The sequence below is a fragment of the Bos mutus genome, chromosome 10, assembly GCF_027580195.1.
Source record: "Bos mutus isolate GX-2022 chromosome 10, NWIPB_WYAK_1.1, whole genome shotgun sequence".
NCBI lineage: Eukaryota > Metazoa > Chordata > Mammalia > Artiodactyla > Bovidae > Bos > Bos mutus.
In genome coordinates, this window is record NC_091626.1 from 90,086,969 (window position 1) to 90,159,057 (window position 72,089).

Below are 72,089 nucleotides of genomic sequence, written 5' to 3' on the forward strand. Positions count from 1 at the left end.
GATTCATTTGAAAAGACCCTGATGCTGGGAAAGACTGAAGACAGGAGGAGAAGGGGATGACAGAGGATGAGATGGTTGGATGGTGTCACTGACTCAATGGACATGAGTGTGAGCAAGCTCCAGGAGTTGGTAATGGACAAGGAGGCCTGGTGTGCTGCGGTTTATGGGGTCACAAAGAGTCAGACATGACTGAGCAACCAAACTGACTGACTTGTTTACTCTTAAAACAAATGTCATTAAAGTCATCTACATGATGGCTATTTCTACCATCAAACAGTAAATCCATCCACTATGAACAAAATATGTTAAATACATGTAAGCATATTATTCTTTTACTCAAGGTCTTTGAAGGCGGTCAAAGCTATTTTTGTTTTGCTTACCTCTGTTTTCCATTTTCTTGAAGCTACTTTTTTCCTCTACATACGTTAATTCACCCAGTCAAGACTCTCTATCTATCTTGTTTTACAAAAGAGGGCATAGGGGAGCCAAATAAACACTTATGAAGGCTGTACCCAGAAACACTGGCCTGCTGAAAGACTAGACCTTAGTCATAAAAGTATAAAATATTTTCACTTCTCCACACCTTACCACCACATTCAAAGGAGTATACCTACATTTTTGAGAAGAGGTGCTTGAAGAAGTCGTAAGTCAACAAAGTAGAAAAAACAGAAACACTGGAAGACTTTGAAACCTCGGGCACCCACAGCTACAGAAAAATATTAAATACAACCCAAATCCTAGTCAAAGTATTAATAACATGCATCCTTCCACTACAAACTTATTTACCTATTACCTAATGCAAATGCCTCTGAAGAATCAAATTAGGTTCCAAAATCTGACTCAAATATGACAAAAATATCAGAATTATAAGACAGGGAGGGCTTCCCTGGTATTCAATGTTAAAGCATCTGCCTGCCATTGTGGGAGATGTGAGTTCATTCCCTGAGTAGGGAAGATCCCCTGGAGAAGGAAATGGCAACCCACTCCAGTATTCTTGCCTGGAAAACTCTATGGACAGAGGAGCCTGGTGGGTTTACAGTCCAGGGGTCACAAAAGAATAGGACCTGACTTAGTGACTACACAACGTAAGCCAGGGAATGTAAAAGAACTCTGATTAAGGTGTTAAGCACGGTGGTCAAACAGCATGAAGACTGCCTCCGATGGCCCAGTGGTGATGTAATCTCAGTATGACCAAGGAAGGAAGCAGTAGCTTGAAAAAAGGTCAATAGAATCTTACCAAGCCAACAGACAAAGAGGCAGGGAATGGGGAGGAGAGGGGAACAGAACATTAAAGAATTGTCCATCTGTGGGACAACTTCAAAAGGTGTAAAATACACAGTATTGAAATACTAGAAGAGAAAATGGAAATGTTTGAAGTAATAATATCTGAGAACTTTTCAAAAGTAATGACACACACTAAATCGCAGATTAAAGAAGCTCAGGGAACATCCAGCAGGAGATACACATACACATAGGCAAATCATACTCAAACTGTAGTAAACAGAAGACAAAGTCTTGAAAAAATTCATAGAGAGAAGTTTGAGGAACAATGTAATGTAGAATACTATAAGCAAATGAAATTATACTTCAAAAGTTAAAGACAGGGAATTTCTCTATTAAAAACTAATGGGAATTCATAGCCAGCAAACTTGTGCTACAGAAATGTTTAATAGAAGTTATTCTGGGATAAAGAAATCACATATGTTAAAAACTACATAAAAAAGAAGAGTGTTGGAGAATCAGTTCAGTTCAGTTCAATCGCTCAGTCGTGTCTGACTCTTTGCGACCCCATGAATCCCAGCATGCCAGGCCTCCCTGTCCATCACCAACTCCCAGAGTTCACTCAAACTCATGTCCATCAAGTCAGTGATGCCATCCAGCCATCTCATCCTCTGTCGTCCCCTTTTCCTCCTGACCCTAATCCCTCCCACCATCAGAGTCTTTTCCAATCAGTCAATTCTTCACATGAGGTGGCCAAAGTACTGGAGTTTCAGCTTTAGCATCATTCCTTCCAAAGAACACCCAGGGCTGATCTCCTTTAGAATGGACTGGTTGGATCTCCTTGCAGTCCAAGGGACTCTCAAGAGTCTTCTCCAACACCACAGTTCAACACCACAGACTTTCTTCACGGTCCAACTGTCACATCCATACATGACCACTGGAAAAACCATAGCCTTGACTAGATGGACCTTTGTTGGCAAAGTAATGTCTCTGCTTTTGAATATGCTATCTCCTGCTGCTGCTGCTAAGTCGTGTCAGTTGTGTCCGACTCTGTGCAACCCCACAGACAGCAGCCCACCAGACTCTCCTGTCCCTGGAATTCTCCAGGCAAGAACACTGGAGTGGGAATGAAAGTGAAAAGTGAAAGTGAAGTCGCTCAGTCGTGTCCGACTCTTAGCAACCCCATGGATTGCAGCCTACCAGGCTCCTCCGTCCATGGGATTTTCCAGGCAAGAGTACTGGAGTGGGGTGCCATTGCCTTCTCTGAATATGCTATCTAGGTTGGTCATAACTTTTCTTCCAAGGAGTAGATGTCTTTTAATTTCATGGCTGCAGTCATCATCTGCAGTGATTTTGGAGCCCAGAAAAATAAAGTCTGACACTGTTTCCACTGTTTCCCCATCTATTTCCCATGAAGTGATTCGACCAGATGCCATGATCTTCGTTTTCTGAATGTTGAGCTTTAAGCCAACTTTTTCACTCTCCACTTTCACTTTCATCAAGAGGCTTTTGAGTTCCTCTTCACTTTCTGCCATAAGGGTGGTGTCATCTGCATATCTGAGGTTATTGATATTTCTCCTGGCAATCTTGATTCCAGCTTGTGCTTCTTCCAGCCCAGCGTTTCTCATGATGTAATCTGCATATAAGTTAAATAAACAGGGTGACAATATACAGCCTTGATGTATTCCTTTTCCTATTTGGAACCAGTCTGTTGTTCTATGTCCAGTTCTAACTGTTGCTTCCTGACCTGCATATAGGTTTCTCAAGAGGCAGGTCAGGTGGTCTGGTATCCCCATCTCTTGAGGAATTTTCTACAGTTCTTCAAGAGTTTTGCCAAGAGAACGCACTGGTCATAGCAAACACCCTCTTCCAACAACACAAGAGAAGACTATACACATGGACATCATCAGATGGTCAACACTGAAATCAGACTGATTGTCTTCTTCGCAGCCAAAGATGGAGAAGCTCTATATAGTCAGCAAAAACAAGACTGGGAGCTGACTGTGGCTCAGATCATGAGCTCCTTATTGCCAAATTCAGACTTAAATTGAAGAAAGTAGGGAAAACCACTAGACCATTCAGGTATGACCTAAATCAAATCCCTTATGATTATACAGTGGAAGTGAAATAGATTTCAGGGACTATATCTGATAGATAGAGTGCCTGATTGAACTATGGACCGAGGTTCGTGACATTGTACAGGACACAGGGATCAAGACCATCCCCATGGAAAAGAAATGCAAAAAAGCAAAATGGCTGTCTGGGGAGGCCTTACAAATAGCTGTTGGAGAATAAATAGTGGCAAAATAAAATCTTTATCTTCTTATTATTGTTAATTGATCTAAAGGTTACTTTTAGTAATACTAAGTGAAAAGAGTGACGAAAAAGTCACATGGGGCAGAAGAGAAAAATTGGGACTACTCTGTTATAAATTACCTACAATATGCATGGAAAAGTATAGTGTTTGTAGAAAACAAAAAAAAATCAATGAATGCTAGAGTGGATAGCCGCTCCTTTCTCTAGGGAATCTTCCCAATCCAGGGATCAAAACCAGTTCCCCTGAAATGTGGGCAGATTCTTTACTGTCTGAGCCACCAGGGAAGCCCTTCATATACAGAAACCTTAATTAAACAGAACTGTGAGACCAAAAGGCGGCGGTCTCCTGCCCTGTAATGTTAGCAGAGTACAACAGGAAGAAAAAGGACTTCTTTCCTAGCAACAGCTCAGCCAATGAATAGCTGTGGAGTCTGTTTACTTTAGCCCTCTCAGATTTCTTTTTCCTTTCCAGGAAAGCATTCTCCTTGCCTTGCCCTTCAGGGACTTTCTTAGAGTTTCTTTCATGGTTACAGACCCTGAATTACAATTCTCTGCTGATCTCAAATAAACCCATCTTTGTTGGAGAAATATCTGACAGTCTGTTTATTTCAAATTATGATTGGTTTGCTTGTTTAGAGAGCCAATTTGCCAGAACATCACCACAAAGAAGTTCTGCACTCAGTGAAAAAACCCAACAATAATACCTTTGTTCTATCTTCATTGCTTCCACTTTAGTTCAATGTGTGTGTCCTCTTGCCTAGACTCTAGTAAGAGCTTCTCATAAGTTTTGCTTCCCTTCTCTCTTGCTTCCTTATGATTCATTGGCCAAACAACAGCCAATGATATTGTTACAACTCAAGCAGAACATGGGACTCCCTGGTTCACTCGTACCCAATGGCTTCTCATTTAGAATCAAATATGAATAGCTTACCTCTCTGGGGTCATCCATTGAAGAAAGACATGGAAACCCACTCCAGTATTCTTGCCTGGAGACTCCCGGGGACAGAGGAGCCTAGAAGGCTGCCGTCAATGGAGTCACACAGAATCAGACACGACTGAAGCTACTTAGCAGCAGCAGCAGCTGGGATCATCCACTATCACACTTCCATTCTATCAGCCCCATGGATCTTCTTTCTGTTCTTCAAATGTCCCAAGATATTCCAGTTTGGGGATATTGAGCCTGCTGTTCATGTCATTTGAAAGACTCTTCACATGACTGGTTCCTTTCTATCATTTGGATCATAGCTCAAATGCTCCCATCTTTCTAAAGGACTTTTTAACCACACAATCTAAAATCATATCTTCCCCCTCTTTCTCTGTCTCTATTACCTGATGTATTTTTTCCAGTATTTCTCTACTCATAGATTAACACTGTATTCATAGCTGTTATCATTGTTTTCATGCTTTTTTCTTTTTTTGTCCCATGCACACAGAATACTCCCCACTGGAATGTCAGATCCCTTTCAGAAATGACTTGATTCTTGTATCCCTATTGCTTAGAATAATGCTCAAAATAAGTGTGTGTGTTAATTGCTCAGTTGTGTCTGACTCTATGCCAGCCCATGGACTATAGCCCCCTAGGCTCCTCTGTCCATGGGATTCTCCAGGCAAGAATAATGGAGTGGGTTGCCATGCCCTTCTCCAAAAAATCTTCTAGACCCAGGGATCAAACCCACATCTCCTGCATTGCAGGCATACTCTTTACTGTCTGAGCCATAAGGGAAACTCTTCAGAATATAGTAGATAATTAATAAATACATTTTTCAATGAATGTGAATAAATTGGGGGTGAGGAAGGTGATAGGACTCAGACTCACCTTCTGGTTTCATAAACCGCAGAGAATTCCTGGTATTAGCTGAGAGCACCCAGCACCCACTTAGAATAGATGTTTCTCGTGGTGAGTACTTAGATATATTTGGTCCTGCATTTATGTGAATGAGCACCCAGGTTTATATCAACACATGCCAGGTGGCTCAATGCAAAGAATCTGCCTGCTACACAGGAGACACAGGCTTTGTCCCTGGGTTGGGAAAATCCCCTGGAGAAGGGCATGGCAACCCACTCCAGTATTCTTGCCTGGGAAATCCCATGCACAGTGGAGCCTGGTGGGCTACAATCCATGGGATCGCAAAGAGTTAGACATGACTTAGCAACTGAATATCAACAACAATATGATACTCATAGCACAAGGAAAGTATGAGAAGCACTGCTAGTTCCTTAGATGAAAGGCACAAATTATGGAAGTCAAAATGTACTTAATCAGGAATGAAAAGCATGAAATTAGATAATGGGATTTTATACACGTCAAATTTTAAAATGAAAGAATGAAAACAAAACGAAGTCTTTTTAATCTCACTTCTAATTATCCAGATACTCTTTATCAGTAAAAAACCTAGTTATAAACACAAAGGATTTATTATCTCCTAGTGAGGAGCCTGGTGGTCTACAGTCCATGGGGTCGCTAAGAGTCAGTGACTTCACTTTCACTTTTCACTTTCATGCATTGGAGAAGGAAATGGCAACCCACTCCAGTGTTGTTGCCTGGAGAGTCCCAGGGATGGGGGAGCCTGGTGGCCTGCTGTCTATGGGGCTGCACAGAGTCAAACACGACTGAAGCAACTTAGCAGCAGCAGTGATGATGTGATAAAATTGACCTCTTCTTAAGTTGATAGAACCATACAAATACTTTGAGTAAGCATGAGGCTAATAAGTTCCCATCACTGACTCGATGGATGTGAGTCTGAGTGAACTCCAGGAGTTGGTGATGGACAGGGAGGCCTGGCATTCTGCGATTCATGGGGTCACAAAGAGTTGGACAGGACTGAGTGACTGAACTGAACTGAACTGAACTGAATAAGTTCCCTCTTTTATAACTTCATCTTACCTTTATTTTAGTAAACATTTTTCTTAAACTTCTCTAAGAAATGATCAAATAGATGGGGCCGTGATGGAGTGAAAATTTTATGCACAGATATATTTTTTATAATAGAAGAAATTAAAATGAAGGCCAGCAATTTATGGTTCATAAATATGGAAAAATATTAGACTGGGCTGGGCTAATTCTATAAAAATTAAGACATGTTGTTAAATTTTATAACATAATGATAAAAGAAATTGCATGAAGAAGAATGAAAAGATTATAGGAAATTATGTTCCTTTGTCCCTCTTCTAATTTTTTTAAATTGGTGGGTACTATTCTAATTTTAAGTATATTTTTATAGTAAAGTCTTAGTTGCTTTTTAAAGTCTTCACAAATATCTTTCTGAAGTCTGTATAATCTAAGAGTTAACACTTTAACTCATTAGAATATTGAAGAAAATTATTACATAGACATTCAAAATTGAGTTAAATCTATAGTTAGCAGACAGTTTTGTGCAGGACAATATTATGTTCCCAAAATAAAAATGTAGTTTTTTGTTTGTTTCTGTTTTGATTATTATTATTTTTTTTTACCTTACCACACATATATGTGTGATCTTGTTGTAATCATTGTACCTTCAATATATATATTTGCTTTGGAGATCCTATTAATCTTAAGATTCACAAAACTTGACCAATATCTTCTCCAGATATAGATGTGAAATATTTGAGCAAGTCTACTTCTGAGATTTTAGTTAGAATTTCCTCTAAGCAAAGAGGCAAATAATTGAGAGCGATGAATACTTTGGGGAATATTATGATTCATCAGGACTTTTTAGCCACAAAAAATAAATGTCCTCATTTTTCTCCTCATGAACAAGAAATATTTACTTTTGATTTTTCATTCTATCATTTCCATCCCTTAACAGTGTGGGCTTTAAGTGAGGAAAGGTCTGAGTTGAAGTTTGATTCCATTAATGACTAGTTATGCAGTCTTAGACAATGCATTCCCATTTTCTAGGGCACAGTTTACTCATTTCAAAATCCAGAGATGCTTTCCATTGGGCAAGCTTTTCATCTGAGAAGGAAATACAGTTCCTAAAGGGCTGGCGTGTAGAAAGCGTTCAAAATGTCAGTTTCCCTCTCCCCAGTGTCACCTGCTGTCTATGTACAAATAGTATTATATTTTCATAAAGCCTGTGACCACATCATATGCAGTAACACACAGCACAGCTGTTTGTGTTCCTTGCACGGTTATTTGGATTCCTTTGTATCCTCTGCTTGAACATGGTATGAACTGTCTCCATAAACACTTGTGGATGTATTTACTGACTACAAGATGCCTTTTACGGTGAAAAAGGACTACAGAAATTTCCATTTCATTTGCCTTGTTCTTTTCCTGAGTGTCATTTTTTACAAAGCTTATACTAATTCACTACAAACAAAGCTAGTGGAGGTGATGGAATTCCAGTTGAGCTGTTCCAGGTCCTGAAAGATGATGCTGTGAAAGTGCTGCACTCAATATGCCAGCAAATTTGGAAAACTCAGCAGTGGCCACAGGACTGGAAGAGGTCAGTTTTCATTCCAATCCCAAAGAAAGGCAATGCCAAAGAATGCTCAAACTACCGCACAATTGCACTCATCTCACACGCTAGTAAGGTAATGCTTAAAATTCTCCAAGCCAGGCTTCAGCAATATGTGAACCATGAACTTCCTGATGTTCAAGCTGGTTTTAGAAAAGGCAGAGGAACCAGAGATTAAATTGCCAACATCCGGTGGATCATGGAAAAAGCAAGAGAGTTCCAGAAAAACATCTATTTCTGCTTTATTGACTATGCCAAAGCCTTTGACTGTGTGGATCACAGTAAACTGTGGAAAATTCTGAAAGAGATGGGAATACCAGACCACCTGATCTGCCTCTTGAGAAATTTGTATGCAGGTCAGGAAGCAACAGTTAGAACTGGACATGGAACAACAGACTGGTTCCAAATAGGAAAAGGAATTCGTCAAGGCTGTATATTGTCACCCTGCTTATTTAACTTCTATGCAGAGTACATCATGAGAAACGCTGGGCTGGAAGAAACACAAGCTGGAATCAACATTGCCGGGAGAAATATCAATAACCTCAGATATGCAGATGACACTGCCCTTATGGCAGAAAGTGAAGAGGAACTAAAAAGCCTCTTGATGAAAGTGAAAGTGGAGAGTGAAAAAGTTTGCTTAAAGCTCAACATTCAGAAAAGTACGATCATGGCATCCGGTCCCATCCGTTCATGGGAAATAGATGGTGAAACAGTGTCAGACTTTATTTTTCTGGGCTCCAAAATCACTGCAGATGGTGACTGCAGCCATGAAATTAAAAGACGCTTACTCCTTGGAAGGAAAGTTATGACCAACCTAGATAGCATATTCAAAAGCAGAGACATTACTTTGCCAACAAAGGTCTGTCTAGTCAAGGCTATGGTTTTTCCTGTGGTCATGTATGGATGTGAGAGTTGGATTGTAAAGAAGGCTGAGCACTGAAGAATTGATGCTTTTGAAATGTGGTGTTGGAGAAGACTCTTGAGAGTCCCTTGGACTGCAAGGAGATCCAACCAGTCCATTCTAAAGGAGATCAGCCCTGGGATTTCTTTGTAAGGAATGATGCTAAAGCTGAAACTCCAGTAATTTGGGCACCTCATGCGAAGAGTTGACTCATTGGAAAAGACTCTGATGCTGGGAGGGATTGGGGGCAGGAGGAGAAGGGGACAACAGAGGATGAGATGGCTGGATGGTATCAGTGACCCGATGGACGTGAGTCTGAGTGAACTCCGGGAGTTGGTGATGGACAGGGAGGCCTGGAGTGCTGCGATTCCTGGGGTCACAAAGAGTCGGACACAACTGAGCGACTGATCTGATCTACTAGTTAAAATTTGATTAATCAACTAATTCCATCTAACAGATTGATTGATACATTCTTCTGTTTAATCAGGCTAATTAAACAAAGGGCACACTTGCTGTTGCTGTTCTATTCAATGCAAACATCTTTACAAAACATGCACATAAATGACTATCCTGTGTATTTCTTTAAGATATAGAGACTATAAAGATGTTGGCTTTAAGTAAAGCCAGGGTCATCTTACTGCTTGTCAAGATTATATAAATACACACTAGGGACATTTTTTTTTTTTAAGACCTGGTATCATGTTTAAAATGTATGAATTAAAATGTGTCTCATATCACCTGGAGATTTTTATCCCTGTAGTTCTGCAAAGGGTCACAATTACATTGAATAATATCTACATGTCATTATTTGGATGCAAATTTCCCTCTGTGATATCAGCTCATTGAGATGATTGATAGTTATCACCTTCAGCCTACTGTGAATAAACAGCATTTGATAAAGAAATGACTTCTGTGATAAGAATGGTCTGTTCCTGACTCATTTGCTGAGTTCCCTCAACAGGCATTGACTCTGCAACCCAGTGGATACAGACTCTGGCTGTACCTGAAATTCTGGCTCATTGGCTGCCATGATTATGACAGTCTTTTATCACAGAAGTAGAACCATGTGTGCGGTTATCTTTTTTTCCAGGTGGAAAAGAATGCTTTTCAAGTCAACCTGAACAACAGTTCCTGCTCATTCTCTGCCCCCTACACAACATTCTTAACAGCTGATCAGGTGAACTACTCAGCTGCTTTGAAGGAAAGTGAAAGGGAATAAAAAGCAGTCACTCTAACCATGACTGATGTGAATTTCATATTTATTTTGGCTTTTAACCTCATGGCGTTATTGAATCCAAATTTAATAGTGTTTTGGTTTATTGCTAATGGTCTATAAATTACTATATATCTGTCCACAGATTAATTGCATGGCTGTCATGACTTAACACTCTTTATTAAGATCTTTTCTTGCTCAAGCTTTCTTCTGGAATTAAGTACATAAAAATCCACACACTAGTATAATAACTGTCATTTTCTAATCAAAATTGAATTTTATAATTTTCAGCAGTTCAACAAATATTTGTTGAATACTTGCTGCATGCAAAATATTGTCTTGAATATTCTGGGAGAAGTAGTTATGAGTAAATCAAGATTACTTTTCTAGTTAATGTTACAGTAATCTTTTTAATTCCACTGTTACTATAATGTTTATACTATCTTTGTGATAATTGGAAAAGTCACATTTATGGAGAACTTTTCTTTGGGCCAAGTACTGATCTGTGAAGATAGGATGACATGACAGAGGGTTCACAGGAGTTGGAACTAAGCTTTTAATTTAATCCATCGAGTTTAATACTGTAGGGGCCTAGAATAAGTCAATTAGCCTTCAGCGCTTCATCTGCAAAAAAATTATGATGACAAAAAATGGCTTTTATTGTTATTGTAAGGACTAGATATAACATATGTAATGCAACTATAATATGATAATATATAATATGAATGGCTGCTATTTTCATATAATTATACATATGCTCAGTATCATTTAATCCTCAATGAAAAAAAAGAGACTCTAATATATGTATATTATCCTCAATAAACAGACAAAGATATTAAGGCAAAATGAATTTAAATTTAAAATAAATTTATCTACCCAATTTATCAAGATAATAAGGGGAAACTCATTCTCAATTTACATTAATCTCATTTTAAACCCAATTCTCTGTCTGTTACAACATGTTGGCCTTAAAGTAATACAAGCGGGAAGCAATTTGCCTGGGTAACAATTAATTCAAGATTGCCGAGGCTTAGTAAGTACAGCAAAGGACACCATGGTGCCCAACAAAGCACTGCCAATAGCCATGGGAGTAAATTTACAAGAGGGCAAGAATGAAGCAGTTGGTCCACGTGATGAGATGGACCACAGCTGGAAGGTTTTCAAGAAAACATTGGTATCAGTTGAACCTGCAGTCACAGAGCTGAATTAACACAAGTAATGCTGGAGCAGAATCCAGCTTCAAACGAAAGTGTGATTGGGTGTTTGGTGGATAAAGATAGATGTGCTTGTTTCTCATTGTCTTGGAAGAAAATAAGGGAAAACCAGAAACATAGGGAGAAGGAAACAGTCTTTAGCAGCACTTTAAAAATATGTAGATGACTTTAAAGACAGAGCAGTTAAATGACTATGTAAATTAACCTGGCATAAGGAAATGAGTGGAAAGACCATGCCCCACCTAAACTCTTTAAGATATTAAAAAGGAGAGGAAAAATCTTAAAGTACAGACCCATTAAAATAATATCAGCATGCCAGTTTTTGCCTGATGGCTCACAGGCTGTGAACCCTGATCCAAATGGAAAAGTGTAACAATAAATTCACACAGAAGGCATACACTGGAGACAGCAGACTACTTCCAACAAACTGAATATTTCCAAAGTGGTGTGTGTGTGTGTGTGTGTGTGTGTGTGTGTGTGTGTGTGTGTGCAGTCTGTCCCTCAGTCATGTCTGACTCTTTGCAACCCCACTGACTATATCCTACCAGGTTTCCCTCTCCATGGAATTTTCTAGCCAAGAATACTAGGATGGTTTGCCAGTTCCTACTCCAGGGAATCTTTCAGATCTGGGATTGAAGGTGCATTTATTGCTTCTCCTGCATTGGCAGGCAGATTCTTTACCACTGCACCACCTGGAACCCATTCCCAAAGTATAAGTTAGTTTTATTCTTAATGATTCAGAGTATGGCAGAGAGCTTAAGATGTGTGTGTTGTGTGAATTGGTGAGGGGCTGAGAAGTTAAACCTGAAGTTCACTGATTCCTACCACTTGCTACTGAATCAGGCAAACAAAAACAAAGCGAACGATATGCTGGAAGAAAATATGGAAGAAAACGTGAATGCATTCTTCTGTCACCTAGGAGTGAGGAATTCCCTACTCAGGACTCAGAACGAGGAAACAATGGAAAATTCTGATATATTTTATTATGCAAAGATGAAGAAAAAAACATTACTTTTGCACTGGGGAAATTTATCAGAAGCAAAGTGAAAAAGTCAATTGGACTTAAAACATTTCACACTACAAGGTATTATCTGATAGAAAAAAATTACAGAAAAATTTGGATTCAGAGAACTCTCCATTCTTTTGCCTTTAAAATGAGATGAATGTTCCTCATTTGTTTCAAAGTTCAATAAAGATTGAATAATTATTTTTTTCTCATCTGAGAATTTGGTTTCCCTTAACAAAGACTGTCCTTCCACTGGTCATTTTTATAATTGTAATCAAATAAAGATAATCAGCCTTAGAATACTTATACTACAATTTTCCTTACTTAAATATACTAAATTACAAACAGCATCAATTTGAGAAGAAGACCCACGTAGAAAAGCAGTAATTCACACAGCATCAATGATATATTTTATATTGTTTAAAAAGCAAGAAGCACTTTAATGCTCTGATATTTCTATATAAAATGTAATCATTGAAATAGGATGATATTTTTATAAAGCAAATCAATATTCCTCATAGAGGCAACAAGTAGTGCAATATATGCAACTTGCCCTGCAAAATCACGAGACAGACAATTAAAAAATTATTTTCAAAAAGGTTTAAGACCCAGGAAAGTTACTGGGTAAACTTAAACATAAAGGCATAGATACCCTAGACCCACAGACCTCTTTCCCTCAAATAGCAATTCATAGCAGTGTTTGCAGATGCAATGTAAATAAAGGTGTTAGCAATCTGATTTTAGTTCTGAAAGACCCTGCAGAGAAACTCAGTCTATTAGATAGTGAGAAGGTACACATGGCTTTTAATGAATGAGATTAAATGTATCAGTTCTCTTTAGATTGAGTAAAAGAAAAAAATCAGCAATGTCAAACTCATACCCAAAATGGCCTACATGTTTATCAAGACTAGTTATTTTTTTCCTTCTTCCTCAGCAGCCAGACTGGGAGCTGGAGCCACATGGTCAGTGACTCACTAGGAAGGCAAAGAAAGGGAGATTTAGGATACAAGACCAGCATTGATCAAGCCAGACAGAAACACAACTGTGTAAAATTACAAGAAAACAAACAATTCTGTCACCATATTTCCAGGGCAGCTCCACTAAGGGACATCCTCACGTCATACTAGACACTCTGTATTTATTTTTTCTGACGGATTTCCCTATAATCTGTTTCAGGTTATCTTGGTTTGCAAAAATAATTTTTTTCCAAGATTAGGGGCCACCAAGGAAAGACATATGCACATATACAAATATACAAATTATCTTTCTTCTAGTCCTGACTTTAGAATACTCTTTGAGTTGTGCTTTTCACCTAAAAACAAACACCTACTTCCCTTCGTCTCCTCTCCTCTCTCTACTCAAATTTTTTCTGGGTAGCTTTGGGTCAAAAAGATGAAATTTCACTGAGGTACAAGCATTTCTGGCACTGGTTCACATTTTGGCAACTTCGATGATCATTTCTACATTTCTAAACAGCTCACAATGCCAAGGGACCTGCTGCCTGCCATGCTAATGTTGAAAGGGCTTTGTCTTTATTGCAATGATTCAGCGCAAATGGAGAGTCTGTCTGTTTTTCAAGGATGATGGTGCTTGCAAATATTCTCTCGTAGCCCTGGTAACTGATGTCATTGACAGCGCTCAGAGAACGCATTTCAGGATTGGTTCTGCTTATTTTGGCCTTCACTTAGAAGAAAGACCTATAAAATAACCATTTTGAGCCTATAGTTTTTCCCAGGGACCATTCTAGGTGTTTATATACTTTATCTCACTGAACTCTTGTGAAAATTTCCAAGTCAAGTGACTTGCTAAAGCACACCCAGTACCTGGCACATCACTTTAGATTAGAGTCTTTATGTCTTCAGAGTCTACATATGAACGTTCTATTTTCTTAGAACAATTGTTGGGGTGAGAGATGTTTTTGTGGCACTTCAGAAATTCTGTTTCAGGATTTCTACAATTGATTCTATTTCTCAAGTAGTTAGATGAAGTATTTTGAGCAACTGAATGCTGTTATTTTGTTTGAACACTTTGTTCACTACTACACTTGAACACAATTACACATATGTTACATAGTGCAATGTGTGTGCAACTTATGTGCGTGCTCAGTCATGTCTGACTCTTTGTGAGCACATGAACTGTATGTAGCCCTCTGGGCTCCTCTGTCCATGGGGTTTTTCAGGCATGAATACTGTACTGGGTTGCCATTTCCTCTTCCAGGGGATCTTCCGACCCAGGGATTAAATTCTCATCTCCTGAGCCTCCTGCATTGGCAGACAGATTCTTTATCACTGAGCCACCAGTGAAGCCCTACATTTGTGTAAAATAATGATAACCAAAATGAATAGAAAGTAGCTGTCCAAACACAGCTACTTAGCACAGATAGTTTAATATTTTAAGCTCCTTTTATCTGAGTAGAATAGTCATGTAATCAGTCAGTCTAGTTGCTCTCCACCACGTGAGAAGATGGCCATGCCATAACCAATACCATTAAGACATACTGTCATAGCCTTAAAAATGCAGGGCCACTACATTTTGTGAGGTTTTCATTTTTTCAAATATAATCTCTTTTGCTATATTAATTAAAGCAAAAATTCAAAGAAACCATACCACACTTTAAAATTCTGTGAATGGATTTGATTTGGTGGCATCAGCACCAGAAGGAAACTGAATATGTAAAGGATTTAACCAATAATCAATTAACTCTGGGGAAGTAGGGGAGCCCAGAGAGACTATGGGATTGAGAATGATGAGGTCCAGAATGTAGTCAAGGCTTTCTCTTTACAATCTGAATCAAGTTGACCTGACGGAGGAAAAGAAAAATAAGTGGAGTTTATTGAGGATACCAACATCTTTCACTTTAAAACAGATATGTAGGATGAAACAGACTTTTGTAAGGTTTGCCAAATTTGGAAATGATATACTGCCATAAGTGCATAGTCAGAAAAAAAAAATCTACTAATAAAGATAGTATTTCTGATGTTCTCAAATCAACTGTGTTTTCTGTGAATTTCACCCAGTTTCAAATGGAAGTGCTTTAATGGTAAAGATCTTGAAGGTGTTTTCCTCCTGGAAGCTACCTATAGGACACTAGCCATAGGAATAATTTCACTCAACATTGAATTCTGCAATGGGAAGAAGCAGCTGTGAAACTGTTGTCCAGCTGCTCCATGAAACTGGTATAGTAGGAGGAGATGATTTATCAAGACATGACAGATTTTCTTATTAAGAATTTGGCTGACACTGTTAAACAATGCAGCTAGATACACTCTCCCTCCAAAGCTGCCAGTGGTTGAGTGCAAAAAACAAATTCATTTAACAGACTTCAGAAAATGGGAAGTGACTTTGAAGATGTCAAGATGTAGATTGATGAAGCCTGTGGCTTTCTAATTGATGTTTGTTTGTATCTTTTTTGAGATAGGGAAGCATCTAATAAGTTGATCTCTGTCCTAAATATGCAGATTTGACAAAAATCTCAGTGAACTCCGGGCGCTGGGGTACACTTTGAGCTCCAAATTATAACATTAGTGCTGGCATCAAGCAAGCTAAGAAATAACATGGCCATAATTTACAAATCTGTAATGACATACTTCATGACGATTTGGAACCACTTGACTTTCAGTCTACACATTGAGAGATGAAAAGAGATACTGTTGCCCTGGACAGCTTAATCATGTACTCCAGCTGTAAGAAGAGAGCTTGATAAATTAGTCTCATGACTTTCAAATTAGCTTAAGACCAGGCTGTGTGGATCAAAAGAAATGTGGGATGAGAAGCTGAAAATATGATGAGGTGACCCATTATGGGTGATAATTGAGAAAGATCCTCTGAGGTCAGTTCTGGAAAAGATTCCCATCGGCCCTGTCCTTCGGCCAACTTAGACAACTTCCAAACTTCACCTCAATTTATGTTATCCAGAAAAACAAAAGCACTTCTCAAGTAGAAATATAACTGGCCAGCATGTAGAATGGCAGCAAGCTAACAATTATGTGTGAGGGTTGGCAGCCATTTATCCCAGAGTGGGCACTGAAGGAGCCAATATCCCACATATCAGCAGGTGCAGACGAAAAAGCCCCCCAGACGTCTCCCTCTCGAGTCAAATGCTACTTTCTCTAGCCAAAGGATCAGGAAAAGCGCCGCCTAGCTAGGAAGGCAATTTCAGACAAAAATTTCTCAGGTCCTGCCAAATACCGCTGAAAAATATTACAGCTCCAGCTCTACCCTAACCAGCAAAGGCTGAGTGAGGAGTCTGGATTTCCATACCTACTCCAGTTCAATCAGGCCTCAGCTAAAATCTTACTTTTCTCTCTTATCTCTCCATCTTGTTGATTTTCTTCTATTTATAGAACTTTATATTTTAGAACCCTTTGAGATGAAGTGATATGATGAATTCATTGCTATGTCTATTTTTTTCCCTCTGAAGACTTAAGTAATGTAAGATAAGGAACTGTTTCTGACTTGTTCATCATTGTGACCTCAGCATGTAGAAGACTGCCAAGCATTTAATGGATATTCAATAAGTATTTATGAAGTGAATTAAAACATGGAAGGGCAACACTTTTCATTCAATAATAACAAAAAATATTACCAGTAATAAAAGTAACAATGGTTTGCTTGACTATATGATGTTTTGCTATGAGTCAAGAAATATAATTTTTTAGTTGGAATGGTACATTTCTCACGAATTAAACCTAGTAATATAGTAAAGCTCTCAGTATAATAAATATAATTTCTGGATGAGGATATTAATGTAAAAATTGAGGACACTGACATGAGCTCATACTTCTAGAATACAGGAGAAGAAATTGGCTCATGTGATTATGGAAGCTGAGAAGTCCCAAGAATTGCAGTTGACATGTTGGACACCTACAAGAGCTGAGGAACATGAATGCTGAAGAGGCGGTGGTGTAACTTTAGCCCCCAAACTTGCAAACTGGAGACCCAAAAAAAGCTGCCTTTTCGGTTAGAATTAGCAGACAGGAAATGACAAACATCCAGCTCAACAATCAGCAGGAAGCTATGTCTTTCTGTTCTATTCAGTCTTCAACTGACTAGATGAGGCCCATCTATATTAGGGAGGACAATTTACGTCATACTCAACCCACTGAAATGTTAATTTCATCCAGAAACAATCTCAAAAACGTACAGCATAATGAAATGTTTGACCAAACATCCAAGAACCCCATGGTCTAGTCAAGGTGACACATAAAATTAACCCTCACAGTCAAGAAAACATAAAAACTGTGCTTTACAATTATTATATCATTAGTATAGCCTGGATATCTTGCTAAATAGTTTACATATGCCCTCTTTCAGAGTGATTCTGTGAGCTAAATATGATCACTGTGCACATTTTACAGGTGAGGAAAGCAAAGCCAGAGAAGAAAACAAAATGATTAATTTTAAACAGCTACTGAACTATAAAGCAAAGATTTTAAGGTTCACTATAGCTTTCTCGTCATATTATTGATACTCCTTGAGGCCATCATGCTGGTTCCAAAATTCATATACCATTTTGGGGAAGACACATAGGGATGATGTTTCTGTTTTTCGGTTATGAATAAAGATATAGTCATAACTATAATAGAACCCAGTTGGTACAATGGAACTGAAAATTTGAGGATAATTTAATGCCTGTTGAAAGCAACCAGTGACAAGATCACATACCATAGCTGGTTTTAGCAGGGCTATTTCTATTTCCAGAAGGGTTAGGTAGGTGAGGGAGTACTAAAAATAAGGAAAGCTGTGTGGAGCAGTTAGTATGCATGTGAGTTGGCACACACTTGTCACCCGAGGGCCATTTCTAGGAAAGGGCTTATCTCTCCTACCACGAGTCTGGCTACATCCCCAGAAGTAGAACTGGGTTGCAGCTTCCTTCAAGTATGAAAAGTAAAAAAAGGTCGGCCCGGAGCTACCTTCTACAGACAAATAAATGAAGTCTTGGAAGTTTAAAAAAAAAAAAAAAAAAAAAAGCACGAAGAACAGTAACGTGCAGGCAGAGTGTGAGGAAAGTTCTTCTCCTTCCTCCCTCCAATCTTCCTCGAGCTCTGCCCGCATGATCTGAATCCCATAGGAAACCAAAAAGCAAGGGGATTGATCCATTGCTGTAAACACACAGGACAGCCTCCCAGGGCGCAGAGCAGGTTGGAAAAGGGCAGAGAGAGGGGGTGGAGGGGACAAACAGGCGATGCTCTGCAAAGGAAGGCAACTTTTCCATAAAGAGCTCTTTGGTAGTCAGTGAAATGGAGAAGCCAGTTGGCTTCCAAAAGGCCCTAAGAACATAACTGTGCACACTACGTGCTCAGAGAACTGCCCTCTCACCTACGGAAACAGCTCAGCCGCACATCCCCCAAGCGGGCCCGGGTGACTGTCAGGAGGCACTTACATTCAGTTAGCTGAATTCTCATGTCAAGCCATGCTAACTATCAACGTTAACTTAGTGTTCTGTGCACAGCTTCTACAAGATAGGATGAAAATGTCTCCTTGATACATTCCTTTGGAAGCAACAAGTGAAAAGCTTAGCCATGACGAATTCTTATCTGGACGGCTCATCTATTTCAAGGCAGCTTCCAGTTCTTAGCCGATTTGTGTGTGTGTGTGTATATCAAACCTCATTTAAAAAGAATGCACTCTCTTTTGAGATATTACTATTGACCTTTATAGTAATAAAATATAGTATGTAAAAGTATCGATTCATTTTATATATTTTCCCATTCGTGTTCTACATAAAGAATTCTATCACGATAGTAGGCAAATTAAAAGATACCTTGGCACTTCCCTGCTGGTCCAGTGGCTAAGACTCTTAGCTCCCAGGGCAGGAGGTAGATCGAACCATGGTTCGATCCCTGGTCAGGGAAATAGCGGAGAAGGCAATGTCAACCCACTCCAGTGTTCTTGCCTGGAGAATCCCAGAGACGGGGGAGCCTGGTGGGCTGCCGTCTATGGGGTCGCACAGAGTCGGACATGACTGAAGCGACTTAGCAGCAGCAGCAGCAGGGAAGTAGATCTCACATGCCACAACTAAGAGATCATATGCCTTCATTAAAGATCAAAGATTCCTCTTGCTGCAATTAAGACCCAGCATAGCTAAATAAATATTTTTTAATGTACTTAAAAGTATATTTATTTCAGCTGAAGTTTAACAAGGTGATTGTTATACTAGCTATGAAGCTTTCCAAGTAAAGAATAATGATATGACAATAGCTCACAATTGGATAGCATCTTCTGTTTTGATACTTTTCATTATTAATAATGCTATTTCATCATTTATTCCACCAATGTTAGCTGAATATCTGTAGGCACTATGCATTTTCACATGTACTAGGGAAATAGAAGTTTACACCCCAGTGTGAGAGACAAAAAGGACTGAAGTGGGAAGAAGCTTCATGCAGAAAACTAAAGCAATCTTTCCTGATTAATTAGAATCAAAGTCAGGATTAGAACACAAATGTACTTAGAAAAGGTGCCTCCCATCATCATTCTAAATTCCTTCGTACGTTCAGGGTTTGAGCCATCTTTCTGCTTCTGAACAAACCAAATATTTACCTGCCGTCAGACCCAGTGTAAACATAAACCTCTTCATTAGAAGCATCTGTGCTGTAAACAGTTTAAAAAAAATTGTACTTTGATTTTATTTCCTTCTTAAAAGGACAAATGTAGCTGTCCACACCTCCACAGGGTTACAGAAACAGAGACAGCTGTTCAGAATCTCTAAGAGTCCACATTCAGGCTAGAATTACAGAGATAGTTTCATCTACACAATTACCATGCAACTGTACACACAGCAAGCAATTACTTTTAACTGTACTTCTTTTGGGGAAGATGAATTAATTGCATGTGTGCATCTGAGTGCACATGCCTAGTATGGAATATTATATGAGGGTAGAACTGACAAAGTGAATTTTTCTAAATGAACTAGATGTGCATTTTATCGTTGGTTGTTGCTATGAACTGAGTGGTCATGAGCCCGCAAAATCCCCGCCTTGAAGACCTAACCACCCCCTTACCCAGTGTGGCTTTCTTTAGAGACAGAAGCAATTAAGGTTAAATAAGGTTATAAGGGGGAAGGACACAGATATCCTTATAAGAAAAAGGGTTTGCTTCCCCTGTTCCTCCCATGCATGCACAAAGAGGCCATGGGTGTTCACAGCAAAAGGCAGCTGTCTACAACCCAAGGAGGGAGCTCTAGACAGACACCACCCCTGTGGCACCTTGATCTTGGCCTTCCAGTCTTCAGATCTGTGATAAAATAAATTTCTGTTGTATAAGCCTGTGGTTCCCAATCTTTTGGCACTGGAGACTGGTTTCATGGAAGACAATTTTTCCGCAGACCCTGGGCTGGGGGATGATTAGGGGATGATTCAAGCACATCACATCTATTGTGCACTTTGCTTCTATTACTATTGCATCAACTTCACCTCAGGTCATTAGGCATTAGATTGCCGAGGTTGGGGACCCTGGTATAAACCACTTACTCTTTGATATTTTGTTAGGCAGCTCCAGTAGACTAATACAGCAGTTGTGAATCAAACATTTTTTTCTTTCTTTTGTTCCTTGCTATTTTATCCTGGGTTTGTAGACCTTGGAGAAGGAAATGGCAACCCACTCCAGTACTCTAGCCTGGAAAATTCCACGAACAGAGAAGGCTGGTAGGTTACTTTACATGGGGTCGCAAAAGAGTCGGACACAACTGAGCAACTTCACTGTAGACCTAAGACAGTAGGCAAGGTCACTCCAGTACTAGGAACCAAATCTAACTCTTGTACCAGGAAGCATGTGAGTTTGTGCATCCAGCTACTTAGAAAAACTTTATTTTTAAATCAAGACTGAAATTTCACAGCATATCTCAGTAAAAATTTTGGAGGGCATAGAAAACCAGAAGTTTTGACAGGAATGAATTCTGGAAAGCAAAGAAAATAGTTATTTTTTAGAAATGAGTAACTGGCATCCGGGCTTCCCAGGTGGCCCAGTGGTAAAGAATCCTCCGGCAATGCAGGAGATTCAAGAGACGCAGGTTTGATCCTTGCATCAGGAAGATGCCCTGGAGAAGGAAATGGCAACCCACTCTGGTAGTCTTGCCTGGGAAATCCCATGGACAGAGGAGCCTGGCAGGTTACAGTTCATGTGGACACAACATCTACTTTCTATTTATGGTACTAAAATGGTGATATTCTCATTTTATTCTCTTTTTATATCAGGACGTGTCTGTCTTGACAGTTCAGTTCAATCCTTGAATATTCATTCGTGCTTAATCCCACCTACACTGGGAAGTTCTTGCTTGATCTCCCTACTGGGGTGTGTTACACGTTTCCTAATGCTGTAGAATGTGGATCGTCAGCTGTTATATATTTGGGGGTGAAAGTAAGAAACAAAAGATGGAAAATGAGCTGGCAAGTGTCATTTCTCTGAAGGACGAGGCACTGGAAAAATCCCAGTGGAAAGAGAAAAAGGTCTTTCCCAGGCAATGATAATCCACTAGCCGTATTCTATTGATACTGACAATGATTCAACTTGACCACATCACATCAAGAACTCATTAGAAACAAATACATGGAAGAACCAGAGCCTCTTGGAGGAAATGTAGGGTCATGGTTTTCACACATTAGACATAAAGCATGCATTTTAATCGAATGTATTACTCTGAAATCTCACCCTTCCTCCCCCAGTTTCTTTATACACACTGAATCATGAAAGAAACACATCACAGAGATTTCAAAAGCTACCGTGTTAAATATTCATTGTATTTTATAATATATATTCACATCTTTAAAGTGGACGAAGGTCAGACTGATAGAATCAGCTTGAAGGTGAAAAGTGTAATAGCATGGCAGATCAACGTCCTCCTGGAGAAAATCTAAACTGCATTTCCAAAAACTGCATTTCTTGTTCTAAATATCTGAGGAGTAGGCAGAAATATCATTTATTACATAATGGCTCAAACAAGGGAAAAAGCAACCGAGCCCTATAAGCCTTAGGTTCTTTATTTAGAAAATGTATGATGTACTGTAATATACCTGTCATGGAACGGCGGTAAGGGATGAAAGCAACAGTGGGTGCAGAGGGCCTAACAGACTGTAGATGCCGAATAAAGAGAAGTTACTCAGGTGCATCTTCCTAATAGTTATCAGATTCTCCATCCTTACCATTATGGATTGGTATTAAATAAGGGCCTCTAGAGAGAGGGAAGAGATCACGCTGACTGGACTAGATGATGCAGGAGGTAAGCATTATAGGGTTACTATAAAATGCATTTTAGATTTAAGTAAGTGTTACGGTCTGAAGGGGCTTCCCAGGTGGCGATAGTGGTAAAGAACCCATTTTTCAATGCAGTAGGCATAAGAGATGTGGGTTTGATCCCTGGGTTGGGAAGCGGGCATGGCAACCCACTCCAGTATTCTTGCCCAGAGAATCTGCACAAACAGAAGAGCCTGACAGGCTACAAATCCACAGGGTCACAAAGAGCTGGATACAGCTAAAGTGAAATGTGTCCTCCCAGACTCATAGATCAAAGCCTTAACCTCCAATGTGATTATCACTGGAGACAGGGCCTCGGAAGAGGGGATTAATTTTAAATGAGGTCATAAAGTTCAGTTCAGTTCAGTCACTCAGTCATGTCCAACTCTTTGCGACACCATGGACTACAGCATGCCAGGCCTCCCTGTCCATCACCAACTCCCGGAGTCAACCCAAACTCATGTCCTTTGAGTCGGTGATGACATCCAACCATCTCATCCTCTGTCGTCCCCTTCTCCTCCTGCCCTCAAACTTTCCCAGCATCAGGGTCTTTTCAAATGAGTCAGCTCTTTTCATGAGGTGGCCAAAGTATTGGAGTTTCAGCTTAAACATCAGTCCTTCCAATGAACACCCAAGACTGATCTCCTTTAGGATGAACTGGTTGGATCTCCTTGCAGTCCAAGGGATTCTCAAGAGTCTTCTCCAACATCACAGTTCAGAAGCATCAATTCTTTGGTGTTCAGCTATCTTTATAGTCCAATTCTCACATCCATACATGACCACTGGAAAAACCATAGCCTTGATGAGGTGGACCTTTATTGGCAAAGTAATGTCTCTGCTTTTTAATATGCTGTCTAGTTTGATCATAACTTTCCTTCCAAGGAGTAAGCGCCTTTTAATTTCATGGCTGCAGCCACCATCTGCAGTGATTTTGGAACCCAAAAAAATGGTCATAAAGGTGGGGCCCTAATCTGATGGGGTGGTGTCCCTTTAAGAAGAGAAAGAGATGCTACACCTCTCTCCCCCACCTCTGCCTCTTGAGCTCACAGTGAGAAGGTGGACATCTGCAAGCCTGGAAGAAATAACTCACCAGGAACCAAATTGACTAGCATCTTGAACTTGGATATTCCGTTCCTCAGAGCTGTGTGAAAATAAAATTTTGTTGTTTCAATTACCTGATCTATGGTGTTTTCTATGGTAGCCTGAGTATACTAAAACAGGCAGCATTAAGAGCTAATTGGTATTTTTTTCTTTTTTTAAGCTTAAACATATATGCTGCTGCTGCTGCTAAGTCGCTTCAGTCGTGTCCAACTCTGTGCAACCCCATAAATGGCAGCCCACCAGGCTCCCCCGTCCCTGGGATTCTCCAGGCAAGAACACTGGAGTGGGTTGCCATTTCCTTCTCCAATGCATGAAGGTGAAAAGAGAAAGTGAAGTCGCTCAGTTGTGTCTGACTCTTAGAGGCAAATATACAAATAAATCACATTAACTAAAAACAGTAATAAAAATCACTGTGATCTACATCAAGAGTCTACTTAAAACAGAGATGACCACCATTGGCATATGAATTAGAAACTGTATTTCAATGAGCCCAGGATTGCTATCTCAGAAGTCATGGAAGATTATGAAAGTTTAATGTACACCATACAGCTATTTTTTTTTCAGTTTTATTTATTTTACTTTACAATATTGTACTGGTTTTGCCATACATTGACATGAATCTTCCATGGGTGTACATGTGTTCCCCATCCTGAACCCCCTTCCCACCTCCCTCGCCATCCCATCCCTCTGGGTCATCCCAGTGCACCAGCCCCGAGCGCCCTGTATCATGCATCGAACCTGGACTGGCGATTCGTTTCACATGTAATAATTTACATGTTTCGGTGCCATTCTCCCATATCATTCTGCGCTCGCCCTCTCCCACAGAGTCCAAAAGACACAATGCCATAGAGGTTTGTTCTGATCAAGATTATTTTATATGCAAAAATAATGCCACCAAAGAAGCATGAGAGTGGTAGTAATTACACCATGTTATTTATGTAAAGTAACATGGTGAGAACAAATGTCTATACTTGTTGTATATCTGAAAGCAGTTGGCTGTCAGAGCCATATTAAAGAATTAATTTACTCAGTATTCTTATGCTGCATTAGGCTTTTGATTTAGTCTTTTTTTTTTTTTTTAAGTCTTTAACATTTCCGGGAGGCAGGATGGTTTTATCCAGGCTTTTTCTTTTTTTTTTTAAATTATGCACAAAAGTTTACTAGCCCTAAAAGAGTACTTTCACCCTTGATATTTATTACAGCCCTACATACAAGTATACTCATTTGTTTATGTATGTATATGTATATACATATATACATATTTGAATGATTATGTGTATGTGTGTGCATTTATTTGTATCTTGGCAAAAATCAATGTTACTATGATAGAAAATATTCCTAAATTTTGCTTCTTATATATGAAAATATGGATTAAAAGTAAATTTAAAAGCTCACAATTCCATTTTTTTTCAATCTAATTTAACTGGAATTAAGCTAAGGGGTGGTTTTCAGTCCCTAGACTTAACATAACTTGCATGGCTTTACTATGATAATTAGATCAAAGGAATAATTCCACCCTCTCACTACCTCAAATAAAAATTCCAGCCTAAATTGGTCATGGAAAATCCTTTCATTTTCCCTTCCTGTAATGTGCTTGCATTGTTATCATTGCTACACATTTGAAATTAAGCTGCCCATTTTTTGAATACCAATTGTTATATGAAGTATGCTCTTTGTATGTAGAAAACACACATTATGGTCTCACAATCACTTTGAGCATATGCCAGCTATGGAATCTGTAAGATTTATGGTTTAGGTGCTTGCTTTCCCAGCAGGACTTTGGAACATCTAGTGTTTGTGGTCTGGTCATTTTTGAATTCCAAGAATATAGCAGACTACACAAAAGGAAAATTTGAGAAAATATGTTGAATTAAATAAAAAGAATCTATTACTTTGAAAAAGTGTCTATTCTTTTTTCTGAGAAGTTGCATTGACAAACATCTGTAAGGCAATTGGTATACAGATATTTTGAGAACCATAGTTAAACCCACTGAATAATTGAGACACTCATGAATAAGATATGCTAAGAATGTTTCTCAACAGGGTGTCCCCATGCGACCTCTATGACAAATTTTAAGTGACTGTTGATGGTTTTAATCATATAAAGATATAATATTCCAAATCATCAAAGATTTTAGTGCCTGAGTGAATGATACAGCCTCTGTGCGTGGCTTCAGTATCCCTTGCTCTCATCTCTTATTCCAGCCACCGCTGCTGTGGACAGTTTCACCGTCTTTGAGCTGCTTGGCAGTAGTGTAATCAGACTGCTACTGCTGCTGTTAAGTCGCTTTAGTCGTGTCCGGCTCTGTGCGACCCCATAGACGGCAGCCCACCAGGCTCCCCCGTCCCTGGGATTCTCCAGGCAAGAACATGGAGTGGGTTGCATTTCCTTCTGCAATGCATGAAAGTATAAAGTGAAAGTGAAATTGCTCAGTCGTGTCCGACTCTTAGTGACCCCATGGGCTGCAGCCTACCAGGGTCCTCCATCAATGGGATTTTCCAGGCAAGAGTACTGGAGTGGGGTGCCATTGCCTTCTCCAGTGTAATCAGACAGAAACTTCCAAATACACAGCAAGTGCTCTGACTTTCTGCCCAGAGATCTCCTGACACTGAGAGTGCCCCAGGAAGGGTTTGGCCGTCTTGTAGGCACAGTACTTACTTGTTGGAGGATGAACCAATGACGAATAATTTCCCTTTTTACTTCTGAGATTGGTGATTTTGAAACACACCAGAGGCTTCTTAGAACTCTCTTGGATGGAGCATACAGTATTCCCTTGAGGCAGCCAATTCAATAACGTAAGTTTGAACTTTCACATGTTTTTCTCTCCTTCAAGGTCCTTTATTTTGATTCCAGAAAACCACACTTTGAAAGAAACCATTAATATGTAAACTTTTGTCTTAGATTTTGCTTCAGAAAAACTCAGACTAAGACATCGAATCCCCTTATTTAAAGTATTCTTGGTTGCCAAATAGCTCTGTTAAATTGCAGAGGGTTCCAATTCTGAGTATTTTTTCAAAGAAAACAAAAAAGGCTGATTAGAAAAGATATGTGCGCTTCTATGTTCATTGCAGCATTATTAACAATTGTCAAGATACGGAAGCAATCTAAGTGCTCACCAATACATGAATGGACAAAGAAGATGTGAAATACTATTCATCCATAAAAAAGAATGACATTTTGCTATTTGTGACCACATGGATGGACCTAAAGGGTGTTATACTGAGTAAAATAAGTCAGAAAACAACTCAGTCGTCTGTAATTTCACTTATCTGTGGAATCTAACAAAGCAAGAATAATTATAAATACAGAGAACAAACACGGTGGCCAGAAGGGAGAGAGAGGAGGAGGATAGATATAAGCAAGGAAGATTAAGAGCTACAAGCTCCCATTGTAAAATAAATGAATCATGTAATGTACAGTGTAGGGAATATATTCAATAACCATGTGGTGAGATACAATAGCTGGACTTACTGTGAGGATCAATTTGAAAGGTACAGAAATATTTAATCATTTTATTGTGCACCAGAAACTAAAAGGGTTTTATAGGTGATTTAAACTTTAAAAACAAACAAAGAGAAACAGAGATCCGATTTGTAGTTACCATAGCAGCAGGTTAGGGGAGAGAGAACTGGATGAAGGTGTCCAAAGTTACAGGTTTCTAGTTGTAAGATATTAAATAAGTACTAGGGAAGTAATGTGGGCTTCAGTGGTGGCTCAGGTGGTAAAGAATCCATCTGCATTGCAAGTGACCTGGATTCGATCCCTGAGTTAGGAAGATACCCTGGAGGAGAGCGTGGCAACCTGCTTAGGTATTTTTGCCTGGAAAATCCCCATGGCAGTCTAAACAGATTTAGACATGATTGAGCAACTCAGCACAGCACACAGGGATGTAAGGTACACATGATTTATATAATTAACACTGCTATACATTATATATGAAAATTATAAAGAGAGTTCATCCTATGCTGTTATCATAATAAAAAGATATTTTCTTTTTCTCTTTTGTACCTATACAAGATGACAGATGTTCACTGAAATTACTGTGGTAATCATTTCTCGATGTATTAAAGTCAAATCATTATGTTTTACATTATAAACTTATATAGTGATGTATATCAATTATATTTGAAAACTGAAAGAAAAAAAATAATCATACGCTTGCTATACTAATGATAATACCTAAGAAAGTTATGGAAAATATGATTTGATAGCTTGTTTGAATTAAAATCACCCAGGGATTTGAATACAAAAAGTAATGGGGAAATTGCATCACCCCAGGGCTATGTAATAAATACAAAACAAATTCAGGAGTCCCTATAACCATAGCAGTTAGTACCACATTCATATATGGGCAACAATTTAAATTCCACAAAATAAGTCTTCCTTTAAATTAAATTAATGTTATTAATTTGAAATGTACTGGCTTTGTAGATTAGCTTGTAGTTAATACTTGTATTTATCTTTGTTTTTGGTTATATAAAGACTATAAGTGTAAGGGATTTAAAACTAGATCCATAACAGTATATTAAAATGATTTAACTAGGGGGTTATGAGTAGATTCTTTCCAAAATGGATCCGTATATCATTCAGCTTTCAGAAACAGTCTTCAAAGGTGAGGACCTAACTCTCCTTGGGATTATTTATCACTATCAATAGAAATTCAGGAGCCAGGTTCATCAGTGAATGTAATCAGACTGTCACTTTATATTACAATATGGCATTTACTCTTTTTTAAAAAATGCAATAAATTAGTCCCCACAGCTTTCTCCAAGTTTTCCCAAAGAGTAAGATGACAATGCACGTGAATTCTAAAGTCTATCCATCTCAGAGATGTCTGTATTCACTCAAGACCAATGTAACCCAACAGCTGTTTCTGCTTTAAAGGTCATTGAGAATTTATAAACAGTTTCTTCTTCTCTGTTTTCCTTAAGCTGAAATAGTCATATAGTCAAAATAAAACAAAACAAAACAAATTTAAGCCTCATGAAGAAATAAATCTAAACATAACAAATATCTAGAGAAGAAAATACTCTATAGTAGGCCCTTTGGTAATAACTGGAGAAGACTGTGGTAGGCTTTGTAGTCACAAAGAGCTGGATTCAAAGCCTCACTCTGAAACTTCCTCTCTGTAAGATATATATGGCTTTAGGAAATCTACATACCATTTTTGAGTGTCAGTTTATTGACTTAGAGAGTAATGTATGCAAATATTTTTATACAGTGTCTGGAATGCATACAACATCGGAAGAACTGAAATAAATCAATAAATATTTTTCTCGACGTCTATTTGCATCTGTCATATATTGGGTTGGCCAAAATATTCAATTGGGTCTTCATGAAAAATAAAAATCTTGAATGAATTTTTTGGCCAATCCAATATATGATATGCATCTTATGCATCTTTAGTTGTTTCTCTAGTTCAGTTCAGTTCAGTCGCTCAGTCGTGTCCGACTCTTTGCAACCCCATGAATCGCAGCACGCCAGGCCTCCCTGTCCATCACCAACACTTGGAGTTCACTGAGACTCACGTCCATCGAGTCAGTGATGCCATCCAGCCATCTCATCCTCTGTCGTCCCCTTCTCCTCCTGCCCCCAACCCCTCCCAGCATCAGAGTCTTTTCCAATGAGTCAACTCTTCCCATGAGGTGGCCAAAGTACTGGAGTTTCAGCTTTAGCATCATTCCTTCCAAAGAAATCCCAGGGCTGATGTCCTTTAGAATGGACTGGTTGGATCTCCTTGCAGTCCAAGGGACTCTCAAGAGTCTTCTCTAACACCACAGTTCAAAAGCATCAATTCTCCAGTGCTCAGCCTTCTTCACAGTCCAACTCTCACACCCATACATGACCACAAGAAAAACCATAGCCTTGACTAGACGAACCTTTGTTGGCAAAGTAATGTCTCTGCTTTTCAATATGCTATCTATGTTGGTCATAACTTTCCTTCCAAGGAGTAAGCGTCTTTTAATTTCATGGCTGCAATCACCATCTGCAGTGATTTTGGAGCCCAGAAAAATAAAGTCTGACACTGTTTCCATTGTTTCCCCATCTGTTTCCCATGAAGTGATTTAGCCTGTTCTCTTTCTCTAGAAAAAGAATAACAATAAAGTAAGAAAAATATTCAAAATCCAAGTTACATAGTGATTTAGGTTTTGTGAAGACTGAAGGAAATAATATTTTAAAATGGCTAATCACAGTGCCGGGCAAAAAGGTAAGTCCTCACTGACTTTTAATCTTTGTTTCTCAAATATGAAGCAAAATTAGGATGCTGCTGCTGCTGCTGCTAAGTCACTTCAGCCGTGTCCGACTCTGTGCAACCCCATGGACTGCAGCCTACCAGGCTTCTCTGTCCATGGGATTCTCCAGGCAAGAACACTGGAGTGGGTTGCCATGCCCTCTTCCAGGGGTTCTTCCCAACCCAGGAATCGAACCCACGTCTGTTAGTTCTCCTGCATTGGCAGGCAGGTTATTTACCACGAGTGCCACCTGGGAAGCCCTTTAAACCTATGTTACTGTTCAAATCAAAGGAAACATTAATGGATCGCAGCCATTCTGACTGGCGTGAAATGGTACCTCATAGTGGTTTTGATTTGCATTTCTCTGACAATGAGTGATGTTGAGCATCTTTTCATGTGTTTGTTAGCCATCTGTATGTCTTCTTTGGAGAAATGTCTATAAATGCTGGAGAGGGTGTGGAGAAAAGGGAACCCTCTTACACTGTTGGTGGGAATGCAAACTAGTACAGCCACTATGGAGAACAGTGTGGAGATTCCTTAAAAAACTGGAAATAGAACTGCTTTATGATCCAGCAATCCCACTGCTGGGCATACACACTGAGGAAACCAGAAGGGAAAGAGACATGTGTACCCCAATGTTCATTGTAGCACTGTTTATAATAGCCAGGGCATGGAAGCAACCTAGATACCCATCAGCAGATGAATGGATAAGAAAGCTGTGGTACCTATACACAATGGAGTATTACTCAGCCATTAAAAAGAATACATTTGAATCAGTTCTAATGAGATGGATGAAACTGGAACCTATTATACAGAGTGAAGTAAGCCAGAAAGAAAATACCAATACAGTATACTAATGCATATATATGGAATTTAGAAAGATGCTAACAATAACCCTGTGTACAAGACAGCAAAAGAGACAGTGATGTATAGATCAGTCTTATGGACTCTGAGGGAGAGGGAGAGGGTGGGGAGATTTGGGAGAATGGCATTGAAACATGTATAATATCATGTATGAAATGAGTCACCAGTCCAGGTTTGATGCACGATACTGGATGCTTGGGGCTGGTGCACTGGGACGACGCAGAGGGAGGGTATGGGGAGGGAGGAGGGAGGAGGGTTCAGGATGGGGAACACAGGTATACCTGTGGCGGATTCATTTCGATATTTGGCAAAACTAATACAATTATGTAAAGTTTAAAAATAAAATAAAATTTTAAAAAAAGGAAACATTAAGTGATAAGTTAGAAAAACAAATGACTTGAGGAGAAAAAGTGTTTATTGCTTTTAGCAACAGAACTGGCCTCTCATGATCTGTTGAATGTGTGGGTTAACTTGCAAAAGTAAAGTAAACCAGGCTGCAGGTGGATGGAAACCAGGACCAGCACGATTTGGACTTTCCTCTCTGAGGAGAGATGAGCAGCATCTTCAAGCAGGGTTCTCACAGGAAGATTAGCATCTCCTATTTTACTTTTGATCTTTTGTTGTTCTCATCTCAGTTCCAGTGTTCACATTCTGGCATTATCCTAGCAGAGTCTCATTGGTCTTAGTTGAGACACAGTTGCTAGGGAACAGAAGATGTATGTATATATATATGTGTGTGTGTGTGTGTGTGTGTGTGTGTGTGTGTGTGTGATAGTTAATTCTATCAGATCTGCACACAAAAGGGATATAAGGAGATCACAAAGGTAAGCTAGGTTCCTCTCACCAGACGAAGGGGGAATGCCCGACAAGGCCAAAATTATAAATGCTTCTATGACTCTAAACCTCACTGTTGTTACACTCTCATGAATTTAAAGCCGGAAGGTGAGTCAAAGACCTATTTGAAGAAATTCAATGGTAAATGAGGTGGCATTCTATACAGCGGGTGGCAATTCTGGGATATTAAGAATCAGCAATGTGACCTCTGTATCTATCCACTGCAGCATTTCTCTGACAGAGCACCACATCAGGGTGCCCCTTAACTCCTAATAAAGCCTAGGGCTGCCTTCCATTCACTGGCCAGCCTCGGTAACCTAGTAACTGACACTAGGAACAGCAATTTCCTCTGGGTTCATCTCAACCATTGTTAAGCTTCAATATTTGTTTCAGGTTTTATTCCTATAGTTGCAACTTCTTTGGTAAGTATATTTAAAAGTGTGATTTTTCTTTCTTTTCTTCATTTTCTGTGTGACAGAAGCTGAAAAGAGCCATGAAATTCAATTATTCTGATTCATCATGGCCCATCTCTATGAAACTGGCCACGCAGCTAAGACAGAAAGATCAAGTATTCCCAACTGTGTGGTATCAAACAATACTTTGTGGAATCAGTTTCAGGAACATTGGATTCAGTCTCAGTCTCACTTACTCTTGTCATGTGTACCAAGCCAAATGCACAGAGGAAAAACGAGGTGCTATTGACTTTGTATCTGAAATCTGAAAGAGTATCTCAAAGAGTATCTGAAATCTCTTAGCACTGCTGTCTGAAATCACTAATTTCAGATGCATACATCATCAGAGTTAATCCAGACATTGCCTTCTGTTCACTCAAGCCATGTAATAACGTGGCCACGTCAAGAGGAATGCTGAAGACTTTTGCTTTCTTCTCTTTTTTTCCTCTGTTTTATTTATTTATTGCTTCTAAAAGAGTTGCAAGTACTCCCAGAGAATGATGGCTTTAAAATTCAGTTCCATCGGATGGAGATGCAAATATTATGCAATATTTAATTTTGATGAGAGTAAATTCTTAGGCAGTTAGAGAAGTATTCACAATGTATCAGTATATTATAAAGCTTTCTATAATTTTATGTTTTTAATATTAATTTTTAAAACTTTGTGGGTTTGTTTTCTTTACTTTATTTTTTAACCTCTTTCTGAGGATGGGAAACCTATTTAAATTCTTTCAAAGTAGAGAGTTCTAAGAGTGTATTTGGGAGACAATCCAAAGGACTCACCAATAGGAGGTCGGGTAAAGGAGACAGAGGGGGATGAAGCCAGATTAAGGGAGAGTTGTTAAGCACATCACTGCTATAGACAACTGGAGTTTAACCCCAGTAGAGAGTCAGGGTGCAACATAGTCCTATACCTGAGGTAAAGCAAGGAAGCTGTTGTCCACCAGCTGCCTCTGTCACTGGTTAATGACTTATCCTGGGGTTTCCAATACCCATGGCTTTCCAGTCTGTCCTGCTCTGATAGCTAGAGGATGCCCTCAGGCACAAAAACTGGAGACTTTATTAGTTGGAATCAGATCAGTAGGCTTAGGGGATACAGGCAGGGCCCTGAAAGTGTCTGCTGTGGAGGTATATTAGCATTCCCATTCTCCAGTGTAGAAACGGGGGCAAAGATTTTATGTGGTATTTATCTCAAGAATACAAAGACATTGACTGGGTTCATTAGCAGAGAAAACATGCTCCGTTCAGTTCAGATCAGTCGCTCAGTCGTGTCCGACTCTTTGCAACGCCATGAATCGCAGCACGCCAGGCCTCCCTGTCCATCACCAACTCCCAGAGTTCACTCAAACTCACGTCCATCGAGTCGGTGATGCCATCCAGCCATCTCATCCTCTGTCGTCCCCTTCTTCTCCTGCCCCCAATCCCTCCCAGCATCAGAGTCTTTTCCAATGAGTCAACTTTTCACATGAGGTGGCCAAAGTATCAGAGTTTCAGCTTTAGCAACATTCCTTCCAAAGAAATCCCAGGGCTGATCTCCTTCAGAATGGACTGGTTGGATCTCCTTGCAGTCCAAGGGACTCTCAAGAGTCTTCTCCAACACCACAGTTCAAAAGCATCAATGCTTCGGCACTCAGCCTTCTTCACAGTCCAACTCTCACATCCATACATGACCACTGGAAAAACCATAGCCTTGACTAGATGGACCTTTGTTGGAAAAGTAATGTCTCTGCTTTTGAATATGCTATCTAGGTTGGTCATAACTTTTCTTCCAAGGAGTAAGCATCTTTTAATTTCATGGCTGCAGTCACCATCTTCATGCTAAAGCCTATTAAAATTGAAATAGCAAATTAAAAAAAAATTGGAATGTAATTGATTTAAAATGTCCTTTTATGTTCAGGTGTACAGCAAAGTGAATCAGTTGTCAGTTCAGTTTAGTCACTCAGTCTTGTCTGACTCTTTGTGACCCCATGCATGGACTGTGTGTTGCGACCCCATGTTCCCTGGAGTGCAGCACACCGGGCCTCCCTGTCCATCGCCAACTCCCAGAGCTTATTCAAACTCATGTCCATTGAGTCTGTGATGCCATCCAACCATCTCATCCTCTGTCATCCCCTTCTCCTCCTGCCCTCAATCTTTCCCAGCACTAGGGTCTTTCCAATGAGTCAGTTCTTCACATCTGGTGGCCAAAGTATTGGAGTTTCAGCTTCAGCATCAGTCCTTCGGATGAATATGAAAGAATCAGTTATACATATATCCACTTTTTAAAAGATTATTTCCCCTATAGACACTTGCAGAGTAGTGAGTAGAGTTCCCTGAACTATAGTGTGTGTGTGTGTGTGTGTGTTTAGTTGCTCAGTTGTGTCTGACTCTTTGTGACCCATGGATTGTAGTCAGCCAGGCTATAGAGTAGGTTCTTATTAATAATCTATTTTACATATAGTAGTGCATATATGTTGGAGAAGGAAATGGCAACCCAACCCACTCCAGTGTTCTTGCCTGGAGAATCCCAGGGATGGGGGAGCCTGGTGGGCTGCCATCTATGGGGTCGCACAGAGTCGGACACGATTGAAGCGACTTAGCAGCAGCAGCAGCAGTGTATATATGAAACAACAAGCTAAACTAATTTAGCTTTTGTCCTTAATCCCAAAATCTTTATCAAGACAAGAAAAAATTACTAATGCTCATTCCTTCTCTCCAGTTCCCAGGGTGACTGGTCATTCATTAAACCAGCAATACTGTGAGACTTTTTCAGAAAATCATAAATGAGTAGCATTTCATAATTTCAAGTTAGTGTTTGGAAGCTGAAAGAATCTCATCTATATTATGCTTCTGATGATACCTTTCTCAACCACAGGCTAGTTCACGTGAATTCAAACCAGGTAAGCCATTCTAATTGGAGTCTATATTCTTACCTAATATTCTATTAGTATCTGCATTCTAAACCAAGACTGAAATTTTTTAAATGTACATAGGGAAATTAAGGAGTTCCCTGTAGCTCAAATGGTAAAGAACCTGCCTGTAGGAGACCAGGGTTCCATCCCTGGGTTGGGAAGCTCCTCTGAAATAAGAAATAGCAATTCACTCCAGTAGTGTTGCCTGGAGAATCCCATGGACAGAGAAGCCTAGCAGGCCACAGTCCATGGGATCACAAAGAGTCGGATACGACTGAGTGATTGAACTGAACTGAACATGAATAAGTTGCTGCTGCTAAGTCACTTCAGTCCTGTCTGACTCTGTTCAACCCCATAGACGGCAGCCCACCAGGCTCCCGGTCCCTGGGATTCTCCAGGCAAGACACTGGAGTGGGTTGCCATTTCCTTCTCCAATGCATGAAAGTGAAAAGTGAAAGTGAAGTCGCTCAGTCGTGTCCGACTCTTAGTGACCCCATGGACTGCAGCCTACCAGGCTCCTCCATCCATGGGATTTTCCAGGCAAGAGTACTGGAGTGGGGTGCCATTGCCTTCTCCATGAATAAGTTACCGACATAGAAATTAATTCATAAAAAAATTAATCAATTACTGTTGACCAACTCAATTTTAATATCATTTCTACAACATACTAGTCTCTCTTTTTCAATTTACTTTTAAACAGTTTTAAAAAATATTTTTTGTTTGTTTTCAGCTGCAAGGAGTCTTCATTGCCAGCGTTTCTCTAGTTGTGATGTGCGGGGACTCCTCTCTAGTTCCAGGTTTCTCATTGCAGTGGCTTCTCTTTGCTCTGGAGCAAGGACTCAAGGGCACACAGCCTTCAGTAGCTGCCATACAGCAGCTCAGTGGTTTCGACTCCCGGGCCTAAAGCACAGGCTCAAGAGTTGTGGCTCATGATGTGTGTAATCTTACCAGGTCAGGGATTGAACCCGTGTCCCCTGCCCCCCATCTGAAGGCATATTCTTTACTATTGAGCCACCTGGGAAGCCCGTAAACATTTTTTTTTTTTAATAAAAATTTTCAAACATACACCTAAATTGGAAGAAGTATATAATGTACATCAATATACCCATGATCTATGTTCTACAATAAACATTGGGTTATATTTGCTTTATCACATAAATCTATTAGTGCTATAATGTTGTCGTTCAGTCATTAAGTAACGTCTGACTCTTTCCAACCCCATGGACTGCAGCACACCAGGCTCCCTTGTCCTTCACTATACCCTGGAGCTTGCTCAAACTCTATCCATTGAGTTGGTGATGCCATCCAATCGTCTCATCCTCTGTCGCCCCATTATCCTCCTGCCGTCAATCTTTCACAGCATCAGGGTCTTTTCTTTTCCAGTGCTACAATGCTGCTGCTGCTGCTAAGTCGCTTCAGTCGTGTCCGACTCTGTGCGACCCCATAGATGGGGGCCCACCAGGCTCCTCCATCCCTGGGATTCTCCAGGCAAGAACACTGGGGTGGGTTGCCATTTCCTTCTCCAATGCATGAAAGTGAAAAGTGAAAGTGAAGTCGCTCAGTCATGTCTGACTCTTAGCGACCCCATGGACTGCAGCCTTCCAGACTCCTCCATCCATGGGATTTTCCAGGCAAGAGTACTGTAGTGCTACAATAAGTTACCACAAATTCAGAGGCTTAACACAACAGAGAGTTATATTATACATTTGGAACTCAGAAGACTAAAATGGATTTCACTGAGCTAGAATCAAGGTGTTGGGAGGGCTGTGTTCTCATTGACCAAAGGCCTTTCTGGAGGTTCCAGGGGACAATCCTATTCCCTTGCTTTTCCAGCCTCTAGAGGCGGCTTGCATTTTTTAGCTCATGGTTCCTTTCTCCATCTTTAAATCCATTAGCATAGAATCTTATTATCTTTGTTACTCTTATCCCTGGTTCTGTTGTTCCATCTCATTCTTTGACTCTTCTGCCTCATTCTTCCATCTTTTAAAGACCCTTGGTAATAATACTGAATCCAGGGTAATTGACCTTCTTTCAGATCTATAAATTAATGATATCTTCAAAATGCCATTGCCAGATGAGCTGATACTTACAGCTTCACTTTATTTTGCCTTCCACACCATCTACCCTCTGTCCATTCCTCCTTTCATCAACCAATCCATCCTTTTGTTTTTCAGACTGTGTATTCCTAAGACTTCCTTTGAGTTCTCAGTAAAGTTTTCTGTATCTTTTAACTACATTTTAAAAAGCATTTATGTATCTTTTAGGAATTTGTCTGTGTTAATACTTAAACAGTTCTGCTACGCTATGTGTGCATTTATACTAATTTCCTTAGCATGTCAATGCAGAGTGTGAATTACGGATATTTTTATGTTTGTTCTGAAAATTTTCTTTTTGCTGCTTTATATAAATATTTTACTCTCAAGTAGCCCATACTGAACTCTTCTCACAACACAACTCGTCTATGAAGGAACAGAGAAATGAAATCCATGTTTCAATCAAGTGTTTCTTCCTATGGGCCAAGTTCAGCAGCACTGTACTTCATTGGCTATATAATCCAAACTGATATAAATAATCCTTTAATAAAGTGAAGATATTCTTCGCCAAGGTGAGCATGTTGCTAGAGAAATATAAAGTGATGAATAATCCAATTATTATTTTGATTTGACTCTACAGCATGATATACACTTTGAATTTAAAAATCCATGTTATAATACCTAATGAAGTAGAATTCACCATGCTTCCACTCAAAAAGTAACAAAGGCAAATGGTGATAATATTGCCTGATATTGAGTGCTGAATATGTATGTGTCAGATACTGTGAAGTGCTTAGTATCATCACCCCTTTTCTGGAGATGAGGTAAAAAAAATAAAATCATAGGTTGAGTAAAACACTCATGGTTATATAGCTAGTATGCAGTGAAACTAAGATTGAAACAATCCTTCCAAATATTGTGCCTAGGGCTTAGATAGAGACGGGAGCCAAAGTGGGCATCTAATTCAGTCTGGAGTGCTGAATTGAAAAAAAAAAAGGCTTTCCAACGGAGGTATCTCTCCTTTCAGTTACACAATTGCCATTGTGTTTTATATTAGCTCCCCAGTTTATGTTCATCTCGTAGATGAAAGTTTGTGCCTTTTTAATAAACTGTGTTTTCCTCAAACCCCACTGCCCCTGCCCTGCTGCACCCCTTGGAAGCTACTTCTCTGTTTCTATGAGTTTGACATTTTTTTTTCTTTCTCTCCAACCCCTTTCTTTAGATCCCATGTAAATGATAAGTAGTGTTTCTCTTTCTCTACCTGGCTTATTTCATTTAGTATAATATGCTCAAGGTTATCGGAGAAGGCAATGGCACCCCACTCCAGTACTCTTGCCTGGAAAATCCCACGGATGGAGGAGCCTGGTAGGCTCCAGTCCATGGGGTCGCTAAGAGTCGGGAAAGACTGAGCGACTTCACTTTCACTTTTCACTTTCATGCATTGGAGAAGGAAATGGCAACCCACTCCAGTATTCTTGCCTGGAAAATCCCAGGGACAGAGGAGCCTGGTGGGCTGCCATCTATGGGGTCGCACAGAGTCGGACATGACTGAAGCGACTTAGCAGTAGCAGCAGCAGCTCAAGGTTATACATGCTATTGCAAATGAAAGTGTTTTTTTGTTTGTTTTTGTTTTTTTTATCACGGCTGAATAATATTCCATTGTGTGCCACACCTTTTCTATCCATTCCTCTGTTGATGGTTACTCAGGTTGTTTCTGTATCTTGTCTTTTGAAAATAATGCCAGAATGAACATGAGACACGTGCAGATATCTCCTTGATATTCTGTTTTCCTTTTCTTTGGATGTGTTCCCAGGAACGGGGTTGCTGGATCATATGGTAATTCTGCATTTAATTTTCTGAGGAACCTTCATACTGCTTTCCATAGTGGCTGTGCTAAATGGAAATGACTTCTAAGAACATGTCAGAGAGTCAGTCAGTAGGAGAAATAAGAGTAGAATCTTCTAGACAAAGAAAACAGAATGGAACATGATCTAGACTTGTGTTTCTCAAGGGAGGTTTATTTTGCTACCCCTACTCCCAAGGGGCACTTGCTAATATTTGCAGACTCTTGCTTGTCACGATCCCCACTCCATTGTTCTTGCCTGGAGAATCCCAGGGACAGAGGAGCCTGGTGGGCTGCAGTCCATGGGGTCACACAGAGTCGGACATGACTGAAGTGACTTAGCAGCAGCAGCAGCAGCTTGTCACGATCATGCATGCCAAGGGCAGCTGCTATCTCTTCTACAATGTGCAGGACACCCCCCACAACAGAAAATTATCTGTATCTGGTCCAAAATGTCAGTAGTGCTGCGACTGAGAGATTCTAACCTAGAGTGTGTACAAATGCCCAAAGGTTGGTCTGTGTGGGAATACAGGAGTGGTTTTAGAACAGAAGACGGAAGTGTAAAGTGGGAGACACGAGCGGGATAATGCAGGTGTGTGCTAGTCTTCAGTGGCTTTGTAAGTTAGGTGAAGGAGTCTGGACTTCATCTTCCTCGTAATGTGGAGCCAAGGAAGAATTTTTAGTAGTAGTGGGTGACGGGAAATCTGTATACATGAGAGGAGGAGGTGGCTTATGAGGACAAAACGAAATAATTCTTTTATAAAATAGGTCATAAAATTCTATATACATTTCAGGAATTATTATTTCATAGAAGTCATCATTCAGATAGATTGATATCAAGTTATACTTATTAGAGCAATAAAATGATCACACCCTATTTTGACAAGATCATCTTCCAAGAGTCCCAGGAGCCAATGTATTGTTACTTTACTCATAACTAGTCCTGCCATATAATTTCTATAAAAGTGTCAGTTCTTGTTCTCTTCACAGCTATTTATATTTCTAAATTTTGATACATGCACCCGTGCTATAAATCTTTCAGTGTACTAAGCCGGGTCTCTCCAGCACTGTCCCATCTCCACTGGCTTATTTTGCTTTAATATGTACAGGAGTACCCATCACATTGCTCATTCAGATAGACATGATTGCATAACAGAAAGTGAAATTCATACAAGTTAGCACCTTTTGTTCATTTCTTTCCCTATATTCCCCTTTTTTCTTCTTACTCTATCTCTTTGTCTTCTTTTTCTTCCTTGTTTTTCTCTTTGTCTTTTCTCCAGAATCTGGTTAATAGCAAAAGGAACAAATGACAGGGAAGTACTTTATCAAAGTCTAACCAAGACATCCAATCGTGTTAGTTATTTGTGAGGTATAATCATAAAATAATTCAAAGATGATCTCTGGCAAGTGTCCTCTAAGATAACTCCCAGTGCCCTTGCCTTCTGATATTTACAGCTTCCTCCCACCCCCTGAATCATCTGCTAGTAATCAATATAAAATAACAGTATTGAGGAACTTCCTTTCTGTAATTAGGTTACAGGAGACAGGGACTTCTGTGTTGCTAGTTGGCTCTCTCCATCTCTTGCTGGCTTTGGTAGAGCAAGCTGCCAAAAGGGAGTGGCCCATGTGCTGAAAAACCGAAGGGGCCAACTTCGGACAGTATCCAGCAAGGCAATGAAGTCCTTAATCTGACAACACTTGAGGAACTGGGCAGCTGCCAAGTTGTAGTGAAAGTGGATCCTTCCATAACTGAGCCTTCAGAAGACACTAATCGCAATAGATACCTTGATTGCTGGGTTCTGAACGAGTGTGAAATATAGGGACAGAATGAGCTAGGTCCAGAGAAAATGCAAGATCATAAACCTGTATTATTGTAAAATACTAAATGTTAGGGTAATCTATTACTCAGCAATCAATAATTCGTGACCCTTAGTCTAGGTTTACTTTGAACTTAAATACCTTCCTCATCACCTGATAGGCACTGAGAACAGAAAGATGAAAACTGTTTGAATTTCAAATTGTAAAATCTAAAAATAAGGTTGCATATTTATGAGGTATTTTGGTTAAATTTACCTTTGTGATTTAACTTGTACATCAGAAACTACACTGAAAATATATGAAAAAATATTTAAAAATTGTAAAATTTTTAGACAGCTTTGCTTCATTGTGAGATAAGTAAATTGAATGAAGAATACATTTTATACTAATTTTTATTTCTGACATTCTAAAGCATATATAAAAGTAAAATTATGTTTTTTTCTCCTCAGCTATGTACAGTCAGCTATAGACTTTAACCATAGAGTCAAACGGCAACATTAAAGGATTATTTTGGATCTGAGAGTTAACACAATCTATATTAGCTGAGGTAATAGTAACTACTATAGTAGGAAAAAACAAAATAGCACTATACAATATCCATTTAGCTCATCCACATAAGGTTCAAAACAGATTTCTGATCTAAATGAATAGATGTTATCAGCTATACATTAGAAATCCCTGGTTTTAGGTCTTAAAGCTTTATCATTTTCAGTTCATTTCCAGAGTTCTTAGAAAGAAGAGCGAATGGAGTATTGTTTGTGAGAAGATTTTATGAACAGTGCCAGTAACTGGCTTTCATAATATCTGCGAACATTTCGTTGGCCATAAACTAGTTGCATAGTTACATTTTACCAGGCTGGTGTGTGCCCTGTTGGGTGTATAAATGGATTTGCTGAAGATTAAATCAGGCTCTCCTACACATTCTTATTCTTCCAATTTACAAATCAGAAAATGAAGATTTAAGGAGAGTTTGATACACTTGACCACTTCATGCAAAGAGTTGACTCACTGGAAAAGACCCTGATGCTGGGAGGGATTGGGGGCAGGAGGAGAAGGGGATGACAGAGGATGAGATGGCTGGATGGCATCACCAACTCGATGGACATGAGTTTGGGTAAACTCTGGGAGTTGGTGATGGACAGGAGGCCTGGTGTGCTTCGATTCATGGGATTGCAAAGAGTTGGACACGACTGAGCAACTGAACTGAACTGAACTGAACTGATACACTTGATGATGTTCACACCACAAAAGTAATTGCAGACTTAGGAGAACTAGTTCCTCTGACTTGTATGCTACAGGTTCTGTTAATGTGTATTATGAATGGAGAATAAATAAGCAATTATTTTATAAAGTTTTCCAAGACTGAAGTTATCATTTTGGTAGATTATTATTAAAGGCCATTTGCAAAGATTCAATATGTGATAACTCAACATGCAATTACTTAGTATGCCAATTTAAAAGAATAAGGTCATGGGTCTCCATTTCTGTTGAGAGGACAAAAGAAATATAGCCTCTCTCTAATCTTATATTAATGCAAATTAATTAATGAAAGTGTGGTTCAATTGTTAGCAAACATTTGGGGCCTTCGTAGATTTCCTAGATACATCACTGTAATTAGAAATATATAATTCCATTATCCTTTATTTTCATGCCATTAGATTAACAGCACTTGAAAGGGAAAAAAAAAATGTCAGTGTGTCCCAAATGAGTTGTGTGGTTTTTAACATGCAGTAACCTTCACCTAGATGAGCTATTTCAGGCAGGTCTATGAAGCCATGGGGTTAGGGAATTTAGTTACTCTGAACTTGCTAAATGGAATTACACTGCTTCAGATCGTAGACACTCAAATTTGCTTTCACATTAACTGGTAGATTCTCAAAGCCTTAGTTAATCTAGTTCAAAAAACAAATACGTTTTTCTCTTTCTTGGACCATAAAGAAGGCTGAACACCAAAGAATTGATGCTTTTGAACTGTGATGTTGGATATGACTCCTGAGAGTCCCTTGGACTGAAAGGAGAACAAACCAGTCAATCCTAAAGGAACTCAATCCTGAATACTCATTGAAAGGACTGATGCTGAAGCTCCAATATTTTGGTCACCTGATGCAAAGTGCTGACTCATTGGAAAAGACCCTGATGCTGGGAAAGATTGAAGACAGGAGAAGGGGATGACAGAGGATGAGATGGTTGGATGGCATCACCAATTTGATGGACATGAGTTTGAGCAAGCTCTGGGAGTAGGTGATGGACAGGTAAGCCTGGTGTGCTGCAGTGCATGGGGTCCCAAAGAGTTGGACATAATGGAGAGACTGAACAACTCAAACACTTATTTATTTTTAATTAGGTTTCTTCTTAACTATATCACTGAAATATAATTATCTCATTTACTGGTTTTCTAGCTGGAATGAGGGTGCTCTTTTAAGTAGAAAGACTCACCATGATTAATTTTAAATTAGGAAGTACCTGGCAGTGCTCATATGTGATTTTTAAACAATTTTTTAACCATAAAAATGAGCATACACTGTTATTCATAGGACACAAATGTGGTGACTCATTGTGGTAAATTGAAGGTGCTACATTCAGATGTCTGCATACCTTGCCCCTATTCTCCTGATATTCTCTAACTATATAAAGTTAAGAGAGAATCGGTAAGTTGGGTAAGTGTAGTCATGCATCTTGGCTCAGGAAATGGATGGGATGAATGGGAGATATGTTATAAATTGTTCTTCTTTTAAGCTAATGTTCTCTAGGAGAAATCATATATCATCTTACAATTGATCACCTAAAGATCAAAACTGTAACTGCAGGCCAAATTTTTCTTTTGTAAATCAGATACAATAAAAAACTCACAAAAGAATTGACTGTGCGATGCTTGCTTGCTTGTTTGTTTTCAAACTTCTGTAGAGCACTATATTTTTAATGACTATTTGTAGTCCCTATTGGACTTCCCCAGTGGCTCAGTGGTGAAGAATCTACCTACAATGGAGGAGACGCCAGTTTGATCCCTGAGTCAGGAAGATACCCTGGAGGAGGAAATGGCAACCCACTCCAGTATTCTTGCCTGGAGGATTTTATAGACAGAGGAGCTTTGCAGGCTACAGTCCATGGGGTCGCAAAGAGTAGGACACAACTGAATGACTGAGCATGCATGCATATAGTCTCTATGATGAATTGACATATAAAAAAAATGGTTTGACCACCTTGGTGAGAGGCACTGTTTTAAATCAAATGATTATTATTAATGAAGAGAGCATTGGTCAAAGAGAGTTATGCTTTTGTTTATAAGGGAAAAACTTGAGAAAAGTTTCTCCAAAATGGCATTTAATTATTTACTTGTTTTCCCAACGACAACAATAGATTTAAGTCAAGGAACCTGGAACTTCAAATGTCTGGTCCTGCAAATTTGGGTACAATTATCAAGCGTGTGTAATCTTTGTTCAGGAAAATTACTATTCTAAGAGCGTCGGGAACTGACTTCAGGCATGGAAGTACTCCACTGCTGCTACTGCTGCTAAGTCACTTCAGTCATGTCCGACTCTGTGCGACCCCATAGACGGCAGCCCACCAGGCTCCCGCGTCCCTGGGATTCTCCAGGCAAGAACACTGGAGTGAGTTGCCATTTCCTTCTCTAATGCATGAAAGTGAAAAGTGAAAGTGAAGTCGCTCAGTCGTGTCAGGCTCAGCGACCCCATGGACTGCAGCCTTCCAGGCTGCTCCGTCCATGGGATTTTCCAGGCAAGAGTACTGGAGTGGTCGCCATTGCCTTCTCCGAAATACTCCACTAGATTTTGCTTATTGTGTATAAGTGAAGATAACAGGAGAATTTCTCTTTGCTTCATATCTATTACAGGTTCAACCTTCATTGGAGACCAACGTATATTCACCAGACAGTTCTTTGATTTCCTGAGTTCAGCACCTACATTTTCTCGCTTGACAGACATGCTATTGTTAAAGTAGATTTTTCTCACTCTGTTTTTTGAAAGTTTAAATCTGGCAGCTTGCCAGCTCTTTTTTCCTTCCAGCCCAGCCTCACCATTGTAGACTCCTTATATAACATGATTGACAGCATAAGAGACAATAAGTTATCAACTCCCATTGAGCTAGTTTAAGGCAAAAGTCCAGAAATTTAGTGAAATTGAACCAATTTGTGGATATTTAAAGTTCTGAATTGTATTCTCGGATTTCTTTCCCTCTCAGTGTATTTAACCATAGTAAGCTTTAGTTTGACATCAGAGTTTACTCCTTTAAAATCAGTATATGTTACACAATTATCTTTTATTTTTATCCTTTTGGTAATCTAATTACATTAGACAATACCACTGGAAAAGACCCTGATCCTGGGAAAGACTGAGGGTAGAGAATGAGATGGTTGGATGGCATCACTGACTCAATGGACTTGAGTTTGAGCAAACTCCAAGAGGTAGCGAAGGACAGGGAAGTCTGGTGTGCTGCCATCCATGAGGTTACAAAAAGTTGGACATGATTTAGTGACTGAACAACAATAAATACTATAATCATTTTTTATTCATTATCCTTTTGGTGATCCACTTTGCATTTCTATCTAATTATGAGCAGTATGGAGAAGCAGGTACAGTGGATGATAACAGGTTTAAGAAAGTTTTAATAAATTAAGTGCATGTTGAAGTCAAAATATCTCAAGAGTGCAATGAATGGGGAAAGAATATGAAGGCTACTGTGCTGAGCTATGCTTAGTCACTCGGTCGTGTTCGACTCTTTCCAACCCCATGGACTGTGGCCTGTCAAGCTCCTCTGTCCATGGGGATTCTCCAGAAAGAATACTGGACTGGGTTGCCATGCTATCCTCCAGGGGATCTTCCCAACTCAGGGATCGAACTCAGGTCTCCTGCACTTCAGGCAGATCCTTTACAATTTGAACCACCCGGGAAGCCCAAGAATACTGGAGTGGGTAGCCTATCCTTTCTCCAGGGGATCATCCTGACCTAGGAATTGAACTGGAGTCTCCTGCATTGCTGGAGAAGGAAATGGCAACCAACTCCAGTGTTCTTGCCTGGAGAATCCCAGGGACGGGGGAGCCCGGTGGGCTGCCGTCTATGGGGTTGCACAGAGTCAGACACGACTGAAGCGACTTAGCAGCAGCAGCAACAGCTCCTGCATTGCAGGTGTATTTTTTACCAGCTAAGCCACCAGGGAAGCCCCTGAAAGCTACTATCATTTTACAAATAGTTAACCCAAAGGGAATGAATGCGGATCAATTAGAATAATATTGGAGCTTTCTGGACCTAACATTGCTAGTCCTCCACTGTGTATAGGGCTTAGCAGTTTGAACGAGTCCTTGTCAGTGTTCAAAAGCAGGAGAAAATATAGTGAAAATAGAGACTAGAAAAGAGGTTTGAAAAGCTGTAAATTCTCCGTGGAGTGAGTAATCCAGTAATTAGAGCTGGGAAAATGTGGTGTATGTCCTGTTGACCTCAGGTCACTATGAATCTGGTGAGTCTCCATTAAATGCTAAGAATTATTGGTTTTCCAACTAACCCGATTACATGGGCCTCAAAGTATATTAATGTTAAAATGGTAGACACAAGAAAATGAAAGGAGAGACTAGCCTATTGCTCAGGGTAACTGACTGGACTGTGTCCACCATCACTCAAATTCATGTGCTCCAGCCCTAACCCCTAATGTGACTATGTTTAGGAACAAGACCTGTGAACAGATGATACATGAACTGCAAGGATGGGGCCCCAGTCCCATAGGGCTGCTGCCCTTCTAAGGTGAGAAAGAGACACTAGGGCATCTTCTCTCTGTTATATAAGGACACAGCAAGAGGACAGCCATCTGCAAACTGGGAAGAGAGACAGACCATAACTCAATCATGCTGGCACGTTGACCTTCGAATCCCAGCCCTCAGAAGTATACAGAAATAATCTTTGTTTAAGTCACTCAGTCTGTGGGGTTCTGTAATGGCAGACAAAGTGTAGTAATAGTTCTGAAAAGGAATCTAGATTCTGCCTCTCATCTTTAATCTTAATTACATGAAAGGCTGGCTCATGGCCAATGCAGATCTTGGATTTGAAAGCATAACTTCAATTGCATTGGTAGATGGGGCTAAGGCCTTCAGAAAATATATATGGTCTGTTTCACGTTTAATAGGAGCTATTTCAGGGTCATTTATGAGGCTTGTGGACTTAGAGAAAGACTGGTTATATTCTTAGTGATTATAAATAAAATATTGATAGTGATGAAAGAGTGTAGTCAGTCTAAACTGGATCATGCCATTTGCCAACTTCCCAAATGTGCTGGTTGTCCAGTTCGTTTATGGAGCCCATCAGTGATTAGCACTGTGCTGGGCACATTGACAGTCATCAAAAGTATTCAGGAAAAAGGAAAAAAGGAAGAAGGGGGTGACAAAGAGGAAGGGAGAGGGGGCAAGGAAGAGAAGAAAAGACTTGGGAAAGTATTATTTTACTTTTAAGCAGAATCGGCCCTTCTGGCTGTCCTGTTTCCAGGGTATCACGGATGCGATATATACCCAATAAGCACAATAGATGGATTCAGGAGCTAGAAAATATTTGAATAACATTAACTTCAGTGTTTTACTAGGTCTAAATGACTAGGATAAATAAATTAACTGCCTTCCATATACAATCAACAAACTTCTATTATGAGGCTCTTGAGAAAAACTTGCTAAAGGACAGAACTTACAGTTGATTTCCAGAGACCAATGCCTCTCAGCAAATGATTGCATCATAAAAAATGATTTTTGAGAAGGGACTGTGATGTTGAATTATAAGACACATGGTGGAAATTTTTATTATTTCTTTATCAGCTATTATTTGTACATGGGTGGAGTTTCTAATGTTTTAAAAGATATTTTCTGTTGTTTTTTAAAGCATCAGTGCATTACTCAAGCAAGCTGGAGTCCTTCATTGAGAGAAAATGTAATATTCTGACAAGCCTGTCCCTGGCCCCAGGACTTGCAAAACTCTGCACTGATTCCCCATTTTATTCAGAATAGAACTCAAAACCCAGTTAGACCCTAAATGGCTTACACTGCTGCTGTTACTTTTCACCCATTTTCTTATTTCTCTCTTAACCATGTACTCTGTCCCAGTTCAGTTCTGTTCAGTTCAGTCACTCAGTCACATCCGACTCTTTGTGACCCCATGAACTGCAGCATGCCAGGCCTCCCTGTCTACCACCAACTCCTGGAGTTTACTCAAACTCATGTTTATTGAGTTGGTGATGCCATCCAACCATCTTATCCTCTGTCGTCCCCTCTCTTCCTCCCCTCAATCTTTCCCAGCATCAGGGTTTCTTCAAATGAGCAGCTCTTTGCATCAGGTGGCCAAAGTATTGGAGTTTCAGCTTCAACATCAGTCCTTCCAATGAACACCCAGGACTGATCTCCTTTAGGATGGACTGGTTGGATCTCCTTGCAGTCCAAGGGACTCTCAAGAGTCTTCTCCAACACCACAGTTCAAAAGCATCAATTCTTTGGTGCTCAGATTTCTTTATAGTCCAACTCTCACATCCATACATGACCACTGGAAAAACTATAGCCTTGACTAGATGGACATTTGTTGGCAAAGTAATGTCTCTGCTTTTTAATATGCTGTCTAGGTTGGTCATAGCTTTTCTTCCAAGGATCAAGTGTCTTTTAATTTCATGTCTACAGTGATTCTGGAGCTCAAAAAAAGTAAAGTAACTCACTTTTTCCACTGTTTCCCCATCTATTTGAAATGAAGTGATGGGACTGGATGCCATGATCTTAGTTTCCTGAATGTTAAGTTTTAAGCCAACTTTCTCATTCTCCTCTTTCACTTTCATCAGGAGGCTCTTTAGTTCTTCTTCACTTTCTGCCATAAGGGTGGTGTCATTTGCATATCTGAGGTTATTGACATTTCTCCTGGCAATCTTGATTCCAGCTTGTGCTTCCTCCAGCCCAGCGTTTCTCATGATGTCCTCTGCACATAAGTTAAATAAGCAGGGTGACAATATATAGCCTTGATGTACTCCTTTACCGATTTGGAACCAGTCTGTTGTTTCATGTCCAGTTCTAACTGTTATTTCTTGACCTACATACAGATTTCTCAGAAGGCAGGTCAGGCGGTCTTATATTCCCATCTTTTTAAGAAGTTTCCACAGTTTTTTTGGTCCACACAAAGTCTTCAGTGTAGTCAGTAAAGCGGAAGTAGATGTTTTTCTGGAATGCTCTGGCTTTTTCAATGATCCAGTGGATGGTTGGCCATTTGATCTCTGATTCAAACCTATCAGGGCTGCGATTTTAGAGTCTTTACACTGACTAGTTCTACTTGCTAGCATTAGTCCTCCGGGTATGAGCATGGCCAGTTATTTCATTTCCTTCAAATCTTGTTCAAATGTCATCTAAGAGTGACTCTTCCAGTTTTTCTCCACTGCCCTCTTGCTCTCTCTGATCCATCATTTGCCATTCTTTCGTGTTTCTTGTCTTGGGGATTGACCACAATGGACTGTATCACTAGGACTCCGTGGCCATCTTCCTCCAATTGGGTACAATCAATGGCAAACAGAGGCCAGCAGACATAGGGCAAAAGGAAGGAGATGTGAAGATGTGGTGTAGTTCCTTCCTCTCCCCTCCTTGCTTTCCTACTTGCAATTCTGGAAGTTACACCCCTGAGAATAGATCCTATAGCGTGGCCCCTTTGACATGCCCCAGCTCTCTACAGGCTCTGATAACAATGTGTCCTCCTTTGCACCTTCAGGTATAAAGGCAGAAAAAAGTTCCTGCCATTACTACACACTGAGTGTACCAACATTTCTAAACCTAGTTTGTGTGTTAATTGCTAAGTTGTGTCCAACTCTTTGTGACCCCATGGACTGTAAGCCTCCCAGTTCCTCAGCCTGTGGAATTCTCCAGGCAAGAATCCTGGAGTGGGTAACAGTTCCCTTCTCCAGGGGATCTTCTCAACCCAGGGATCGAATCTGGGTCTCTGGCATTGCAGGGAGATTCTTTACCAATTGAGCTACCAAGGAAGCCTTAAATGTGAAAAGGGTTTACAAATTCTCAATCTCACAGCACGTTCACCTCAGGTTGACAAAGGACTCTGACTCATGACTTCCTTACTCAAAGACTATTAAAATGTCTACCATGTCTTGGGTTGAAATGCCATTAGTTGCTAGGATAGGAAAGATGCACATAGAGAATCAAACATTTCTCTTCTTAAGGGATGCACATTACTTCTGTTCTTTTATCACTGACCAGAACAAAGCACATGGACATTGGAAGAGAGGAGAAAGGTCTGCTTGCACTTTGTGTCTAAAGGAGGAAAAACCGAAATACTACTGATAAGCATGAATAACTACCCATTGTATCTGATAACTTGTGTTGATTAACATGTGGTAAACATTATAAAAGAAGTGTAATTAATACTCCCAAAGTACACATATGAACAATATGTATACATATGTAACAATTGCCAATGATAAATATCGATTACACAAATCATAATCAGAGGAATACAGATTTTAGTATTTTTGTTCACAAAGCCTTTGTAGTTTATTGAAATAAGATGCTTCAAAAAAGCCACTGAAATATTAATTTCTGATAAATAAAGCATTTTTAATTTTCCTTATTCACGATCCTTGAAATTAGAATATTTCTTTAAAAAGTTTAAAATTAATTTAAGTTTTAAATAGAGCTGAATTAAACTAAGAGAAAAGCTACAAATATATTGACATTAAATTTACAAGTGGTGTTACAGGGAATTCCAAGGACCTCCTCAGAGCTGTGCAAAATAATGCTAAATTGTTATACATTGTTTTTCTTTGAGAATAACATATGGACCCAAGGATAAAAGCACAGAGCTATCTTATATGATTTATGGTGCTCTCTGCTTACCCAAGGCTCATTCTTGTTCTCTCCTTCCCCTTTAGTAATAAAACTTGGTCATTTCCAAAGTATTTAAGATGATATTCACTTTATGCCTGTCCCAATAAATTTACAAAATTCTTCATGTTCCTTCCAAACAATCTTTACAACTCACAGATTTATTGCTCCCTACATGGCTAAATACCAAGCAGAACTATGTCAGTAATGAGCTGGCAGTAAGTATAGAGTGAGATAAGGAAAATAAAACAGGAAATAATATAATACCTCCTTTCTACCTTTGGAATTTCCCTAAAACACTTTTATGGATACAATTAAGGTAAACAAATTTAATGGTAAAATGCTGTTGGTAAAACTTTTAAAGTTGAAAATGACTAGCCTCCTTACTTTTGATGGCTTTAGCTTATCTAATTAAATGAGGAAATCAGATTCTCAATTCGGTGTACAAAACCATCAACGTCCAAGTTCAGGGGTAGTGTATTGCCTGGCCAAGTGCCTCAAAGGGGGATAACAGTTTGTTCCGAAATTTTAAATTTTAAGTTAATAAAACTGTGTTGTAAATTGGTGTATGATATACACATTCTTTATGATACATTATTTTTTTTTTCTCTCATGGTGAATAAGTCAGTTAGAACTTGGAAAATTTTTTATGAATTTACCTTATATTTATTGAGCTTCAGGGTTCTTTGTTTCTGCTGAATCACACTGTGGAAAATTTGTAGGGATGGGAACTAATTATCATTTTGACTTTATCTTCTACTGAGAATATATAACATTGTATTAAGCAATAAATGGTTTCTATAAATCTGTGAAGTCCAGATCTTTTTATTCTTCTGAGAGAAAATGCAAGACCATTAAAAAAGGCTTGCTGTCTTTATGAATGACTGTTACATTATTTGGATATTGAACTCCAGAGGTAGCCATAGTAGAAGTTCACTGTGACTCAGCTGGTAAATAATCTGCCTGCAATGTGGGAGACCTGGATTCAATCCCTGGATTGGGAAGATCTGCTGGAGAAGGGAAAGGCTACCCACTCCAGTATTCGGGCCTGGAGAATTCCAGGGACGGAATGGTCATGGGGTTGCAAAGACTGGGACAGCACTGAGCAACTTTCACATTCACTTTCTTTTCCATGTCTATGTAAACTAATACCAGAGGGTATAGCAATTAGCATAGGAATGTTAGAAATGATTTTATAATGTTGAATTGAATGATGTTCAAGTTTTGGTTACTGGTCAAAAATATTTCACATGCTTCTCTGACCTTGCCTGAAAGCATTTGAGAAGCTGGTGAGCAGAGCAGTTTGATCAGAGACATGAGTTTGAGCAAAGTCTGGGAGACAGTGAGGGACAGGGAAGCTTGGTGTGCTGTAGTCCATGGGGTCACATAGAGGTGGACACAACCGAGCAACTGAACAATAGCAGCAACAATAACAGAGAGCAGTGTAGTGAAGTTCTGCTCTTAAAATTCATTCTTTCCAGGATCCTGCCTCTAAATAAAGGTTTCCACTGCTTGATCCACTGGGAGATTGTTAAGATACCTCTCTGACTGGTGGCTTAGACAGTAAAATGTCTGCTTGCAATGTGGAGACCAGGGTTTGATCCTGGGTCAGGAAGATCCCCTGGGGAAAGAAATGGCAACTCACTCCAGTGCTCTTGCCTGGAAAATCCCATGGACAGAGGAGGCTGGTAGAGGCTGGTAGGCTGTTTGTTTCTCTGCAAACAAAACTAAACAAACAAACAAACAAAAACAGATGAGAAAACCTCTTCTGTGCTTAGGATTTAGAGCTGAAATATCTGCCAGTCCATAATAACAGACACAAGTGTTAAATGAACTGATTTGCATCCTTCAGAATGATCAGCTGGACCATTTTGCATCTCCTCACAATGGCATCCCACTCCAGTACTCTTGCCTGGAAAATCCCATGGACTAAGGAGCCTGGTGGGCTGCAGTCCATGGGGTCGCTAAGGGTCGGACACGACTGAGTGACTTCACTTTCACTTTTCACTTTCATGCATTGGAGAAGGAAATGGCAAGCCACTCCAGTGTTCTTGCCTGGAGAATCCCAGGGACGGGGGAGCCTGGTGGGCTGCCGTCTATGGGGTCTCACAGAGTCGGATACGACTGAAGTGACTTAGCATCAGCAGCAGCTTGATTCCCTAGTTTGGGCTTAGACACCTTGACTTTTTGATCCTATTGTAACCATTAAGGATTCTAGCAGAAACAGAATTTACCTGATTGTATTTAATCCCAATTACTGCTAATATGCTTGCCTTTCCCCACCATTAGATTCATTTGTTATGTAAATAAATATATTGAGTTATAATCATATTTATATCTGGCCTGGAAGTTTCCTTAGAGATAATGAGGAATAAATATCCATATATATCATAATCTATGTAAAGACTAGGAAAACACAGCATAATTGTGACACTTTGAAACTTCTGATCTTTCCTCTTTCTCATGCCTCATGCTATCATACTGGCTTGGTCTATTTGAACCTGATGATCAAATCTACCATTAAATTAAGATATAAAATATATGAACAGCTGAAGATGGTATTTCTCTTTCAAGATACGTTAGAATTAAAGCTTAGTTTATCAAGTTAATGCTTCAGAATCCACCTGAGGGATATCATCTTTTGTTCCTGAGATTCTTCCTTCTCAATATATGCTTACACTCCCTAATATACATGGATAGAATCACAGAAAGTATAATCTTCATACAGAATTAGCCACAATGTGCAACCACCATTTGGATCATTAACAACATATTTTTTTCAAGTTACAGAAATTATACAAAATCTTTAATTGGATACCTGAGCTGTGATACTAGGATTTTATGTTCTCTATCATGTGTAAGTTTCCCTCTCCGTGGACGTCAGAATTTAAAGTGGCTCCATGATTCCGACTCTTAGTGTCCTTGTACAATCCCTTCATCTGGATTGTGTGTAAGATGGGCAACTTATCTTCAACGACTAGAACCTGTCAAAGGGAATGGGGTGTCACTCCACTGATACCAGGTTAGTGTCCAAGAATTCAGTTCGGTCCTGACACTGTGTGCTGGGAGACAGCACTCTGATGCTATCTCATCAGGTACCGCAGGTTAAGGGTCAGTCCTGCAGGGCTGCCGCTGCCCTCATCCCATCTTTCAAATGCCACTTGCAAGCCCAAGTTGTTACCCTGTGCTTCTGACCGATCAACTATAAATCAGAGATCCCCACATCTCCCAACCTGGATGTGATCAATTTGATAGAACAGCTCACAGAATTTAGATAAACATCTTACGTATTAGATCACAGGTTTATTATAAAATGTTCTAACTCAGGAATAGCCAGACTGAAAAGATGTGTGGGGCAAGGCTTGGGGAGAGGGCTGGAGCCTCCATGCCTGGCCCAGGTGTGTCACTCTCCCAGCACCTTCACATGCTCACAACACAGCCCTCTGGACCCTGTATGCTTGTTTTTGTTGTTGAGTTGTTGTTTTATGAAAGTTTCACCATGTACACGAGATTGATTCAGTCACTGGACACTGAAGGTTGAACCTGTTCCCTAGTCCCACCCCTGCCCTCTGAAGTCAGGAGGTGGGAACTGAAAATTCCAGCCTGCTAATCACATGGTTGGCTCCACTGGCAACCAAGCCGCATCTTAGAAAATACCAAGTTCTGAGAGCTGTGAATCAGAAACCCTGCACTAAGAACAAATATATATGACAAGCATATTTTGGTCAACTGAACGGTCAATATGCACATTTTTAACAAATCGCAGAATTGAACACCTAAGCAAATGACCCGTTTAACCTGTGCCTAGATTTCCATTGCACACAGAGTGTGAGATGACAAATATGTGTTCTTTTTAAACCTCAAAGTTTCTGATAATTTCTTATACAACACGGACAACTAATGAAGTCCTTATCCTCTGATCACAGACCACTGACAAGATATTAAAACATCTTACAATTTGCTTGCAAGTAGCAAACAGTGAAAGGTTAGTGTTGGCTTTATGGACACACATAGACCAACTGGTTTTGTGAAACATTGGTGACTACCAGGGGAAGACGTTTAACTACCGCGTCCGCAGAAACATATGTGAAATCTTACAGGAATGTTCCTTTCCTCTCTGATGTTTACCGTATCCATATTCATATCTGGCTAACAGTCAGGGACTATAAATGGACTTATTTTGCAGTGTTTCCTGGGGGACAAATGAAAAGTACCATATAAGCTGTGCACACGTACACTTTGTGTGGGGCTGACTCTTCTCATTTATGTCTAAGTGTTTGTCATGGTTTACATCAACTCGATATGGACACTTTCTGCAACAGACTGTATTTAAGAAGCACAAAAAAAGCTTGCATAAAAGGCTAAAGGGGTGCATATTGACATGCACAATTTAAACTTTTTAAAAATGTGTTTTTCTAGCCTGTTTTCTTCCTTTCTCATCATGCTTTTATAAATAAGTAGCAGAACAGCACCTGAAGCAGTTGTGATACGGTGTCCTCACCATGAAATTTTTGTTTTCCTAGTCTCCCTATTGCTTGTCACACTCAATAAGTTAAATGTGGCCCCTTCTTCTTAGACTCCTTTACTTCCATACTGGGCTCCCTCCCCAAGTGGATTATTTACATTCCTCCAAAAGGTTTAGAAAGTACGAGTGACCCCATAGATGGCAGCCCACCAGGCTCCCCTGTCCCTGGGATTCTCCAGGCAAGAACACTGGAGTGGGGTTTCCATTTCCTTCTCCAAGGCATGAAAGTGAAAAGTGAAAATGAAGTCACTCAGTCACGTCCAACTCAGCCACCCCATGGACTGCAGCCTACCAGGCTCCTCCGTCCATGGGGTTTTCCAGGCAAGAGTACTGGAGTGGGGTGCCTTTGCCTTCTCCAAGTGCTATATTTAGTCACTAATATTTTATTTTCTCACTCAAATTCAGTTCAGTTTCATTGGGGACATACTTTACACCTTAACAGCTTCTTAAACACAGGTAATCTAACAATGGTAATTTAAGCTTTTATCTTGCACCAATTAAAGCTCAATATTGAAAAAAAAAACATTAAAAAGAAGTTTTTTAATTGGCAGATAATTGCTTTACAATACTGTGCTTGTTTCTGCCATACAACAACATGAATCAACCATACGTTTACACACGTTCCCTCTCTCTTGAACCTCCCTCCAATCCCTACCCCTCCCATCCCTCTAGGTTGTCAGAACACTGGGGTGAGCTCCCTGTGTCACACTGCAACTTTCCCCTAGCTAGCTATTTGACACATGGTAATGTATGTCTCAGTGCTACTGTCTCCATGCGCCCCACTCTCTCCTTCCCCGACTGTGTGCACAAGTCTGCTGTCTATGTCTGCATCTCTGCTTCTGCCCTGCAGATAGGTTCATCGGTACCATTTTTATGGATTACGTATATATGCATTATTATAGGATATGTGTTATTTCACTCTGTATAACAGGCTCTAGGTTCATCCACCTCACTAGAACTCACTCAAATTTATTCCTTGAAAAAGAGCACTTTTAAAAGGCATTATGTGGTGAGCTGAATAATGCCCTCTCCTCACTTTTGAGGTGCCAAACATGTCCACTTTCTAACCCTTGGAACTGCTGAAACTCATATGGTAAAAAGGACTCTGCAGATGCGATTACGTTAATGATCTTGAGATGAGGAGATGGTCCTGGATTATCTATGTGTATGCAGTGTTACCATGAGAATCCTTGGAAGAAGGAAGCTGATGAGTCCAAGTGACAGCAAGAAGGTGGAAGCAGAGGTCAGAGAGGAGCAAGATGCTTGGCTGATGGTTTGGAAGACAGAGAAGGGGGAGGCGGGGGACAAGGAATGGAAGCCTCCTCTAGAAGCTGGAAAAGGCAAGGTGAAGCCTTCTCCCCCGGGGCTTCTAAAAGGGAAGTGGCCCTGGGGACCTGCTCTAGATGTTTCACTTCCAGAACTGTAAGAGAATAAACCTTGTTGTATGTTAGTGCACTAAATCTGGGGCAAGTTGTTACAGCAGCAATAACAAACTAATACAGTTTTTAAAAAAGAGATGCCAAAAATAATTTAGACAGTTCAAAAGCTACAGACTTCCCCAGTCTGAGAAACTCAGTGTAATCAAATATTTCTCTTGTAAGAGAGTTGATTCTTTTGTCTTTATATATGGCTAACTTTTTTTTTTTTTTTTTTTTCCCTTAAAATGAACCCATTTTGTTTATAAGTTAGCAGAGCCCATTACCAAAATTTAAGTCTTACAGCCCCTGCCAAGAACAAGTTTCTTTAAGTTTGAAAAGTTTTGGAACTAAGATAAGAGGTGGTTTGGATCTGAATAAGATAGACATTGAAGGCTTTGCCAGAAGCCTGGACCAAAACTCTGTAGGGACTATCATTTTGGGTTTGTGTGGAGACCTCCCAACTATGAATTACATTCCATTTGGGAAAAACTCATAGAGCCAGCATCACATCCAGTCAAAATTGCTTACCTAATGCAGCTCACCATACACACTGGAGTGTTTCTCCCCACTGATTAACACAGCAGCAAGAGCATAAAAAACTGTGAGTTTGAATTCTAACCAGAGAGTCAATTCAGAGAAAGTTTGCAGATATTCTGTGAATAGATACGCTTATTGTTGGAACAGAAAGATACAGTGCTTTGCTTAAGTGTAGCGGACAATTGTTTCTTATCCCATCTGTTTCTCATGAGAAAGGAAAATAAATTGCAGGAAGAAGTCAAAGGGTCTCAGAATTTCCCTTTAACTACTTAATTTCCCTGGACAGCAATTCTGGCAAATATGTGATTTTTCCAGCCCCCGCTTGAACATCTCCATGTATGGAGATGTTTCCATAGACAACCCTTCCTTGGATGGTAAACTAGAAGTTTCTCTGTCAGAACTGAAACCTTCCTTCCTATAACCCCCAACCTATTCTTATCCTATACAAGATGCTGCCCTTGGTGCTGTGACCACAATAGCTCACAGAAGTGAACATCCCTGAGCTTCTGCTAATTATCAGAGCATGGCTCCTCCTAACAGCCTCCCTCACCTCAGTTTTGGATTGATTTTTCTGTTTATCAAAATAAAAGTTGAGCTCAGTTGCAAAAAAACTCAGTTATATGTTGCTTTTCTTGTATTTATTTATTTAGTATGTAGCCTTTTCTATTGTCTAGCAGGGATGGAATCTGAGAATAGAATAAACAAATTAAATGACAGAATCCTCTTTCAAGCATAAATAAATTTTATGAAGCCATGACTCTAAGTTCATGAAAATCCAAAACTGTTCTGTTTTCCCCAGTCACTGTAAAAAAAAATTGCTTAGCAGGGAGTAATTTCTTTTTCCCACTAAAGTATGCTTTTGGAAGATTTTCATGTCCATTGAGTCAGTGATACCATCCAGCTGTCTCATCCTCTGTTGGCCCCTTCTCCCCTTGCCCTCAATCTTTCCCAGCATCAGGATCTTTTCTAATGAGTCGACTCTTTGCATAATGTGACCAAAGCATTGGAGCTTAGATTCAGCATCAGTCCTTCCAGTGAATATTCAAGGTTGATTTCCTTTAGGAGTGACTGGTTTGATCTCCTTGCAGTCTAAGGGACTCTCAAGAGTCTCCTCCAGCACCACAGTTTGAAAGCATCAATTCGTCGACACTCAGCCTTCTTTACGGATGCTGTCACGTAGAGAAAAAAGCAAGGGTGATATCTAAAGTCACAACACTTGGAATATTTTCATTGTTGACTCATAAGTGGAGAGGTAGGTAATAACCTTTTCTGATCCCAACACTGTGCAGACTTCATTCAATAGTCTAATGTATGTAATGCTCTCTTTCCATCTCCAATAAAAGGACACTGGACGTGGTTGCCTCTGAACCACTCTAGCTTCAAAGATTTCTTATTCTGTTGCAAAAAGAAAGGCTTCCATGTCTCATTCTTGAAATGTTGGTATCATTATTTGGTTGTTTTTGTATCTGGAACATGCATACACATATTCATCTGGCACTTCTCATTTGTGTAGCTGTAGGATTTAGTAATTGTACCTAACTTTTACCACCCGCCTTCAGCCCTCCAAAAAATGAAGCCAGGGATTTAATAAAGTCAGGACATAATGCCACACTTCTAGTCTCATTTTGAGAATTTTATCACTCTCAGTTATTTGCAAAGGATAAATATACAATAATCCGTTGGGTGCTATGAAGCAAATAAAATTTAAGTCTGAATCATCCCAAGGGTGTTATCAATGGACAGCTGTCCCCTCTGTTGGATGGTGATCAACCTGATTTTTGTGCTCCTTAGTCTATTTACCCAAGGCTGGTATGTGGATTTTATGAACGCATGTGTGCCTCTTGGGCAGAAACTTTTCTTCATAAATTCTGGTAAACGAACTTGCTTTTAGTTGGAAAAGCAAATTGTCAACATACTTTTAATCTCTTTATCAGATTGTTAGCTTGGAAAATGTGAAAGGGAAAACATGCTTGACATATCTCTAGGTACTAGCTGGTCAGCTTACTAGCTTGTATATGTTTCCAGATACAATCTATGTACAATAAACAAACTAGGAGACTTCCTTGGCAGTCCTATGGTTAAGATTTCTCCTTCCAATGCAGGAGGTGCAAGTTTGATCCCTGGTCAGGGAACTAAGATCCCACACACCTTGTGGATAAAATCAAAACCAAACAAAACATAAACACAGAAGAAGTATTGTAACAAATTCAATTAAGGCTTTAAAAAAGAATGGCTCACATAAAAAAAAATCTTTTAAAAAAAGGTAAAAAGTAAACTCATCTCATATGCTAGCAAAGTGATGCTCAAAATTCTCCAAGCCAGGATTCAGCAATACGTGAACCAAGAACTTCCAGATGTTCAAGCTGGTTTTAGAAAAGGCAGAGGAACCAGAGATCAAATTGCCAACTTCTGCTGGATCATGAAAAAAGCAAGAGAGTTCCAGAAAAACATCTATTTATGCTTTATTGACAATGCCAAAGCCTTTGACTTTTTTTATTGTGGATCATAATAAACTTTGGAAAATTCTGAAAGAGATGGGCATACCAGACCACCTGACCTGCCTCTTGAGAAACCTGTATGCAGGTCAGGAAGCAACAGTCAGAATTGGACGTGGAACAACAGACTGGTTCCAAATAGGAAAAGGAGTACATCAAGGATATATATTGTCACCCAACCTGCTTATTTAACTTCTATGCAGAGAACATCATGAGAAACGCTGGGCTGGAGGAAGCACAAACTGGAATCAAGATTGCCAGGAGAAATATCAATACCTCAGATATGCAGATGATACCATCCTTATGGCAGAAAGTGAAGAACTGAAGAGTCTCTTGATGAAAGTGAAAAAATAAAGTGAAAAAGTTGGTTTAAAGCTCAACATTCAAAAAACGAAGATCATGGCATCTGGTCCCATCACTTCATGATAAATAGATGGGGGAACAGTGGCTGACTTTATTTTTCTGGGCACCAAAATCACTGCAGATGGTGACTGCAGCCATGAAATTAAAAGACGCTTACTCCTTGGAAGGAAATTTATGACCAACCTAGACAGCATATTAAAAAGGAGAGACATTATTTGTCAACAAAGGTCCATCTAGTTAAGGCTATGGTTTTTCCAGTGGTCATATATGGATGTGAGAGTTTGACTATAAAGAAGGCTGAGCACTGAAGTATTGATGGTTTGAACTGTGGTGTTGGAGAAGACTCTTGAGAGTCCCTTGGACTGCAAGCAGATCCAACCAGTCCATCCTAAAGGAGATCAGTCCTGGGTGTTCATTGGAAGGACTGATGTTGAAGCTGAAACTCCAATATTTTGGTCACCTGATGCAAAGAGCTGACTCATTTGAAAAGACCCTGATGCTGAGAAAGATTGAGGGCAGAAAGAGAAGGGGATGACAGAGGATGAGATGGTTGGATGACATCACTGACTCAATGGACATAGGTTTGGGTGAATTCAGGTGTTGGTGATGGACAGGGAGCCCTGGCATGCTACAGTTCATGGGGTTGCAGAGAGTCGGACACCACTGAGCGACTGAACTGAACTGAAAGTGAGGAAAAATAAATAGAATGAGAAAAAATAAAAATATATATAAAATGAGGTATGTGATTTGGTATAGCCATCAAGGCTGAAGGACCCAAATATCTCACTACTATTTTATTTATTTTCAAGCCAGCAAGCCACTCTTGATCTCAGTATTTTTGTGTTTTGAGGTTAAGCAGAAGAGTGTATAGAAATGTGGATTTGCTGTGAAAGTGAGAGACAGAGCAATGAAACACTAACAACTGGAACTGGAATTTGTCACAACCCGGGTTTTATAGCATCCTTTCTTAATAGGTTCAGAGATATGAACCTTTCTCTCTTCCATAAACACATGTGGTTCCATCGCTGAAAATGAGAACAACGCTCACGGTGTCTTTCCCATTCTCTCCCCCATCACAGCTGATGTATCTTTTTAGTATGTTCCTAATACTCCTGGTTTTATTTAACATTGTTTTGCATGAACATTTTACTAATATACACACGTTCATTATTGATTTTGGATGTTCTTAAGTTTATGCAAAAATACACCATACTGTAAGAAATCCTTGGGTTTGTAATTCTGTCATTCCATATTATATCACCATGATTATTTCATCTTGTGGCATGTCCTTAACACTGATAAGGTCCTTAACATTTGGTAATTAATCCATTCTCTTTTGTATGTATTTCATTGTTTTAACACAGGATTTGTCGACCTTGGCAGAACAACCGAAATATCGGCTGCATGATCTATGGGTCTGAGAGGCTGCCCTGTGCATTGTGTAATCCTCAGCAGCACCCCTGGTGTCTTTATGGATGCAAGTCTCATTCCCCACTTTCAGAGAACCAAGCGCGTCTCCAGACATTGCCAAATGTGTCTTGCAGACCGAAATCTCCAGAGGTTTAAAACCACTGGTTCAATGTATCACACATTGGTTATTTATTCATTATGCTATCGATGTGCCTGCATATTATTTTCATGTTTTGTATTATTCTTATAACTTTCTTGAACAACGTCCTGGTGAGAATCTTGCAGAAGTTTTTGTCTAGGCTGGAGACACCAGTTTGTAAAATGTGTGATCATAGAACTTTTCAGGATGATGTCAAATCCTTTTCCAAATGTACACCTGTACCTTCCATGTTAGGGCTTCCCTGGTGGCTCAAGAGGTATAGAATCTACCAAAATGAGGGAGACTTGGGTTTGATCCCTGGGTTGGGAAGATTCTCTGGAAAAAGGAAGGGCTACCCACTCCAGTATTCTTGTCTGGAGAATTCCATAGACAGAGGATCCTGGTGAGCTACAGTCTGTGGAGTCACAAAGAGTTGGACACTATCACTTCCTGCCATGTTAAAAGTTTACTGATTCTTGTTTTCTACAAAACTTCATATTATCAGGCTTACCATTTGCCAATGCCAGTTGAATAATTATAAAATAACAAATCATCCTGATTTGCATTTTCCAAATTACTATTAAGACTGAATATCTTCTCATTTGTAATATTTATAGCTATTCAGTTCAGTTCAGCTCAGTTGCTCAGTCGTGTCCGACTCTTTGCGACCCCATGAATCGCAGAACGCCAGGCCTGCCTGTTCCTCACCAACAATCTGAGTTCACTCAGGCTCATGTCCATCGAGTCAGTGAAGCCATCCAGCCATTACAGCCTCTGTCGTCCCCTTCTCCTCCTGCCCCCAATCCCTCCCAGCATCAGAGTCTTTTCCAATGAGTCAACTCTTTGCATGAGGTGGCCAAAGTACTGGAGTTTGAGCTTTAGTATCATTCCTTCCAAAGAAATCCCAGGGCTGATCTCCTTCAGAATGGACTGGTTGGATCTCCTTGCAGTCCAGGGGAATCTCAAGAGTCTTCTCCAACACCGCAGTTCAAAAGCATCAATTCTTTAGCGCTCAGCTTTCTTCACAGTCCAACTCTCACATCCATACATGACCACAGGAAAAACCATAGCCTTGACTAGATGGACCTTTGTTGGCAAAGTAATGTCTCTGCTTTGCAATATGCTATCTAGGTTGGTCATAACTTTTCTTCCAAGGAGTAAGCGTCTTTTAATTTCCTGGCTGCCTACACCATCTGCAGTGATTTTGGAGCCCAGAAAAATAAAGTCTGACACTGTTTCCACTGTTTCCCCATCTATTTCCCATGAAGTGATGGGACCGGATGCCATGATCTTCGTTTTCTGAATGTTGAGTTTTAAGCCAACATTTTCACTCTCCTCTTTCACCTTCATCAAGAGGTTTTTTAGTTCCTCTTCAGTTTCTGCCATAAGGGTGGTGTCATCTGCATATCTGAGGTTATTGATATTTCTCCTGGCAATCTTGGTTCCAGCTTGTGCTTCTTCCAGCCCAGCATTTCTCATGATGTACTCTGCATAGAAGTTAAATTAGCAGGGTGACTACATACAGCCTTGATATACTCCTTTTCCTATTTGGAACCAGTCTGTTGTTCCATGTCCAGTTCTAACTGTTGCTTCCTGACCTGCATACAAATTTCTCAAGAGGCAGGTCAGGTGGTCTGCTATGCCCATCTCTTTCAGAATTTTCCACAGTTTATTGTGATCCACATAGTCAAAGACTTTGGCATTGTCAATAAAGCAGAAATAGATATTTTTCTGGAAATCTCTTGCTTTTTCCATGATCCAGCAGATGTTAGCAATTTGGTTTCTTGTTCCTCTGCCTTTTCTAAAACCAGCTTGAACATCAGGAAGTTTACGGTTCACATATTGCTGAAGCCTGGCTTGGAGAATTTTGAGCATTACTTTACTAGCATGTGAGATGAGTGCAATTGTGCGGTAGTTTGAGCATTCTTTGGCATTGCCTTTCTTTGGGATTGGAATGAAAACTGACCTTTTCCAGTCCTGTGGCCACTGCTGAGTTTTCCAAATTTGCTGGCATATTGAGTGCACCACTTTCACAGCATCATCTTTCAGGATTTGAAATAGCTCAACTGGAATTCCATCACCTCCACTAGCTTTGTTCGTAGTGATGCTTTCTAAGGCCCACTTGACTTCACATTCCAGGATGTCTGGCTCTAGGTTAGTGATCACACCATTGTGATTATCTGGGTGATGAAGATCTTTTTTGTAAAGTTCTTCTGTGTATTCTTGCCACCTCTTCTTAATATCTTCTGCTTCTGTTAGGTCCATACAATTTCTGTCCTTTATCGAGCCCATCTTTGCATAAAATGCTCCCTTGGTATCTCTAATTTTCTTGAAGAGATCTCTAGTATTTCCCATTCTGTTGTTTTCCTCTATTTCTTTGCATTGATTGCTGAGGAAGGCTTTCTTATCTCTTCTTGCTATTCTTTGGAACTCTGCATTCAGATGCTTGTATCGTTCCTTTTCTCCTTTGCTTTTTGCTTCTCTTCTTTTCACAGCTTTTTGTAAGGCCTCCCCAGACAGCCATTTTGCTTTTTTGCATTTCTTTTCCATGAGGATGGTCTTGATCCCTGTCTCGTGTACAATGTCATGAACCTCTGTTGATAGTTCATCAGGCACTCTATCTATCAGATCTAGTCCCTTAAATCTATTTCTCACTTCCACTGTATAACCATAAGGGATTTGATTTAAGTCATACCTGAATGGTCTAGTGGTTTTCCCTACTTTCTTCAATGTAAGTCTGAATTTGGCAATAAAGAGTTCATGATCTGAGCCACAGTCAGCTCCTGGTCTTGTTTTTTGACTGTATAGAGCTTCTCCATCTTTGACTGCAAAGAATAGAATCAATCTGATTTCAGTGTTGACCATCTGGTGATGTCCATGTGTAGAGTCTTCTCTTTTGTTGTTGGAAGAGGGTGTTTGCTCTGACCAGTGCATTTTCTTGGCAAAACTTTATTAGCCTTTGCCCTGCTTCATTCTGTATTCCAAGGCCAAATTTGCCTGTTATTCCAGGTGTTTCTTGACTTCCTACTTTTGCATTCCAGGAGGGCCTAGAGGAGCTATTCCACATTCAAGGTCAGAAGGGGTGGCGGTGAGGAGATACCCTTCGTCCAAGGTAAGGAGCAGTGGCTGTGCTTTGCTGGAGCAGCTGTGAAGAGATACCCCATGTCCAAGGTAAGAGAAATCCAAGTTAGACAGTAGGTGTTGCAAGAGGGCATCAGAGGGCAGACACACTGAAACCATACTCACAGAAAACTAGTCAATCTAATCACAGTAGGACCACCTTGTCTAACTCAATGAAACTAAGCCATGCCACTGGGGCCACCCAAGACGGGTGGGTCATGGTGGAGAGGTCTGACAGAATGTGGTCCACTGGAGAAGGGAATGGCAAATCACTTCAGTATTTTTACCTTGAGAACCCCATGAACAGTATGAAAAGGCAAAATGATAGGATACCGAAAGAGGAACTCCCCAGGTAAGTAGGTGCCCAATACGCTACTGGAGATCAGTGGGGAAATAACTCCAGAAAGAATGAAGGGATGGAGCCAAAGCAAACACAATACCCAGTTGTGGATGTGGCTGGTGGTAGAAGCAAGGTCCGATGCTATAAAGAGCAATATCGCATAGGAACCTGGAATGTCAGGTCCATGAATCAATGCAAATTGGAAGTGATCAAACAAGAGATGGCAAGAGTGAATGTCGACATAATGGACTGGAATGGGTGAATATAACTCAAAGACCTGTATCTATCAATTTGCTGAAAAATAAGGTAATACAACAGGGGAAGAAATGGACAAAAGTATAAACATACATTTCACAAAGGAACACAAATCAGCAAGTGAAAATGAAACTCGCTCTATCTTTCAGTCTTTGTGATCGCACTGACTATAAAGTTTATGGAATTCTCCAGGCCAGAATACTGGAGTAGCCTTTCCCTTCTCCATGGATCTTCCCAACAAAGAGATTGAACCCAGGTTTCCCACATTTCAGGTGGATTCTTTACCAACTGAGCCACAGTGGAAGCCCAAGAACACTGGAGTGGGTAGCCTATCCCTTCTCCAGCAGATCTTTCCAACCCAGGAATCGAACCAGGGTCTTCTGAATTGCAAGCAAATTCTTTACCAACTGAGCTATCAGCAAAGTCCAAATGACCAATAGAACCATGAGATTTGTCAATGTAGTTCTGTAAAATTTTGCTTTATGTATTTGAATACTATTTTATGAGGGGCATCTATGTCTATAATTGTATATATTCTTGGCAATTATATATATAATATAATTATAATATAATATATAATAATATATACAATTCTTAGCAATTATATATATATATATATATATATATATAATATATAGGGCTTCCCAAGTGGCACTAGTGGTAAAGAACCTGCCTGCCAATGGAGGAGATGTAAGAGACATATGTCAGGAAGATCCTCTGGAAAAGGGAATGGCACCTCACTTGCCTGAAGAATCCCATGGACAGAGGAGCCTGGTGGGCTACAGTCTATGGCATTGTAAACACTTGAACATGACTGAGGACTGGGCACACACATATAAATACATATATATACTTATATACTATTTTTAATTTTATATATAAACAGGAAGGAGATCCAACCAGTCCATACTAAAGGAAATCAGTCCAGAATATTCATTGGAAGGACTGATGTTGAAGCAGAAACTCCAGTACTTTGGTCACCTGATGCAAAGAACTGACTCATTTGAAAAGACCCTGATTCTGGGAAAGATTGAAGGCGGGAGGAGAAGGGGACAACAGAGGATGAGATGGTTGGATGGCATCACTGACTCAATGGACATGAGTTTGAGTAAACTCCGGGAGTTGGTGATGAACAGGGAGGCCTGGCGTGCTGCGGTCCATGGGTTTCCAAAGAGTCGGACACAACTGAGCGACTGAACTGAAGTGAACTGAAACCATAGGCCACAATATAGTGAAAATGTTTACTGGTGCTTTTTTCTTTAAACCTATTTAAGTTGATATACTATAATGCCCTCAATTTTCTTTGTTAGCAACATCTTGATATTTTGGCTCTACTATTTTATTTTGTTCTATTCCATTTCCTGTGGAATATCATTTAGCTATATTTCATTTCCTTCTTTTTCAAATCCAACCCAGCTTGAACTTTCAACCAACAAGTTTGGTCTTTTTATGTTTATTGTAATTGTTCTTATGGTTGGACAGTATTATTCCATCCTACATTCTAATTTCAATTACTCCAAATTGTCTTCGCTCTTACAAATTATCTCACTGTTACAGATTGCTAGCTAAACTTTCATTTTAGCCTAGTCTCAAATGACTTGAGACTCACCATGATTCCATTGTATTGATAAAATCTACATAAATTTTTAACTGTAGCTGACTCTACATAGAATTTACAATTTTGTTTATATTTTATCTCACTCAGATTTTAAGTTTATAACTATTTTAGGAAGATATGTGACTATCCTGAATTCTCACATGTCTTGCAGTGTCTCTTAGGTCAGCCTTTTTTTTTTTTTTTTTTTTTTTTTTTTTGAACATTGCCTCCAAACTAATCTTCATAGTGCAAATTTTGAGTGGCAAATATTCTGAGAATTTATATCTGCTATGTGCTAAGTCATTTCAGTTCAGTTCAATTCAGTTCAGTTGCTCAGTCATGTCCAACTCTGCGACTCCATGAACCACAGCACGCCAGGCCTTGCTGTCCATCATCAACTCCCCGAGTCCACCCAAATCCCTGTCCACTGAGTGGGTCATGCAATCCAACCATCTCATCCTCTGTCGTCCCCTTCTCCTCCTGCCCTCAATCTTTCCCAGCATCAGGGTCTTTTCAAATGAGTCAGCTCTTCTCATCAGGTGGCCAAAATATTGGAGTTTCAGCTTCAACATCAGTCCTTCCAATGAACACCCAGGACTGATCTCCTTTAAGACGGACTGGTTGGATGTCCTTGCAGTCCAAGGGACGCTCAAGAGTCTTCTCCAACACCACAGTTCAAAAGCATCAATTCTTTGGTGCTCAGATTTCTTTATATCCAACTCTCAAATCCATACATGACCACTGGAAAAACCATAGCCTTGACTAGATGGACCTTTGTCGGCAAAGTAACGTCTCTGCTTTTGAATATGCTACCTAGGCTGGTCATAATGTTCCTTCCAACGAGTAAGTGTCTTTTAATTTATGGCTGTAATCACCATCTGCAGTGATTTTGGAGCCCAGAGAAATAAAGTCAGCCACTATTTTCACTGTTTCCCCATCTATTTGCCATGAAGTCATGGGACCGGATGTCATGATCTTCGTTTTCTGAATGTTGAGCTTTAAGCCAACTTTTTCACTCTCCTTTTTCACTTTCATCAAGAGGCTTTTGAGTTCCTCTTCACTTTCTGCCATAAGGGTGGTGTCGTCTGCATATCTGAGGTTATTGAAGTCACTTCCGTTATGACCTAATCTTTGTTTCTTCATGCACTGTAGTCCACTAGGCTCCTCTGTCCATGGGATTCTCCAGGCAAAAATACTGAAGTGGGTTGGCATGCCCTCCTCCAGGGGGTTGCCCCAACCCAAGGACAGAATCCACATCTCATATCTCCTGCATTTGCAGGCAGGTTCTTTACCATTAGCGCCACCTGGGAATTTATATGCCTGAGATATATTTCTAATATATCCTTATTTCCAAGTGGTAATTTGCCTAAATAGGTTCTCAGTTTACAGTATTTTTTCTTCTGTACTTAAAAAATAATATATCCTTTCTATAATCCATCATTGCTTTTGAAGTATCTGCTGTCAAACTTTTTTTTTTTCTTATAAGTAGTCTGTTCTTTTTCTCTAAACCTTTTGGAATTCTTTAAACTTTATTTTTGTTTCTAAATGTTAGCGTTTCATACTTTATTTCAACTTGATTTTTTTCTTCAATTCTAGAAACTTAATCTTCATTATATCTACAAATATGTCACTTGTTTTCATTTTAATTTTTGTCTCTTTAAGGATTCAGGTTATCTGTATAATGCCAATGTTTGTTCCATTTTTATAACTTCAACGTTTATATTTGCAACTTTTTATCTTGTTATGCTTTGTTCAGTGGAAGTATTCAATCTGATATTTCAATTCAGTAATTTGTTAATCAGCTTCATTCAATATGCAATTTCTCTTATCTCACGTGTTCTTTATTATAATCATTATGTTTTATACTTAATAATTAGCTATGAATGATTATGAAATGTTGCCTATATATTCTTTTATCTCTTTTATAATACATTTTACCTGTATTTTTAACTGGTAATATCTCTTGCTTCTTATTTATCCAATAGTTTTTAAACTGTATATACCCTCCTGTTTGAGCCTATATTTATTTCCTAAGAGGCCTCAGCTCTCTGTCTGATAATGCATATATGTTCTATATCCCAGTGCTGGCCAGCTCAGATGGTCTTAGTGAAAGAGAAGTGGTCCCCATGTTGGAGAGCCTCGGGACTCTCCATCCTTCCACTGGAATAGCTTTTGTCTTCTTTCCTCTAGCAAAAGCAGTAATATGCGGCATTCCTGGTATTGTAGTGCATTGTGCTGTGGGTTTAATAGTGCAAGGCTAGTGAGATAATCACACAGGGTAGTCATGTTCAGTTTCTGCACATCTTCAGAGATTTGGGCTTTTGTGTGTCCCAGAAATCATCCTGTAGAAAGCTATGTCAGTGGTTTTGACATTAGCCTTGGCTTGTGTGTGTGTGTGTGAGAAGACAGGTGTTTATTTCCGAAGGCAAGGAGAATGAGTAAGGGCAAGAGGAAGGTGTAAACCTCTCCGTGAAATGCCTCTCCTACTCCAATCACAAGAAACCACACATTCATTCAGAACAGACTTCTGTTAAACCTGTGGCTTATTTATGTCTTTCCTTAGATTTCATTGTATTTCCCTAATTTCTTTGGTGTTAATGTTTTGGGAGAGAAACATCAATCTGAATTAATTTACCATACATATTTAATTATCTGTGAAGTATTAATTTCTACCAATTTTATTTATTACTCAATTAATAAAAACACTAAGGTTCGAAGACGTTGAATAATTTACTTTATGTCATAGGAGTACTAATGATAGGGTTCGCTTTAAAACTGCCACATATTCTGGACTCTAAGAGCCATGAATTTTATAAACAATCTTCAGGAAGAAGGAAAAAGGAAAGACATACCAGATTTTATAATGTCTGAGATGCACATTGTTTCATATACTAACATTTCTGAAATGAGGATGGGCCCTTACAACCAGTGTGCGGTCTTATGGACTCTGTGGGAGAGGGAGAGGGTGGGAAGATTTGGGAGAATGGCATTGAAACACGTAAAATATCATGTATGAAATGAGTCGCCAGTCCAGGTTCGATGCACGATACTGGATGCTTGGGGCTAGTGCACTGGGACGACCCAGAGGGATGGTATGGGGAGGGAGGATGGAGGAGGGTTCAGGATGGGGAACACATGTATACCTGTGGTGTATTCATTTTGATATTTGGCAAAACTAATACAATTATGTAAAGTTTAAAAATAAAATAAAATTAAAAAAAATTAATCATCAGCCTTTTGTCTTTCTTAATGGTGTACAATGAATGGGAAATTGGACTTGATAAGTTAAGATGTAGTTAATATAATTGTACTTTTTATTATCAAGTTCTATATAAATATGATTATAAAAGAATGTGAAAATCTAAGTTTAAAATCAGAGGAAATTTGGCATATTTTCTGCTCCAACAAAATAAACAAACTGAAAAATCAAAAAAATTTAATAATGCTTCAAAATATGCCAATCATTATATTTCCTTGCCATACAACTTGATTATTTATTTTTGTATAAAATGTTTTAAAACAATCTAGAAACTATCACAAAAAGGAGGATATTTTCACATTGCATTAAAAGACCCTTGTTCACATACCAATGAATTATTAGAATTGTCCGTCTGCACAGTGAGGAATGTTTTTTAAGTTACCCAGAAGTATTGTAATATGAACTTATTAAGTATAGCACATATAATTTTAAATGCAATAGACTTATTCCTTTGTCTCTTTCCCTGATTGTACTGGAATGATGACATGTCTATTTCCTCTGTCAGACTGATCTCAGGTGTCTCAGTCGTAAAGAATCCACCTCCAGTGCAGGCGACACAGGAAACATGGGTTCATTCCCTGGGTTGAAGAGATCCCCTGGCAACCCACTCCAGTATTCTTGCCTGGAAAGTTCCATGGACAGAGGACCTTGGTGGGCTAGTGTCTGTGAAGTTGCAAAACACTTGGATACAACCAAGCAAATGAACATGCACACGTGTGCACACACACACACACGCCAGACTATCATCTGTGTGACATATATGACTACATTTTAATTTCATTTATGGCTTCCAGTCCTAGCATAGTTACCTGTGCTGGGTTGGTACATTAATTGTCTTATGACAGAATGACTAAATTCCAATTTCTAAGATTCTATTTTACATTAATGCTCTATTTATAATGTGAATGTTTTCAGGAGAGTAAGTACATCATTAAATTCTGAGAGTCAAGTACTGTGACTTTCACATAGTAAAATGTTGAGTAATAGAAATGATACATTCAAAAATAAATATTCAAATATCTATGATGCACATATTGCAGAAAATAAAGTTAATGGCCTCTTATTAACTTACAATAAGAAGAGATAACCAACATAAATATGTTGGCAATACAATATATAATCATGGGATAAATGTAGCCTATGCTAAGTATCACAATTCTAATTGAAGAGACAGACTCCATATGGGAAGACCTCATATCTTAATCTACAGTAATGTCTCACTTGCATGTAACATTTGCACATGGTCATCATTCAGAATTCCACTGTTCTGACTCCAGGCCCTTAAACTGAGTTTCAGTATCAAGCTGTTTTCCTTGAACAGAGGGTTAATGCTCCAAAATAATTCCTCTTAACTCCTCCAGCTCTTTACTGCTGCTGCTGCTGCTAAGTCGCTTCAGTCGTGACCGACTCTGTGCAACCCCATAGACGGCAGCCCACCAGGCTCCCCCGTCCCTGGGATTCTCCAGGCAAGAACACTGGAGTGGGTTGCCATTTCCTTCTCCAATGCATGAAAGTGAAAAGTGAAAGTGAAGTCGCTCAGTCGTGTCCGACTCTTCGCGACCCCATGGATTGCAGCCTACAAGGCTCCTCCGTCCATGGGATTTTCCAGGCAAGAGTACTGGAGTGGGGTGCCATCGCCTTCTCCGCAGCTCTTTACTACCAGTCCCCCAAAAGAAACTATAAATATGACCCATTTCATCACAAGTTACTAGTGGCTTGTGAAGTAATATAAAAATTTATCTGTTCATAATAAAGTACTGCTGCTGCTGCTGCTGCTAAGTCACTTCAGTCATGTCCGACTCTTAGCGACCCCATGGACTGCAGCCTACCAGGCTCCTCCGTCCATGGGATTTTCCAGGCAAGAGTACTGGAGTGGGGTGCCATTGCCTTCTCCAATAAAGTACTAATTCCAGCTAAAGACTTAGCATATGCTATAATTTGATTATAACTTTGATCCAAAGGCAAGACAAGAAAGGAAAGAAATGTATTAGTTCTTGCATCTTGAATAGTTAAGTTCTAGCATTCTGATCTATCAGAGGAAGGTCTTCTGTGGTGGGGTGGTCACTTCTTTGTCTATCAAATAATGAGTCAGTGAAGTTCAAAATATTTGCTCACTTACCCTCTAAATTAATTTGCAAAAATTATATGCCTCTTCACATTGTTTTAAATTGCTT